The 72089-nt window shown below is 37.2% G+C and overlaps 4 protein-coding genes and 1 non-coding gene across 5 annotated transcripts; 2 read left to right on the forward strand and 3 right to left on the reverse strand.

Annotated features, from left to right (window-relative positions):
• Positions 1-9722: 9722 nt before the first annotated feature.
• LOC145102186 (E3 ubiquitin-protein ligase COP1-like) lies at positions 9723-15339 on the reverse strand. The gene is made up of 13 exons (XM_079039564.1): positions 14758-15339; positions 13733-13810; positions 13196-13351; positions 12801-13106; positions 12518-12675; positions 12349-12414; positions 12004-12082; positions 11778-11933; positions 11535-11633; positions 10959-11063; positions 10439-10618; positions 10175-10285; positions 9723-10014 (listed from the first exon to the last, which is right to left on the reverse strand). The coding sequence occupies exons 1-13, from the start codon at positions 15151-15153 to the stop codon at positions 9850-9852; spliced, it is 2055 nt and encodes a 684-aa protein (XP_078895690.1). The 5' UTR covers positions 15154-15339; the 3' UTR covers positions 9723-9849.
• Positions 15340-23548: 8209 nt separating this feature from the next.
• Positions 23549-26095, forward strand: LOC145100268 (RPM1-interacting protein 4-like). Its single transcript, XM_079037607.1, has 4 exons — positions 23549-23616; positions 23808-24233; positions 25117-25311; positions 25899-26095. The coding sequence occupies exons 1-4, from the start codon at positions 23611-23613 to the stop codon at positions 25917-25919; spliced, it is 648 nt and encodes a 215-aa protein (XP_078893733.1). The 5' UTR covers positions 23549-23610; the 3' UTR covers positions 25920-26095.
• Positions 26096-26520: 425 nt separating this feature from the next.
• LOC145102187 (protein SHOU4-like) lies at positions 26521-28918 on the reverse strand. Its single transcript, XM_079039565.1, has 4 exons — positions 28039-28918; positions 27717-27872; positions 27360-27571; positions 26521-27092 (listed from the first exon to the last, which is right to left on the reverse strand). The coding sequence occupies exons 1-4, from the start codon at positions 28768-28770 to the stop codon at positions 26900-26902; spliced, it is 1293 nt and encodes a 430-aa protein (XP_078895691.1). The 5' UTR covers positions 28771-28918; the 3' UTR covers positions 26521-26899.
• A 13925-nt stretch (positions 28919-42843) lies between these two features.
• LOC145049049 (small nucleolar RNA R71) lies at positions 42844-42950 on the reverse strand. The gene has a single exon (XR_013683169.1). It is a non-coding gene; the product is annotated as a small nucleolar RNA R71 (small nucleolar RNA).
• A 1129-nt stretch (positions 42951-44079) lies between these two features.
• Positions 44080-44493, forward strand: LOC145098661 (uncharacterized). The gene has a single exon (XM_079036276.1). The coding sequence runs from the start codon at positions 44080-44082 to the stop codon at positions 44491-44493; it is 414 nt and encodes a 137-aa protein (XP_078892402.1).
• Positions 44494-72089: the final 27596 nt, after the last annotated feature.

Consider the following 72089-nt stretch of genomic DNA (forward strand, 5'->3'; position numbering starts at 1 on the left):
CCATAAGGTCTGCTGTTTGCCCACTGAGACTTCAGGTAGTCTCCAGGGTTGTTGATAACCCATAATTTTTGTTTATGTTGGGTTGTATGTGGTATTTTGGGGAATTCATTAAGCTTTCTAGTTACAATTGTGGATTAAATATTTTACAGGTATTTATCGTTTTGCGAAGGCGGGACTGTACACACACATCAACAGACTATGATTTAAGATTCAACATTATCTTCTTATTAACTATGATTTTAGAATAATGGTTTATGAAAAAATGGAGGTAATTTTACTAAAAATGGATGTTATATTATTTTAAAAATGAGAAAATTTGCCTTGGTTTTTGGGATGTTACAAGTTGGTATGAGAGCCCTGCTTTGAGGGATTTGGATGAACATATGTGGGATTCCAAACTCAAACTATGGAGCTAAGAGTTTTTATAAACCCTTTTAGAAAGGATTCATTTCAAGAGAAGAAAAGAGAAGAGGCAATGTGACATTAAGCCAGAGCTCGGAAAAAGTGATTTCCCAAAATATCCATCTTTGCCTTATATATGTTGTATTTGAGTTGTTATATGTGTTATAGTATGACGTGCATGCTATAAGTTAGGCTAAAAATCTACTCATAATTTCATGCTAGAACCTGCTTAGGAGAGATGCTTTCTGTGTGAGATGTATAAGTTGTTAGAGATACAGGATAGTGTGTAGGCTAAGGATCCCTAAGAATTGTGTGTTATAATTGTCTGATCCTTACGATGCCTTTTTACATGTTGCTTTTTTGCTTGAATGTTGTTTGCTTTGTGCTATGTGAAATTATATTGATGTTAACTTCTTCCTTAAATCGACCATGTTTTACCATGACATTCGCTTGTACCTCCTCACTTCACCACCACCATTCTTTATGATCGTACTCCTTACCCAGTGATATACCAAGTGTGTTTATATAAATCTTTATGATAATTTTGCATAGTACTCCACAACATATCTACATGTATCACGTCTCTAATAATAGATAAGCCTCTATTACCACCTTTTCCTTAAATGTCTTGGATTTCATCCCACTTATTCTTTTTTCCCAAAAATCCTTTATCTAAAATCCTTGGTACCTCCTCTACGTCATTCCCATTAGGATAATCATAACCAAAAATCTATTTTGTGATGAAAAATGTCACATGGTATCACCTTAAGTTTTTTGTAAACCTTAAGATCCCGCCTCCTTAATAAAACATAGTCAATTTAGGTGCTATGCTCCCCACTCTAAAAGGTACTCAAATGAGATTCTTTATTTATGAAGATGAATTTTGAGACCACTAAATTATACACCACATAAAACTCAAGTAGATATCACCCTTTATTGTTCCTACTACAAAATCCAAATCTCTTATTCACACCTAGTATCTATTAGTCATTATACCTATATGCCTATTAATATCTCCCCCGAATACCACATCAGTTCTCTAGAATGCTTCTAACTTTTCATCCAATATATCCATAAACACCTCTTATGTGCTTCACCTAACCTACTATGTGGAGCATACACATACACATACTACATTCACCACCTCCATACTAAAACTTTGATTACCAAGATACATACATCTTCTAACTTTTACAATGTTATCCTTAAGCTCATGAGACAATACAATACAATCTCCATTTTTTCACTCTCAAGACCTGAATAACATAGCTTATTCATACTGACTCTTTCGTTTTCCCCTTTCGTTAAGTTTATTGACTACAAACTATATTTACTTTGCTTTTTGTACAAACCTTCATCATATATAATTACCTTGCATTCAATGAACCAACATCCATGATATATATTCTCAAACTAGGTTCCTTCACAACCCTACACCCCCCTCCTTATAGAACTAGTTAACATAAGAATACTAAAAACAAATGGGATAATGACATAAAAGTCTTTAAGTTTGACAAAAATATGGAATTTGCCATTTTATGGGTTTTAGGTTCATTAAAGCCCTTATGTTTGACATAAATGTTCGGTTTTAGCTTTTTTCTCGTTTATAAAATCTCTTAAGTTTGATTTTCTGGTTCATTAAAGTCTTTAAGTGTGACATAAATGTTCGATTTTACAGTGTAAATCGCAAAAATGATAGAATTTAAAATAGTAAAAATATCCGATTTTAATAAACCTAAAATCCGTTAAAAAAAATTAAAAAATTAACCGGATATTTATGTGTAATTATCCCAAAACAAATTGTTTCCTTCACAAAATTTACCCAACCCTAAATACAAGAACGGGCCATTTAGGGTTGTCTTTTCTTTGTTTATAAATACTAAAACAAATGCCTAGCCGCAATCTCGGTCTATCGCTTCTCAGCAAATCTCATTGTTTTTGTATATATATATTTTTTTTTTATATCAACTTGAATTCCTCGTTGCTTCGATTTTAGTTCTTGTAATTATAATCTTTGGATTCTCGGGATCTTGTTTTCAGTGTTATTCTGCAATTCCAATCACCACATCAATTAAAAATTACTGTTTTCATTCGCTAATTTCAGTAATTTTCATGCGGTTCCGATGATCTGAAGGAAGCAACATGTTTTCACTCGTCTTTTTTACCTATTAATGATTCGATTGCTCGTTTTCAAACCTTTCGATCAAAATTATCGAAGTTTTAGCTTAAAATTTGAGTTGCAGATGATGTGTAATAACTTATCTTCACTTTGAACTGATCGGAGAGTTGTAACTCTCCGTGAGGAATCTTTCACTCACTGATGCATTTTCGGTCGTTTTGTTTTCATCGTTCGATTTCTTTTTGTAATTCTTTCTTTATATCAATTGGCGATTTAATTGATGCTGGTTTACAATCTTTTTGAATAGAAATTTATCGAAGTTAAAATTTGGAATTTCAGTAAAGATGATGCAGATGCAGATGATGTATATTTATTTATCTTCACTTTGAACTGATCGGAGAGTTTTAGCTTTCCGTGAGGAATATCTTCACTCACTGATGCATTTCTTTCGTTTAATCTCGTTTTTAAGGTTCCAAATATCCAAATTCACAGCGATGATTCTATGTCTACTACACATTTTGCCATTGAATCTCTACATTTTTATCGACTTGGAATCAAATTTGTTAGGATTATTATCTGATGGTTTATCATTTAGGGCCGTTTTTATCGGCATTTAATAAGATTAATATTTAATAGTTCGGGGATTGCTAAAAAGATATCATATTTTATCATACATTCTCTAATTAATTTTTAAAATATTTTTATTGGTTGAAATTTTATTATTTTCTGAAAAAATTGATAGGGTTTCTAAAATTCTTATTAACAACACCCTTAATAGTTACAAGTAGTAGGATATTTTTTTATGTAAATGTCTAGCCAATAACACAAATTTCATTAGACTTGTTTGGTCTATTTATAAAATACTTCCATCGTTGGTGAACATGATTTGTCTTTCCTTATCTCCAAGTTTTCAGATCTTCATATTTCATCTTAGAGTTTGGTTTTCATCTTCATTGTGTTCAAGCACTTAGAGACCATTATAGAGAACCCATTTCAAGATTTTTTGTACATCTTGACCAAGAACATGAAGAACCTATTTTCAAGATTTATTATTCAATAAAATTGATTTATTAAAGTTATTTTTTATAGGATTTGTGTTAAAAAAGAAAAAAAGCAAAATCTCACCGTTGTTAGCCGGAAGCGAGTAGCGTAAAGCTTAACATGTGGATTTTATTTGTTATATGATTGATTATTTGGGATTTTATTTGTTATATGATTGATTATTTGGAATTTTATTTGTTATATGATTGATTATTTGACAAAAGTAATGAAAAACTTTTGAAATATATAAAATGACAATTATTTAAAAATAAATAAATATATAAATATATTTTTAAGAACAATTATGGAAATTGATTTCAAAAGTTAAGTAGTGTTTTGTAAAAGATTACATGAAGTAGTTTTTAAATTTGTAATGTTTTGTTTCAACTAAAAGTTAAACACTCGTACTATAAAACAAAGTTTTTTGTTTAAACTAGAACATTTTGTTAAAAGTTAAAATTTCCAAACTTTTTTAAAAGCTCTATGCCACATCCTTAATGCATTAAGTGGCGGAACTTGATGCACATTAGTAATCAAATACATTAAGAGTTAAGACCAAATGGAGCGGAGACAAACTGCACACAACAGTAAGTGTGGTGTAACTGCAATAGTGTGGTGAACATGACACCACCTAGAGTTGCGGCGGGTATTATGCAAGTGAAGAGATAACCAAAAAAAAAACCATCACAACTCAACGGTCATAGACAACTATTGTTTTCTTAAAAAAATATTTTTGTAAAAAGAAACCACTATAAAACTCAATCGATACAATCACAATACATTCTCTCATACAAAGTACAACATTTTCCACTCAAAAAATAAATCCAAACAACTCTGATCAATCTTATCCCAAGATCCGGTCGAAACAAATCGCGTGTTAGTGGTTGAAAAACACCGATTGTAAATGTCCGTCCTTTGAATTCGTCAATAGTATACCAACTGTAACTTGATCTTTTTATGATTTTGCCTTGATCCTCAACATTTTCACTACCAACAAATACAACAATATTACATCATGCAACCCTTTGGCTCAATCTCATTTAGAAAAAAAAAAAAAAAAAAAAAAAAAAAAAAAAAAAAAAAAACCTCCACCCGAATACATTTTAGGAGGCCAACACCAACACATGAAGTGGTACTTTTTCTGGAAACTCAATCTGAACTCAAACCCGAATCCGAACCTGAACCAAACTCGAATTTGTTCTGGAAACCCAAGAGTAGGAAATAGGAAATCATCGGTTAGAAAAGAAAAAGGTGACCCCCAACAATGAACACCAGAAGAATAAAAAATTAACGGAATCATGTATTGACATCTTGGAGGATCCCATAATCGGGAATGCGGAAAAAGAAGAGAAAATTTTGCAACTCATTAAGGAACGCTTTCACCTTGTTATGGGTCGTGGCAAGCACCAAACAATTTATTGCAAGTTTCACGAAATGAACAAAATGTTCAAAAATTCAGCGGGACATTCGCTAACTTGCTAAGTCAAAGAAAAGCAGTAAAGATGATAAAACGATTTTCGAGATGGTACTTAAACTTTATAAAATAAAGACAATACGAGGTCATTCAACTATATCGAGATTTTGAAATTTTTATCTGCTTCTCTAAGTTGGCAAAGAGTATGGTAACTAAAAAGGTGGTTCGAAGAGAACCAAAGTTTCCGAAACTAGTTACACTATTTAACCAGATATTGATTTTGTGTTTGATTTGAACGAACCGGGGGATGAGCTCGACTCAAAGAGATTGTTCGCCCGATGGGTTGAGAAAAGGCGAAAAAGAGGGGTTTTGTCGAATACATCGGGAAACAAAAGGGGAGATGACGTTCTCAAGGTCGCTAATAGTTTCAAAATTTTATAATTTGAATTCTGAAACTCGTTTTGAATTTAGAAAAAGAGAAATTAAAGGCTTGGGAGGAGAAGCAAAAAGCGTAAGGGGAGGAGAAGCAAAAAGTGTGATATGAAATTTTTAACACGTAACATTGATCATCTCTCCGAAGATATTATCGTTGTTGCGCGTTACATATCATGAGTTTTTTCTTTTTCCTCCCGCACTCTTTGTTATTCCTCTGGAACTTTCTTTTTCTCCTCCAATTAAACAAGTTTCAAAATTCAAATTAGAAATTTTGAAACTACAAACAACCTTGCGAACGTCATATCCTCTTTAAGTTTCCAATGTACTCGACGAAGACCCTCTCTTTTTTCGCGTAATCTCGACCATCAGATGAACTATCTCTTCGAGTTAGAGCTCATCCTCCTCTTCGTTCAAATCAAACCCGAAATGAGCATCCGATGAAATAATGTAACTCGTCTCGGAAACATGGTTTTTTCGAACCACCTTCTTCGCTACAATACCCTTTTTTCCACCTTAAGGGAGTGGATAAAAAATATTCCAAATCTCGATATACTTAAATGGCCTCTTATTTTACTTTTTTATAAAGTTCTAGCGTCGTCTCGAAAATTGTTTTATCGTTTTCACCGCTTTTTCGTTTATATAGAAAGTTGATGTGTAACACCCCAAATCTCAGGTATTAATTTAAAAGCTTTATTTTCATATTGGAAGGTCTACTCGACGAGTTGGATGCCCTGAATCGTCGAGTAGGAACGTTTTTGGCCCCGTGTTTAAGTGACCAACTCGCCGAGCCGGAGGCGTGACTCGACGAGTTGGAGCTGGAGGATGAAACCCTAATTTTCGGGGTTTTGCACCCTATTTAAATGGTCATTAGCCTCCCTTAGCCTACCTCACAGCCCCTTGTGAGTCCAGAAACCCTAAATTGACGTTTTTCTCTCTTGTTATGTGATATTAAGTCTTGTGGTGGATTGTGGAAGGAAGATCTTAAAGTACTCAAGCTTGGAACAAGAGGAAGGCTGTAGATCCGAGTTCTTCTTCATCTTAGCATCGTTTTTGAGGTAACAAGTTGTTACCTTGACCTTTTCTATCTAGATCTATGCATGTATGAGATTAGGGCCACTTTGGCCATGTTGATATGTTATTTTGGGTATTAGGCGTGATATGAAGTTGCAACTTCAGATCTAGGCTTATCTTGGTCTACAAGATCATAAAGTTTCAGCCTTTAGTGAGTTAATACCTTCTTCATCCTTAGAACCTTTATTTAGCTTGATTTGGGCCATTATCACCTTGCATGTACGTAAAGTTTGCAACTTTACATAAGAAGTATGCCTTAGGATCTTGGATCTTGAATTTATGTGCTTTATACTTAATTATAAAGATATAATTAATAAAGAATAAAAATAAGCGTCAAAATTAAAGTGTGAGATAAGCCCAATATCTTTGCATAAACTTGTAGTGGTCGAAACAAGGATTCTGGAGATATAAAGAACGTCGAAATCCGAGTTATAACAAAGAAGTTATGACCCATCGAAGTTTCGCGACGGAACCGATACGACACCGGGAAGCGTAAATAGTGAATTTATGATAAAATACTTGTTGGCCTTAGTAATCTAAACGGAAGTCATAGAGTATGTTAAACCGAGAACATCCATAAAAAGAGCGCCCAAATCTGACTTCGTATGAGGAAGTTATGAATTTTCTAAGATTCGGCATAGCAGTGCACGATCAAAAACTCGAATTTTAGTTTGAGCGGTTTTTGATCTATGCGAACTAAATGAAAGTTGAAGATCTCATTAATAGGAACTCAACGATAAAAAGACAGTCGAAAACGGAGTCCGTATGTAGAAGTTATGAATTCTACACGGTCGTTTAGTAGTTTAATCTTCTCATACTATTAAATTTAAGGTCGGTCGAGAATTAGCCGATGGAGTCAAAAGGAAAGTTGTAGATCTTGTTTTTACCTATGCGTGGATATAAAGACTGTTGAAAATGAAGCTCGTATGAGAAAGTTATATGGTTTAGAAGTTGGCAGGGTGCTGCAACGAAGTGAGTGACGTGGCACAATCTGATGACGAAACGTGGCACCGACTCGACGAATTGGACCAGAAACTCGACGAGTTGGGGGTCAGAAACTCGACGAATTGGGCCAGAAACTCGATGAGTTCACCTCTTTTTCAGCCTATAAATACCACACGAGAGCCCCTTCGTTTCTCACACTTTTTACCCTTTCTTTCTCTCTCTAAACACTCTCTAACACCCCCAAACCCCTCAAAAAGCCTAGGAAAACCTCCTAGCATTAGAAGAAAGAATTGGAGAGCCCGGAGGCTCCAAGAAAAAGAGTTTTTTGGTTTGAAACTTTGCCCGGTTTTCAAGCAAACTTCTCGGTTTCGTCAAAGAAGATTATTTTTAGAAGCGAGGTGCTGTCCAAATCACTCTGTATCAAGTGAGTGTATAGTCACTTTCATCTTACACATAGATATGGAGTATTTTATGTGCTATGTGTATAGGTATATGTTAGCTATTTACTTGAGATGTTGTTGAATGAAAAATCTATGCTTATTTCTTTCAGATCTGAAACTTTTACCTTCAGATCTACACTTTATCTTTCAGATCTAACACTTTTCTTTCAGATCCGAGGCTTTTTCTTTCAGATCTACACTTTCTCACCTCAGATCTAAGCTTTTTCTTTAGATCTAAACTGTGTACTTTGAGATCTACGAAAGATCTGAACTTCTTTCCTTCGGATCTGAACTTTTTCTTCAGATCTAGACCGTATATATATTTTATGCTTTGAAAGTCATGTTGGATGAAAGATGTAAACATTATTTTTCAGATCTAGACCGTATAAATATTTTATGCTTTGAAAGTATGTTGGATGAAAGATGTAAGCTTTGTTTTACAGATCTGGACCATGTATGCATTTTGTATCTACAAATATGTTGGGTAGAACAATGGGTAGATGAAATTGATGATGTGTGTTAAAATGATGAGAGGCATCGATGTTTACGATGTTTAAGATGATCCAGTCGTCTAGCGAAGTATAGATGACGACCACGGACTTTTCTAGGCAGTCCAGTGGAACGCTAGCAGGTTCGCAACCTGTAGGTGTTTTTAAAGATGTACTCCATCCCTCCATGGTTGCCTTACGGACACATATGGCAGAGGAATCCCCTTAGCAGTAGTGTCCATCCCGATGAAATTCCTTAGGATAGGTCCCTTATAATAGATGATTCTGGGACGTAAAGTGAGGATAATGGGAACGGGTGATCGGGTTAGCAATTTAATGAAAATAAATAATGAACTTATTATTGTGGGTTGAAAACCCTATATGCTCACCAGGCTCCCCAGCCTGATCCACTCAGTTTCTTGTATTACAGGTAGTGGCAAAAGCATAGTTAGATGATTTTGACGGGAGATTACGAATTTGAGGCCAGATAGTGTTTTGTGGCCTAAGGTGTTTATTTCTTTTTAGTTTATGCTTATGGTCTGTATCGATGATTAACATCCCGAGTTTTTTCAATGTAATGGAAATACCTTTCTTTAAGAAATGCTTTGATAAAATTTATATCATATTTTGTTTTGGGAACAAATTCCGCAACGCTTTTCTTAAGAAGTTGCTCTGATTTTTATTTAAAAAACATAAACGAAATCGGTCTCTTCTGGCCGTAAAAATGGGGATGTCACACATAGTATGTTGGCATTCCAACCGGATGGTTGAGGGCCTTGGGTATTCCAACCCGATGGTTGACTGGACCCATAGTATGTTGTTCGTGATTATATGTATATTTGGGTATTTTGGAGGAACTCATTAAGCTTCGGGCTTACAGTTTCAGTTTTGGTTTCATTCGGTTTTCTTATTTCTTGAATTTCGGTTTCAATCCACATTAGTTTTGGTCCTCTCGATTTTTGGGCCCCTATGCTCACTCTTTAGTATGAACCACCCTAGCATATAAACATTTATCATTCGATCATAATTTGGTTTTGATATAAAAAACCCAACCAGAACCGAAACTGAACCATTACCAAATATGTAGATTCAACTTGTTTTTCGGTTTGCACAATATCTCAATTTTGGTTTCGGTTCATATCAGTTTCAGTCCAATTCAATCTAGTTCCTAGACCGCAGGGAACATTTCTGTAATTTACTCTAAAATGTGTTCGTAATTTTTTGGCTGTGCCACTGCCACCCATTTATTATGGATCTAAAAATTACCTAACTATAAAGTATAAAGTATAAACCCAAAGGTGGATAAACTCCATCGATTCAGGATTTGGATATACAATTTTATAGATTTGTCTACTTTTAAACAACACTCAACGTAAAAGCCATATAAATTAGCTTGAAAATGATTGAATCATATTTAATTAAACAAAAGCATTAAAACAAATACCATATCCCATAAAATGTATAACACTATTTCCATAATTATATACTTACTTACTATTCAGCGAGAACAAGAACTTTAATGGTTCCACGACTGTTTGCAGTTATCATTGTGGGGCTATCGTTTTTCCAACAAACCGCACTTGTGAAGTACGACCCCGCCTCCTCTCCATCCGTTGCATCCGAACTAAATCCATGTGAAGCTGCTGGTCTCGAAATAGCCTATAATAAATGTTTCCAATTAAATTTAAGGCCTATGACTCTCAAAGCTAGCTTGTTTTTGGAGCTTTTTCGGCTAGAACCAAAAAGTAGCTTATTTAAAAAGCTACTCAGTGAAAATAGCCTTATAACAAACAAAAAGAGTCTAAAGTTGGAAGGTAACCTTATGGTACACAAAGACTTCATTTGTCTCGCTGCCACATGCAATATATTCGCTATTTACAGTTAGACCCACAAAATTCTTCTCGTTCACGTGTCCTCTAAATGTGCGAAGCTTTAAAAGTAAGATAGAAGATAAATACGTTAGATGTTGTTGTTGTTAATCAGTAAAAAAATAATTTAATTTGTTACATAAAGAAATGTAACTATGTTGTTATTATGTGGAAAGAATAAAGTACATTGTGTATATTGGTAAAGAGAGACTTACTGGGATATTCTGCTTGACGTCCCACAAGCGCAACGTGCTGTCTGTAGATGCAGAAGAAAGTTCATGATTGGACAGGAATTTTACATATGAAACGGCTTTTCGATGCCCATTAAAAATATGCAACGGTTGGTTTATTTTTCTCAAGTCATAATAATGTATTTGATGATCTGCAGAACCCACCTAAATGACACACAAAATCATTCCCAATAAGTGAAGGTAGATAGATACATATATAGTTGAAATCAACTTAAAATTATTTCGTTACTCCCTGTGCTATAGAGATATTTTCAGATTTGGTCCAAAGAGGATTTTTTTTTTTCCTTTTTGGTTGCTATTTCATTGCTTCAATCGCAGGGATGATTTAGTGTTTGGGAATACCGAAACAGGGACCAAAAAGGAAAAAAAAAGGTTCCTTGTTGAACCAGATCTAGAAAATATCACTATAGCACAGGGACAAAAATGTAATTTCCTCGATAATCTAATCACAGGTTGAAATTTGAAAAAACTGAAACAAACTTACTGCAACATGGAAGCTAGACCCAGGATTATACTTCACGGAGCAAATATTTGCTTTCATGTCAATGTTAAGGACACTTGCCTCTTGTCTTGTACACCATATCTTGACCTGTTTGATAAGTTAGGAACATAAGAAATAGCAATATACTTTCAATTTATTTGTGTATCATATTCATAGCATCCTACTTTATTTTCTTACATTGCTATACATGATGGCATGATGCACAAAAGCATGGAATAAATGCAAGTATATTCATTTATTTTTGTCTTATAGCATCCTACTTTAACTTCTTTCTATTACACCATTGTACTTCCAATTTTTTTTCTTATCAAGTCATTGTACTTTAAACGCAATTATGGCTATGTACATTCAACTTTTTCTTATTAGGACATTGTACTTTGAAGAATCTATCTAATTATAATAGTAAAAGTTGTTTTGATGAGATTGCTATAATTGGATAGATTTTCCAAAGGAAATTGAAAGTAAGATGTTCTAATAAACAAATCAATGAAAGCAAATTGCTATTTCTTACATTTAACCCTAAACACAGATATAGTTTCATTGTGGTAAATGATATACCTTACAATCATCGCTTCCAGATACTAGCATTGTAGGTTCAGTACGTGAAAAATCAAGACTCCATGCTCGTTTCTCATGCTCCTCATACTCCATTACACTCTGTGGCAAGAATTGTAATTTAGATTGATATAACAAAATATGCCATAAATATCAATGTACTTTCTTTCTCTAATATAGCATCCTTAAGTGAAAGTAGGTTGCTATTTCTTGTGTTGAACACTAAAAAAACAAAAGAATGATGACCTGGCGAGTGGTTACATCCCAGACAGTGACAATACCCTCGTAGTCACTACTGGCGATGTAATTTTTGGTGTATTTGTTCCAGCTCAAACAGCTGAGTTTGGAGCGCGTTGACATTTCCACCACAGGACACTGAACATCAGCTTGTTCATTCACCACCTGGAAAACCGTTGATGCAGATGAGTACATATGAAATGAAGGGCAAATCAGTCTTTTTTGCATCACTTACTGAGGCAAACTCAAACACTTTGATGCGTCGTGAAACTCCAGCTGTAGCAAAAAGCTCATTGTCTCGGTCAAATTCTATGCTGCAAGTAGGAAAAAAGTTTGGAGTGTTTATTAATTATTTATTATAGCATCCTACATTCATTTCTTTCTATTACAGGATTGTATTTTGAAAATATTTATAGCAGTGTCATCCAAATAAAAAGCAATTTTTCACTGCTATAATTGAGTAAAATTTTCAAAATACAATGTCCCTCACCCAAGTATATTAAAGAAGTATACTCCATTTAACTTATTAAAAAAAACAAATCAACCACTTTATACAACACAATTCTTCCACTCAACTAACCTTGATATAATATCAGCCGAGTGGAAAAGATCCCCATGCCTCAACTCAGCAATGACTCGCAATCGACTACATAAAACATACAATAAAATCAACATGTTCAAATCTAATCCTTGATTAAAAAAAATAAAAATAAAAAAATGAGAACAAACTAAAAACACACACACAGAACCTGTATCGTGTAAATGTAGAAAGCACAGACTGAAAGTCCTTAAGTCCATCATGATAACCTTCTCCTTTCACATTTCGCCCTTCCCTTTCTTCCTGCTTATGTGCTTGTTTTTCCCAATGTCTCCGCTTTTGCAGATAACACTCTTGCAAATCATTAAACTGTTACAATCAACAAAACATGATGAAAAACAAATACAATAAATCAAATAAAAAAATAGTGTGTAAATGGGGCCCACATGCCCGTTAATGAAATACAAACTTTTGTGAATGAGAAGTGTGATGACCTGTGCATGGACGCGTCTTTTTCTTGCTACAGTTGATCCTACTTGAGTATTTTGTGAATCTGAATCTTTTTTTTGGAGTGATAGAGAGTTTGTAGTAGTAGCTTGTAAATCAGGTAACCTATTTTGTGTACCTATACTGCTGCCATTACGTTTATCCATCAATGATGGCCATGAAGTTTTAACACTGGAATCATCAGCAAGCATCCTTAGTTTTACTGAGCATCTTTCTCTTGCTCTATGTAATTCTATTCTGTGTCTTTCAACTGCATTTATGTCTTCCTTAATGTACCCGAGATCTTTTTGTATCTGCAATAAAATCACATGAGAGAGAGAGAGAGAATGCCAAATCACTCAAAGTTAAGGGGCTTTGTTTGAAAATTCGATATAATTATAACCTCATTTAGCTCTTCAAGTTTTTGTCTTCTTAAGCAGTATAAAAACTCATGCATAATTTGCAGATTTGACTCAGCTTCTTCTTGCTCCATTCTTTTTTTCTTGTCAGTGAGAACAACTATGAGGCTGTCCAGCTCCTTCATTGACACATCACATCCCTGTCTACGTGAAAAGAGTCACCTTTCAATATAAAGAAATGACATAATCATATAAATATTAACAAATTTCAACTTATTAGTTCAAGCCCATGGGTCCACCTTGAGTATGAGATATTCAGGGGTTTACAATAATAACAGAGACACTGAATTCACATAAAACTTTTACAATATTTTCATGGTTTCTCATTTTGTAATGAGCACAACTACATGAATTAGATATTTCGTATCACTGGTAGAAAAAATAAGGAGAAACATTGAAGGTTTTAAGAAAATATATACAGATAAAAGTGCAAGCCCACAATTTGAAGATCATAATTGTAAAATCTTTCATAAGTGAATATAAGAGAGCAGCTGATGATCAATACGATAACTGACACTGACCTGTTGAAATGCTAGCCGGACTTGTTCAACAGGAGAAGCAGCTTTTGCTATTTGACAAGCTGAAGCCTTCATCAATAGCTGCAGAAACAATCTTTTTCATTAAGTAGACAGAATATAAATGCCAAATGTATACTTTGCTTATTGTGTAATTGTGAATGATAAACAAGAGCATTAAGCAAATATATAGATATATTCTACCTGAAACAGATCATAATCCTTAACATATTCACAAACTGAATGGGAAAAATATTTATTTCTTCAAATTATGTAGCCAGCGATAACCAAATTGAGACTTTTGACATACAGAGTAAAATGGGGTATTAACCACAAAACTTCATTGTAATTGTTTCAGAATGGAATTGGCATGACAGCTTATTTCTTAAGGACTTGATGTATACCATACTTGATACACTTTTCACAACCAAATCAATGACAATGTTGTGAGCTTTTAAGATATGCTGATAAAACACTCGGACTTAAACCCGAAACAGAGAAAAATAATAGATATACAAAATTGTACTTAAGCTGTCAAGCAAAGAGTTGAAATGTCAACAAGCATGTTAAACATGGGAAGAAACAACTAAAGAAGCATATATATCGAGCTCTTATAGACACAAATCAACATATATGAAGATTAATTGCGCAATTTTCTAAAAGGATTACCATATCAGATGACGAAATATAGACACACTACATCACAGAATCCAACATTGACCTCGCGCCAAACTAAAAAGTTAAAAGTTCCATTTCTAAAGAAATGAATAAATATATCCAAACCAATTTTTTATATTCTGCATGCTTGGCTCCATACCAGTAAATATACAGGAAATGGAACACTAATCAGTAATCAGTGCAGATAGCGTGCTATAAGCTTATCGAGCTGAAGGACCAAAGATTTCTTAATCCTCTTCTAAACTTCTAATTAGACTAACAACAATCAAGAATAACACATTTGCGAATCAAAATTTGTGCTCGTGTGCATCAATTCCAAGTATTCATGAGTGTTGAGACTCTGATTACTTTACCTTATTAAGCAAAAAATTAGGAAATATCTGACTAGTGGTGAGATACTGCGCACAACAAGGACAATCGCTCTTATTCTGAAGATGTGTAGCAATGCACATGTAACAGAAGTTATGACCACACGATGTCAAAAACGCATCCTTAATGATCTGCATGCATATCGGACACAAGACATCTTTATCCAGCGATGCCGCATCTACAGCCTCACGATCATTTCCCCTTGCATCCACCTCCATCACGGCCACAGCGGAATCCGGTGCCGGAAGCTGCGACTGAGGTTCCTGAGCCACCGGCAGTAATGGAGAAGAAGATGCGAGTCCCTCCGTTGCCGGTTCAGGCGGTTCCGACTTCACCGACGGCACAATCACTCCTGCTACTGAACCACCTCCCATCGCCATACAATTCGGTCTCTTTGTCAGCCTACGAGCACATTTTCTCTCTCTAAATCGGAGTGTGAAGATATCAAATGGCTTACCGTTGCAACGCTTCTCCGCCGTGTGTGAGCTATGTGTCTGTGTGCGTGTATGGGTGGAAAATGACCACGTTATGCGGGAGTCTTCCGTTTTGATTCTTTTCCATTCCTTCCAAATAAATATTTGTGCACCGATCTCCTTAATATCTTTTCATGCCTATCTTTTATTAAAATTATTTTATTTTATTTTATTTTATATAGCATTAGCTTGTAAATTAGTTTTTGTTATTTAAACATATACCAAAATATTTATCAAAATAATTATTCTAGATCTTTATAGCTCGTTCAACTACCACTTTACTTTTTGATGATTTTGACATTTTATTTATGAACTTATGAGTTATCTAAATTTAATGTTGAATGTGCAACCTCAATTCTAGGCATATTTTTTATATAAGTGGTCATCGATTTTATGCATACGATTTCCCCTTTGTTTGGGAAAATTTCATATATATACTTGCAAACATTAAGAATTACGTATATATCCTTCCAAAATTTATAATTACTTATATATCCTTCTTAAACTATTAAACTCTCATTTATATCCAATCTTATAATTTAATAAGATATAAATCAATTTAATATCTAAAATAAATTTATAAATCAAAAATACATATAATGTTACCAAAATACCCTTTCTAAATTATCTCCCAAATTAAAATCTAGGGAAAATTTCATATATATCCTTGCAAACATTAAGAATTACGTATATATCCTTCCAAAATTTATAATTACTTATATATCCTTCTTAAACTATTAAACTCTCATTTATATCCAATCTTATAATTTAATAAGATATAAATCAATTTAATATCTAAAATAAATTTATAAATCAAAAATACATATAATGTTACCAAAATACCCTTTCTAAATTATCTCCCAAATTAAAATCTATTATATTTTGCTATGAATTGTTAATAAGCTTTTGAGTTCAAAATCACGCCCCTTAATTATGTTCAGAAGGATTGTTCATCCAATCTGTGAACCATTGAGTAGTTTGAGCCCCCCTTTGCATCTCATCCCTACCACTCACATTATCCGCCACCATACTTGAACTGCTACCACCAACAACCGCCTGTTGTAGAGGTGGTACAATAGCTGCAGCTGCACCAATTCGTCCAAATCTTTCAAGGGTTTGGTCCATCAATTCGCCCAAATCTTTCAAATCTGGAAGGGTCAAGTTTTCTATTCACCGAGATCCATCTCTCCCTCCTCGTGTTCTCTCCTTACCTTTTGCCCTTGATAGCTAGTACTGGTTTCTCCCTTTTTCTTAATCTTGTCCCCACTCATTTAAATTGACTCAAATTGTTTACGAGTTGAGAATCATGAATCATGAATCACAATTGAATGTACAAAAATTGGCATCAAGTATCAATAGAAAGGGGTTCAGGTAACCTAATGTCGAATGTCCTTGGTTCAAAAGTAATGTGAGACACCTCAACGATAAGTCTTTGTATGCGATTGAAGTTCCCATACCATAATCTAACTGTAGAAGCAGCTTCTCTTAGACTTTATATTACAGGCCCTTCTTGATTTCCCATCTGGTTTAAATTTTCTTACAGGTGCCACTCATTTGGCAAAATATTTATACAATTCCCAAACACCAAATCTTGAAACATTTCAGCAATTTACACTAATTACCACCCTTTTATTCCAACAGCAGGTAATCAACCTCATTATCCATTAAAGAGGAGGATAATAAATTGTCTATTGTAAACCAAAAATTAATCGATGCAAGAACTTAATCAAATACGAAATCAAAATTAATGGAATAAAGAACAGGATAAATCTGTTGTGATGAAGAAGAGAATAATGAGGCTATCAACGATTTGTATAAGTGAGCGATCAAGAAGAAACGGCAGGAGTTCTTCACTTCACGTCAAGTTCTTCACAATGAGTTCCTGAAGGTTTTATTAAATAACGTGTGTTTTGAAGTTTTCCATATTTAATTAGGTTTTAATCCTAATTAAATTTATTTAGTTTTTTTCTTTAACAATTTGGAAAGGGTATTTTGGTATAATTATCTTTTATTTTGATTTTTAAATATGTATTATTGTATTAAATTAATTTATACCTTATTTTATTATAAGATTGGATATAAATATGAGTTTAACAGGTTAACAATGATATATATGTAATTATGAATTTTGGAAGGATATATATGTAATTTTTAATGTTTGTAAGGATATATATGAAATTTTCCCTTTTTGTTTGTTATATTATTTTTCTTATTAATTTTATCAAATAAAATCTATTAATTTAAATTATCTCTAACCATTGATATTTTTATAAGCTTTTTTTCTATAATTAACTAATTTATTTTTATCTATTTCAAATATAATATAAATCCTCCCATCTAAATTTGTTATTATATAAACAAACATCAATTTTTTAGAATTAAATAGTACATGACAAAAATTAAAAGCATAATTTTTTTCGTTTTCTTTTCAAAAATACAAAGATGATAAATTCTAATATATATAGTTAAAAAAATACAAAGAATATTATATATATATATATATATATATATATATATATATATATATATATTAATGTTTAATATCAAACATTAAAATGAAATATTACTAAACAAAATTAATTAATTGATAAATAACATAGATTTAAAGTTTAACTATAATTAGAGAGTAAACTAAAATATATTTATATGGGATACCTCACTGATTAGACTGATTAGAGGGCGTATGAATTGGAGTATATTTATATGTATCAATGTTACAGTAGCGCCCCTACATTATACAAATAGAACAAAACAACATAAACTAACTTACCCTTTCAGTTTAAGCATGAGGTTTACAAATCTTCACATTGTCTCTAAAATCCAAAATAGTTGAATAGGAAGACTTTTGTTATATATATATATATATATATATATATATATATATATATATATATATATATATATATATATATATATATATATATATATATATATATATATATATATATATATGGAAATTAGTGAGCTGATGGCACATCCAAAACACACACATATCCTGTGGCAACACGTTCCCTAACAAAATATAAATCTATTTAAACATATTTGGTATGTTGGTGTTGTACAAGATTAGAAGATAAAAACATGGCACTCATATTATCGCAAAACACAATCGTAGCTTTAGATAACAGACAAGATAACTTGAGGAGGAGGTTGTGAAGGCATGTACCAAATCTTACTGCTATAATTCAACTTTTTAATACTGAAGTAGACAAGAAAAAGAGAGTTGAATACATCCTCACAAAGATTGATAGATCTAAATATGTTGATGTCCTTAATCGAATATTCTCTGTGGAACCCATTGTGAAATTTAGATGTACCAAATCCAAGGGGGAAAAAATTATGACAGTAAACTTAATGAGGAAAGATACAAAATGAGAATATCCTGAAAAGATTCATGTGTTCGATCTTGTCAAATATGGATACAGTGAATGGTTGGAAATTCAGGTTATCATTAAAAATCACAAGGGCATTCATGCACAAGAGTTAAAGCTTGCCATCATCTTAATGATCAACAAAATCAGAAATATGGATTTAGGCCCTCTTCCTGATGCATCTTTTATGTGTATGAATTCATTCTCTGCATGATCTGAAAGAAGTTCCCAACATTCAAAGTTCTTACTTCTTTATGGGGCTACGTACATCAACAATTCTCTTCCAAAAAATTTCGAGTGCATTCAACATCTTTTCATCAGAGAAACTGAACATGGAATGTTCTATATTGACAACAAGGACCACATGTACTTTCAACAATCTCTTGATCTTCACAAAGCTCCAACTGGACATCCTGTTCATTTGAGATTGGAATGCAAAGGAAAACCGAAAGCTAACTACTATCACTAGATTATCTCTTATGAACTTGACAAAAGAAGATGTGAATTAGCTTGTGATCATGGTTGTAGAACTCGCTACTCGGTACCTACTCGGCCGACTACCGAGTAGCGAGTACTCGGGAGTACTCGGGGAGTACTCGGATTCGGTAATTCATATAGAAATATTTTTAGGGATATTATATATGTCAAAATTATAAGTTGAAGGAAATATATAACAAAATTAGATGTATGTAAATACACAAAAACTAAAAGAACACACAATGGTCCCACTTCGTGAATAATTATTGAAAATTTAAGATACATATGTAGTAATAATCACATATGTGTGTGTTAAATATAAATCATTAAGTATACTATACATATTAATCACCGAGTTGGTCGAGTTTTACAACGGTATTCGCTTCAATAAGCGGCCGATCAGGGAGTACTCGGATTTTGTAACTCGTCTCGGTAAGGGGCCGAGTAGCGAGTACTCGGACGAGTACTCGGCCAACTCAGCGAGTTTTACAACATTGCTTGTGATGATTACAAATGGAACAAGCCCAAGATCATCTCAAATGTTGAAAAAGTCCTCTTTGAATATATTTTCGAATAGGTTTTGACATTATCATATTGGGGGATACTGTAAGATCAAACCTTATAATCATGTGTAAAACTTTTATCATGCTGAACACATCATTAGCGCCAGAGACGCTGATCAGGCTTAAAAAGACAGTGTGATATGTTACTTGTTAGATAAGTATCATGATCTGTCATCTTTGTGATAGGATCTATTTTTAATAGTATATATCATTAATATATGGTAGTTATCATAGTTATTCAAATCCCTGATATGTAGGGATTTGAATCTAGAATAGTCAACAACCTAGTATATAAGTTACACCAGGGTTGCATGTAAAAAAATAGCTTTGTGAACTCTCTCTGTGTGAGATATTTTCTCAATCGAAATTTGTTTTTGATTAATCTCTTTATGTGCTTGTCATTGTTTGATATCTTATGTACTTATTTCGATCTTTCAATCATAATGATTCTAAAAGAAGTTAGTAATCCTAGTTGAATTTTAATATTACGATTAAAAGATCGATATATATATATATATATATATATATATATATATATATATATATATATAGTTTATATAAACTATTTCCATCAAAATTATTGTAAAATACAATAAAACATCATTTGAATCAACAAGTTACAATAAAAAATATTTATTAATAATAATATTTTAACTAAAGATTTCCAGTAAGAACTTGGTTAACATAAAAAATTTATTGAACATAAAAATAAATTTATAATGTAACTTTACTGTTAAATAACGTCATAAAGTTGCATATATAAAATTCATAACATAATAATAACGCAAATAGTAAGAGTATGTATACAAAAAATATTTCTACAAATTCAAAACAAAATACTTAAATAAGTGTGTGTTTGACCAACTTTCATTCAGATAATAAATTAATTACATAATATTACATAAACCTTTATTCCGAATTAAGAGAATATTAACGCACTAAATCATATGTTCTTATATTCTTCTACTCTTGGTTTTTTATTTATGTTTTTCTCTTGACCTTTAATATGTTTATATAATAGGGTTCCATAACTTATATAGAGTTAAAGCAAGGATCCTAATCATAAAATGAACTAAAGGAAGTTGGAGACCTTCATAAGAGCATTTTAGTCATTTTGTAATCATATAATTTGTCAATTAGGTATTAACTAAGAAGCTTCTTAAATCTTTTGAGGTGAGGGAATACTGAGAGTACATGTCCCTATCACTACATTTGATAAATGTTTTGGTTTAATGATATCCTTTAGCACTTTTGCTTTCTATATGATTATTATACATATTTTGATGCATTCATGAAATATATTTTCAAAGTTTTTTTTTACTTGGGGAATGGTTCATTCAGTTTGAAAACTTGTTTAAGGATCATATATATGCATTTCACTTAGGATATGTTGACTTGAGTGTTTCCCAGACACTTTTGACATTTAACTTCCATTTCGTCTACAAGGGACAGTTAAGCTATAAATGCTTAGTGAATGGGACTTGTAAACCCGCTTCATGGACTCATGTATGATGATCACATGTTTTCAAAATGTTGGTATACGATACCGAGCCTTTAAACCAGTTTTAAGTGTAATGCTACTTTATGCCACGGGACAATCAAGAGCCTATAATTAAAGAGAATTATTTTGAGAGTAGAGCACTTAGGTTGGCAATCTAAAACATGTATATTACATTTTGGTTGGATTTTGAAATAATTAGTTTTAATGCATCTTATCACCATATACTTATAAATACAAATGGTTTTGAAATGTTTTTTTGGTAGTTTGACGTTGGAATTTGATTGTTGTCAACTATCCAATTCTATTTTGTAGTCTAACTCTGGGTTTACTCACTAGGTTTTCCAAGTCTAAGGTTACTATTTTGAAATGTACTTAGAGTTGTAGATGGGAGCTTTGGATAGTAAAAATAGTTGGGATATGTAGAAGTCCACGTATTTGTAATGATTATCCTTGGACTATTGTTTTGCTATAATCGTACACCTTCTTATATTAAATTTTCAAACTTAAATTCTAAAACTAAAGTGTTAGAATCTAAATTCAGGAATACTTCTTTTGAATTACTAAATATTTTTGAAAAGATAACCTAATTACTTCTAACCCATACGAGGGGTGTTTCAATATCCAATCCAAAAAACTTTTTAACCCTATGTCTTCTTGAAAGGTATCCATCTTTAACCCATAAAACTTGTTCAACAATTAGAATCGATGTCTCACATGAGATGAAACCTAGAAGTTTGAAAATGAGGATGGAGATTTTCTAATAACATTTAAACATAACTTATATTGAGATGAAACCCCACAGTTCAAAAACAAGGATGAAGATTTTCCCGTCTATATACTTTTATTCATTTTTGAGTGTATAGGTAGGGAAACCCAGAAGTTCAACCGCTACTTTCGACCATATTTGATGGTTGTTAGTCTTTAAGTATCCTTCTCTCTAATACCCTATATAACAAGGTGAACTAGAATTGTTATTATGTTTACTTGAAATCCAAGCATTACATTTAAATGTTTAAATACATATATAAAACTTAAATGAATTAAAACTAAGAAACTTAAAAAGGAAACAATTTTACAAGAGTTTGAATAAGGATTAAGATGTGAAAGCTTGGTGCACAAGCATCCATCTCAACAAAATGGAGTATTAGACTAGCAAAATATGCATACAAACACATGGGTTTTTTTATCAACAATATCAAACCTGAGATGGAGTAAGGTTCGACAATTACCAAAGCACATATTCCAGGGTTCGACGTATAAGCTTCGATGGTCTGAGTGCATTGGAGAAAATGATCAAAGGAGGCGAGGTTGGGCATCGATTTTGTGATAGAGAATTGAAAATTAGAGCTAGGGAGGAAAATGAAAATGATGGTCAATCATTTTGTTTAAGCAAATATTTATGATAGTGTCTATTTTTATTTGCAATTTTATGAAGATAAATATTAGTGACAGACTCGGCGATGCATATTGGAATTAGAGTGAATATATGTCAAAAATACTACGGGTTTACAAGAAACAACTTTAATTTGTTACTAGTCTTTTTGCTAATTATAAATGCTAAGTTAGGTATATACCAAAGAGATATCACAAATAGTTTTTTTTTTTGTCTAAAATTATTTATTTCTGTAACTTGGCAGTATTTTTCTTGCATTTTAGTAACTATAACAATATACTTGCAGTTAAAAGTTAAAACAATCTATCGTGGTTAAGTTCTCGACTATTCTTCTTGCAAGCCACCAGGCCATGTGTTTTTTCTTTCATTTTAACACTACGATTCAGTTTTTAACGAAAAAACAAAAGCAACTACGAATATTTTATAAGCAAAAGGGATACTAATGAAGATCATTAGTACAATTAATATGAACAAAGAAGACTAACTTTGATATAGTCGGAGACAAAAAGAAAGACAAATGTGCAATACTACCAAAAAAGCAAAAACGTTATTCTTACAAATCTCATTATAAATGAAATAGTGTGTGTATTAAAATAACTAAATTATGAGAGTTAACAACTGTAGATAGTTTTTAATTGTTTTCTTCATCGAAAATTAGAGGATAATGATCAAATTCTATTCTTGTTAAAAAAATTATTCGGTTTATTGAATAATGCAACATAGAATTTAGACTACAAAAATTCATATTATAAACCATATTTGAGTGGATCGATAAACATGTCTTATTTTACTACAAATATAATAATTAGTTTGTAATAAAGTTTATTAATGTAGTGTCAAAAATTAAAGAATTTTTATTGTCTTAAACTTTTGAAACATTGTAGTTATCAAAATATTGTCTAGAACCACCCCTCCAAGTCCTTGGAATTTTTCCTGCAGGCCGAAAATTAATATAAATTTTCAAAATGGTCCCACAAGCAATAACAAAAGCAAGACTTCTTCACTCTGTCATCATTTCCTTTTTCTCATTCTTCTTTCAAATTCAATCAGAAACCAATCATGTCTGTAAGTTATTTCTCATCACTTCTAAGGGTTTTAATTTGTTCTTATATAATCTTGATTTTGTTCCTTTATTAACCTCTAATCAATAATAATCTTGATTTTCTTTATTTATAACCTTGTGTTTCCTATTTACCCGTTTGAAATAATAACAAATCAATACGTATTAAATATAATTATTTAATTATTTATGGCAGCAACAACGTTCGCATATCCCAAAGTTTGGGAGTTGGGATGCTGACAATGTCCCTTACACAGCTTACTTTGACAACGCACGGAAAGATAAAGGCTCCGGTATCATGATAAACCCTAACGACCCAGAGGAAAACCCTGAAGCTTTTATGGCTTATGGAGGCAATAATGATGATATCAGCAATGATGATATCATTTTTGCAGATAAAAACATGAAATCTGGAGGCAAGAAAAGTACGACCTCATCAAAAGTAAGTAGTGAAAGGAGTTCGATCTCAGATTTATCAAGTAAGCAACAAAGCTACAAATCAGATCGAAAAAAGAGCCCAAACACAAACACAAGAGAAATGACAAGTAATTTTGCACCACCTTCACCTTCGCCCGCACCCAATAGACCAAGATATGGATATAATCCAGCCGACGATATTGTGGTATGTGAAATTTTGTTCTTTATTTATATTGAGCTAATTTAGGCAATCTCAAACATTTAAAACACATAAACCATAATTTAAGGCTTATTCTATATGTAATCCCCTCCTAATTGTTAGGTGTACCCTATTCTGTGTGTGAGTTGGTGGGTGTATTTGTTTAATTTTCTATGTTAGCGAATAAATACATATAATAACACTTTAAATTAAATACAGAGTACATCTTATGTTTGTATGATAATTGCTAGTCTAACTTTAAATATTTTAATAATAAAATAGCATATTTTTTATTACTATATTGTTCATTTTATTAAATCATAACACTTATGTGTAATTATACTATATTTCATTATGCACACCGATAAGACTTAATGACGTAATGATTATTCTTGATATTTAAGCATTTCAAAATGAAGTTGTCTACGTTCGAATTCCACATACTTTAATCTTGTGATGATATGTCGTGAGAAAAAAAAACTAATATTTTATTATAATAATATTCTATATTATGAAAACTTGCTAAAATAAAAATGACAATTTTAAATGCATACTAAAATTCCTAAAAATCATATCCAATATTGAACTTATGTTCAAACTCCCGACACACATTCTGTAATACCATATTTTGTATGGATTAAATTCTAATTTTTTGTTAGATATTTAACAATTAATATACAAACTCAAGTTTGGTGTTGTAATATTAAATATATAACATCAAATTCAGTGTATCCACTCTTCATCAACACCTATTTTCTATGTTGTAAGTGTAATCGAAGAAGATTTCATACTATTTTTGTGTTAAAGAATTTGTGGTTCGCATGTTCTCATAATCTTGAAATTACATGTACCTTATGCATTAAAAGTTGTAAATTTTACATTATGACAGTCGCATAGATCAGCATCGGTCCCAATGTTTGGGGCATGGGATGAAAAGGACCCAAGATCTGGAGATGGTTTTACAGTCATTTTTCAGAAAGTCAAAGAGGAAAAACACATTGCAGCCACCAAATTCCCACCAATCCCTCAACATGATAATCCAAATATCCCCAAAAATCCTAAAAAAGATAGCAAAGGAATCAAGGTATGTATCTTTTTAGTCACATGAAATACAAACCATTATAACATTATCATATAAAATGTAAAGATAAGAAAAAATCCAGAAAAAACATATCTATTATATTCCGATGCTTAAAAAGCAATTAGGTTGTTATTGTGTCCATAAAACCATTATATTTTCTAATTTTGATAAATTAATGTTTCGCAACTGATAATTCAAGAAAACCAGTTGCATTTTTTGTTATTCAAGAAAACATTAATTGTTATTCCATGTTCATCTAAGTGGATCTAAAAAGATTACATAGCATTAATAGTTTAGTTTCTGAAAACATTAGTTGTCACTCCGGATAATTGTTACTATTTTGTTAGAAACTGTAATTTTTTTAATTTCTAGAAATTATAACATCGTCCACATAAGTCTTTTAATTTCAATTAGTAATTTTATTATTTTTTAATACAACAAATCTAATCTATTCGTAAGTTTTTACCAACCCTTGATTTACAAATTTTAGAAAATAAATGGTTTTAATGGACAAAAACTAAAACAACTCAATGGTTATTATTACTTTGAGGAAGTATTTAACTTTCGTATCTGATATTATCATTATGCAGAAATGGTGCTGTCTGTATTAAAAAGTGAAGGGATTGTGGCTCCACATTGTTTTTTTAAGAATGTACGCATAATTTTTAGTTAAATCAATTATGTTGTCAAACTATTATTATTAAGATTATCTGGTGTAAAATTATATTGATTAATATTTGTGATTTCAACCCTCCTAGGGACAAAATCCATATGTTTTATTATTTTTCATTTAGAGTCCTTAAAACTTAGCTTCATTGCATTTTTACTCCACAAATATCTAAGTTAACAACTCAGCAATTAATGTTACATAAAAGGATATTTAGAATATTCCGTGATACATACTCCTTAATCCCAAAGATATTTATAAATTACAATATAAATATCTATTTTAACAACTCACTCAGCAGTTAATTTTTAAAAAAAAAATGACCATTATACCTTTTATCTTCAAACAATTTTAATGTTACATAAAAGGATATTTAAAATATTCCGTGATACATTCTCATTAATCCCAAAGATATTTATAGATTACAATATAATGACTCCTCAGGTTCAAACAATTTTAAGTCTCGCTGGTTTTTTAGTTCAATTTTAATATAGGTACGGATTTTTGCATGTTTCAAAAAACCGGTGGAGTTGATATAATAGAAGTTTACTAAACTAAAAGTAAAATTATTTATTCTCAACTTTAAATCATTTTATTACAATTAATCATCATATTACTGTCACCCACTTCCATGTTAAAGCATATGTAACTTCTGGGGACTATTTTGCAAGAAATGCATTGAGAAACTTGTACCGTACAACTTCCAATGCAGCAACAACCCTAATCTACCACAACTTAAGCCAACATGTACAAGGAAATACCCAAAATACCCTTGTACTCATCACAAACAACCCTAAAACTCACCAAGCCACCAAGGCTCTCCATCTGCAACTTCTATACATAAATAGTCTGCAAAGCTATGGTGGGGTCGCGACCTGAGCCGAGGGGAGGGCATTACGGTAATTTCGATCATAAAGCAATAATTTACACAGGTATGACATCAGCGTTTTGACTTTCGTCACAAGTCAACACAAGGCCTTCAACATAAGTGGGAAGAAGCCCGCAGGCCCACTGGCAGCCGGTGGACATGGGCTCGGTTGGTGGAACGATCATGACCACGTTATCGTGTCGCCGCACCACACCCATCACACTCACTGTACTCCCTTCTTTGATGTACCTGCGTCATATAGAAAGACGATAACATGACAGAACAGAAGACAGAACAGGACATAACAGGTTGTACTGCGTTGCATTTGTTACAAGGGACATAAGACAGGACAGAACAGAAAAAGTTGTATTTAGTTGCATTTGTTACAAGGGACATGAGGATGAAGAGGGCATTTATGTCTTTTAGCACCCACCTTTTGGTTTGGGTGAGAAAAAATTGAAATCAAGAGTCAATGAGTAAGGGCAAAAACGTAATTTTATGAAAGAAGTGGATTACCCTTCTTTGAGACGCATAACACGGTCATCACTCGAGAGGCTACGGTCCGCAAGCCAACTAAGAAAATTTGGAGATAGTTCTCGGTTTTGTTTGGTAATATCAACAACCGTTGTTTCTTTGACAAAAGGAGCCACTTTAGCTCCGTATCCAGCTTTCACAAGAGCCCTTAACCCCGATTGAAAATCCGATATATAAAAATCACCCACGTATTTCTGCTAACAAAAATGGTTGCCTTTAAAATACAATAAATAGCAACATACTTTCATTCATTTGTTTATTATAGGCTATAGCCTATAGCATTGTGTTTTCATAAAAGTACGATGCTCTTTCTTGCATTTAACCCTAAACAAAATGTACCTCGGAATTACTACACCCCCAAGAGAAGCAACGGTGCTTAGCATTAGCGGATGTCCCTCCCCATCCTTTGTATTCATACAACTCTGTGGAAACATATACACACCTTGACACCTTTTGAAAAGAGGATTCAAGAGGTATGCTACCACATGTCACAATCTGCATTTAATTATTAAATCCGCTAATTAATATAATAATACTTATATATAAAAAAACAATACACATATAATGTCAATAGAAGAGGTACTAAATGATGATTAATTGTGCATAAACAGATGTACTTTCCATAAATTGTATGTATACGAATAGAGAGTAGGTGAATTACCCCTGTGACCTTGACGAATTCACCATCAATGGCGCCTCTAAGCTCCGCATTGGGATATTTTCGTAAATAAGCTAACAATCCTCTTTTCTTCCAAGCACAATTCCACAGTATGATTATCATAGCCGGAACTAAAACCGCCGCCACCGCCGCCATAATCACCGGCTTCTTCAACGCCACCGTTAAAAACGCCCCCACCATCAAACCCATCACTACCATCACCAATAACACCCACATTAACTTTCTTGACACCCTAAACCCTAACCTCACATCATCATACCCTAGCGTCGTAACAGACGACCCGTAAACAGTCTTCCCTGTGGATATCACAGACGCTGAGGGGTCCAGCTGACCGGACCTTCTTCCGGCGCTCAATCCAAGCTGCCCGGATGTGATCAAACCAGTTGGTTGAAGCGCGACCATCGGGCCAGACCCGGAACCGGAACCTCGCTTAGGAATGGGACCGGAGCCGGAATTGGGTCCGGATCTGAAGGAACCGCTGGTCAGTTGAGAAGAAGATGAAGCCCGGTGAGGCTTAAGCAGCGATGGTACTTGTGGGTGGTCTGAAACTTGTATGTCGAACATTTTCCCAAGTTCACCGGATTTTTTGACGTCGCCGCCGGTGTAGGGTATGGCTCGTGACCCAGTTGTGGGTTGGCGTTCTTTGAGCTGCTCGGGTCGACCCGATACGTATAGTCCATTGCTGAGCTGGTGTGATGGGATTCTGCTCCCCATTTTCGAAATCCCGCAAGGAGATAACGAGAAAGAGGGGTAAAGTGTGTGAGATTGCAGAAAGATAAGAGATTCTGTGTGCGAAAATTGAAGAAAGAGTGAAGTTGCAGGGAGAGAGAAAGTGAAGTGGCAGAGAGAGAATGCGAATATCGTGGTAATGGAGGTTGATAGCAACAAGATATTTGTACTGTACAAGTGAATGATGCATGTGAAAGATTATTCCTGCTGGAAAAGCGTGTTTTAGGCGAAAATGAGGAAAAATTGATGGATTTTTGTGATAATGACACGTTGCACTTTTTCTCTGTACGTTGCCCGTATGTGCTTTTTTTTTTCCCTTTTCTTTTCTTTTTTTGGTAACCGTTAGTCTTTAACTTGTTTTCGTTTTGGTTTACAAATTTTATTATTAATTTTTTTAGTACTAATGTTTTAAAAGTGTTATTTTTTCTAATTTAATGTAATATTTTTGTATGACTTAGTTGACATAAATAATTAAGAATAGTTCAATTAAAAAGGTTTAACCGGTTAACAATAGGTTAATACTTGTTGCGTCGTCGGTTATCAATGTTTTTTTTGGCTCTCTGAAGTTGCAACTTATACATATATACATCATATTTTGTAATTTATGACATTAGACATTATTAGATGCCAAAATAAAGGTTTTTTTGTCGTTTCAAAAAAAGAAAAAGATAGATACGAAAAAATAGTCAATTCTTCATATCACTTTCATTCAATAGGAGCTTTAATGTTGTTTTAGGAGCACTTGATCGTCTATTGGACGTCGTCATTGTGGATGATCATATGGTGCAACTTTGAAGGTTTATCGCAACTCTGTGATGGAGATTTTCAGAGTGAGATTCCTGATTGATTGTATTCTCATTCCTATGGGGAGGTTAGTGTGATCGTGGGCATAGATTGGTTGAGTTGTTTTAAACCTCCGATTGATTGTGAGTCGCAGTTGGTGCGTCAGTTGGTGGTAGTTCGAACTCTAAGTGGGGGAGAGTTAATCATACATAGTGTGGGCGTCAGAGTTATATAAACTTTATGTTCTATCGCAAGGGCTAAGAGATATTTACAACATGGTTACTCAGGATATCTTGCTTATGTTGTTGACACTAAAGAGAGGAAGAAGAAGTCGGTTTCTGATATGCCTGTATTTTGTGAGTTTCTATACGTCTTCCCTGAGGATTTGGCAGGTGTGCCTTCGAAGAGGTAGGTTGAGTTTAGGATCTATGTGATCCCGGATGCGGCTCCGATAGACAAGGTACCATATCATCTTACACCAGTAGAGATGCATGAGTTATCCACCCAGCTTCAAGAGTTTTTGGACATGGAGTTCATTAGGTTATGTATTTCGCCTTGGGGTGCACCGATTTTATTTGTCAAGAAGAAAGAAGGTTCGCACAAGATGTACATAGACTACAAGGAGCTTAATAAGCGCATGATGAAAAGTCGTTCCCCGCTACCGAGGATTGACGATTTATTTGATTAGCTTCAATGTGCATCTTGGTTTTCTAAGATTGATTTGAGGTCAATTTACCATCAGATGAGGGTCAGGGATGAGGATGTGCAAAAGACGACCTTCTAGACTCGTTATGTCCGCTATGAGTTCGTAGTGATGTCATTTAGGTTCACCAATGCAACGACAATGTTCATGGATCTGATGAATCGGGTGTTTAGACCGATGCTTGACCGGTCTGTGAATGTGCTCATTAATGATATTTGTTTTACTTTAAGACCAAGGAGCAGCATGTAAAGCATTTGCAGAAGGTTCTTGAGGATTTAGAGAGGGAGAGATTATATGTTAAACTCTTTAAGTATGAGTTTTGGTTGTGCAAGGTTCAGTTCTTGGGGCACCTCGTCAGTCAGAATGGTATCTTGGTCAATCCAACCAAGATCAGGGCAATGATGCAGTGGGAGGTTCTGAACACTTCATCTCAGATCCGGAGTTTCCTTGGGTTGACTGGTTATTATCGAGGATTTATCTAGTGTTTTTTCAAGATAGCGGTATCCCTGAATCGTTTATTGAAAAGAATGATGCTTTTCATTGGGGGTCAGAGCAGTAGACAATGTTCGAGACTTTGAGGCACAGGTTGTGTGAGGCACCGATATTGACGGCCTTGTGGTTTACTATGATGCTTTAATTATGGGTTTGGGAGTCGTGCTTATACATACTAGTCATGTGATTGCGTACACATCGAGGCAATTGAAGTCTCATAAAGCAAATTAGCATACACACGATTTGGAGTTGGGAGCAGTGGTCTTTGCTCTCAAGATTTGGAGGCATTAATTGTATGGGGTTTGTTATACCTGTTGGAAATTGACGTACAATGTCATAACTAATTGGTATAAATTTGGGAATAATAACAAAGTCCATTAAGGGATTCCTTAGGGAGCTAAAATAGCTAGAAAAGGATATAAGAGAGTGAGATTAATAGTTTATTAATTTATCATAGCTTGATAAATTAGTTAAAAACTTGTTGAAATTAATTAGATTAATCGGAAATTATTTAAAGGTATAGCGACTAAATGTTAATTGTTCAATAGTTGAGCAAAATGAACATTCTGGAAACCCTAAGAGGGTGGACGGTTTTGGAGAGGCTCTAGGAGCTTCTCGAATCATTCTTGTTAACAGATAAGGAAATGATTTGAATTTGAATTAAATATGATTATTTAATTAGTTCAAATCAATTGTGTCTCCAAGTTACCTCGGGGAGAAATAGAACCTTTGACCTTTATTAATTTTGTTCCTTTTCTCCCTTGCATTAATAGAATTCGATTCTTGCAAGTGTTTTCTTCTCTCTCCTTGATTTCTAGAGCAACTAAGAGTTCAATATTTTCAAATGAATCAGAAGTATATACGATTATGCTTGAAACATTAGTAATTATATTCCTTTTGTTTATAATGACCCAAATCCATAAGTAAACTTTTCATTTTTCAATTCATCAATCCAAACATCACATGTCTCGAAAACTGTAACATCCCAAAAATCACAACAATTTAAAACTTTCAAAAACAACCCATATTATAAAAATGTTTACAAAACCAAGGTTTCCAAATTGTTTATCCAAAATCATAATGTCATCAGATAGGAGGATATGTACGGTCACGCCTTCGCCTTCCTGCGATCTAGGGGTGAGCAAAAACCGAACCGCAAACCAAAAAAACCGTAAAAACCACATAAACCAAAACCGAAAAATCGAAACCGAAATGAAAACCGATGGTGCGGTTTTTAGTTTTGCAAAAACCGAAAATACTCGGTGCGGTATGGTTTCTAATCTCGCAAAAACCGCAAAAAACTGAACTGCACCGCATATATATATATATATATATATATATATATATATATATATATATATATATATATATATATCTATTAGGTGTTGATATTTGTAAGAACCAAGAACTTATGACAACTAAAATTTCTATAAATGTAAATATCTATCTTATATATCGGATGATGATTGTATATTTTTAAGCATACATTCAGTGGTATTTACAATAACAAATAATGTTTATGACATTTTTTAACATTCAAATATGAAGACTATTAGTGATATAGTATCATTTTTATGAATACATTAATTGATATTATCGTATGTACTTGTGAAACAAATATTATATTAAATTCGTATTATATTGAAGCATTAGAAACATGTTTGATGAGTGGTTATGTAATATGATTTCAATCCAAGAGGTGGTAGTATCGGTTTATCTCCAATTAATGATTAGCACTCCTCATCTGAGTCAAGGTAACTCGCTGAGTTACTTGAGTTTAAGTAAAAAGGCAAAACGAAAAAAAACTAACAAAAAACCGCAAAAAAACCAAACCGCATAAAACCGAACGGTGCGGTTTCTAAATTTCAAAAAACCGAAGTTGCGGTTTTCGGTTCGGTTTTGGCCGAAAACCGCACCGAACCGCACCATGCTCACCCCTACTGCGATCATTAGATGTATCTGAACCCATAAACTAAAACCGTAAGCCAAAACTTAATGAGTTTCCCTTTAAGTACCAACACATAAACAACAGCATGTCGGGTCCAATCAACCATCGGGTTGGAATACCCCATGCCCAGTCAACCTCCGGGTCTAGTCATCGCCGGCATGAAATACCCTCGAGCCCAATCAACCATCAGGTTGGAATGCCCCCGGTCTGTTGGCTCACGCATAAAGCAGAAAAACCTCAATCACAACTCAAAATATGTCGACATATACATAACAGATAAACATATAATCAGCCAACAGACAAACATGCAGATCTACAGATCACTACCGCATAACAACACCCTAGAAACTAAAATACAGATCTAACAGATCAGTACAACATAGCAACATATGGTAAACCATGATATCAATCCAATGGGCCGACATTGGTGCCTTCGACCCGCAAGTACAGTGAGGAAGACTCACCTCTCAGTATGAGCAAGATCGTTGAACAGAACACATCTCCGAATACATCTCAACGAAATCTATTCATCAAATAATGACCAGTCTCAAATACAGCTCAAAATACCCAAAATACCCATAGGTCAAACTTGGTTAAATCTTGGTCAAGGTCAAAGTCAAGTTGAACCCAAAAGCCTCACATCTAGGGGTCACGTCGTGGCCCCTCTAATGGTCATGTCATGATCCGAAAAAGTCCAAAATAGTCGAGGATTGGCATCCTCACATCATGACACCCCAAACCCTCACGTCGTGAAGATACCCAGATCAGAAGTTCTTAATTAAACTATGGATCGACAAGCAACCAAACCTTCCATATAGTCTAATTCACTCCAGAACATCATAAAAATAGTGGCTGTTTGGACATGCATGTCCAATACATGTCCCAACACCAACTAGGGCACAAATGGGGAAATATGACATCAAATCTCACACAAGAGTCATAAAACTCCACCAAACTACAGATCTATTAACTATAACACTCAAGGGACCCTGGAGATCCATAAAGTTGGCAACTTTGTGGACTCCAATCACTATATCAACTTGAATATATAGAAATAAGCACAAAAACCTATATCTAAGCTTAAGGACGCATAAAGCAAGGAACTTGGAACTCACAGCAAGTCCAGAAGGTTCCAAAATGGATGATGGTGAGGCTTGAATGCAGGAATGATGAACTGGATGCTCTTCCTCTTCTTCCTCTTGGCTAAAAACACTACAAATGAGCTCAAAGACCAACAATGGATGCTAGGGTTTTGAAAGGCAGGGTAAGGAGGTGATGGAGGCTGAGGGTGGCTAACCCTAGCCCTCACTATCGTTAAATATGGAGTGAAACCCTCAAAACTAGGGCTTTACACACAGACAAATCTCATGTCATGAGTTATCCATTGCTCACGTCATGAGCCGCAAAATGGCACGATCATTTAATTCCTCATGACACGACAAGAAATCCCACGTCATGAGAGGGGCCAGGATTGAAATTTTAACTTCATCAAAATAATAAAATGTGCACCTGAATCAAGCGTTACAAAAACATCCAAAATACAACAATCACAAAATATGAGAGTAACAGGGATCATAAAATGCAGAAATCATGAGGGGGAGGATGTTGTGCCATCATGTCAGGCCTTTCCTTTTTTTCTTACCAGAAGTACCTGAAACCAAAAACATATATGTAAGCACAAAGGTTAGTGAGCTGTGCCAAAACACCACATACACAATACACAAAAATATAAAATCATGTTGTTATGTCAGGTCCGTATCAATCCTATGTAACAACAAATGGTTGTGTTGGGTTTGTATCAACCCTAGACATATCAACCACGAGTCCATAATGACTCTGAGCCAAAATTGGCTCCATGCATATATCATACAATCACATAAGTAATAGTCACATAATGACATACATCCTACACATAAAAATTAGTTGGCCAGTATAACATTCAGACCTTGTAAGTTTCCTTTTAACCCTTGCTAAAACAAAATAGTTGCATTTTGGTCCTCTGGCTATTACGCGGGGATTACTCTATGAGTACGCTTAGCATATTAGCTAGACTTAGATCGTAGGCATCGCCCACGTATGCTGGGCGTATGTGGGGTTACGTTGGGCGTACGTTGGTTTGGGACAAACCCTAATTTTTAGGGTTTGTGCCCTATTTAAGCTTCTTAAACCCATCTCCTGACCATTTTAGACCATCCTCCATATATTGAAAACCCTAACCTCTCCCTTAGCCTTTGTTTTGGTGTTTTGAGCTCTTGTGAAGCATTTTGGTGTGCTTTTGTGTATCTTGAAGTGGTAGAAGAAGATTGAAGATTCATTCTTTGGAGAAGAGATTAGAGATCCAGATTTAGCTTCATCATTTTTTGACTTTTGAGGTATAAAGTCCATAACTTTTCAAATCCTTGTATAGATCTTCTTTTGGGCTTGTTTATGGCTATTTTGGTTGGTCCTTGTGAGCTAAGGTCGTTTTAGAAGCTTAACCTTTTAAATCTGGACATGTTAGGGGTCCCTTATGCATAAAAATGAAAACTTTATGGAGTGTATGGACTCATGCATGTGTTAACACCCTTTGTTAAGCTCTTTTGAGCTCTAGAGCCCCATTAAGCCATGCAAGCATGTAAAGTTGCCAACTTTACGTGATAAATCATTTTTTGAGACAAGATCTGAGAGTATGGAGTAAGGGCTGAATGGATTAAGTGCTTATTGATGTGGGGTGGTCAACTAGGGAGTACGTTGGGCGTACAAGTTGGTATGTTGCGCGTACTTGCCCCAGAGCGTGTACGCTGAGCGTACAAGCTGAGTACGCCCCGCATACTCAGCAGGTGGGCTTTAGATTTGGGCTTCTCGGTTTTGGGCCATGTGTGGACCTTCAGAGTTTAGGGACTTGTTGGGCCATCATATTTCTAGTTTGGATTCTTTTGGTTGAAGGCCCATGAAGGGGTTTAGGCTTAATTTGGAAGATTGGGCCATAATTGGGCTTTAGGTGACCATTTTTGGAATTGGGCCTTTTTGAGTAGTTGGTTTGGGCTTTGGCCTTGGGCCAAGTTAGGTAAAGGGTAAAATGGTCTTTTACCTTAGTTTAGACTCTTTGTGTGAAATGAGATCTAATTATTAATTGGATGTTATTTTATGATGATAGCGCGGGGATTTTCGGACCAATAGCCAGAGATTTATCTGTGAGATTTAACAGTCTGAGATGAGTCTTCCTCACCATGGTTAGTGGGTCGAAAGTGATGGGTTTTGAGCATTCTAACACTCCTATGGTGTACATGCAACCCTAGAAACCTTGGATCTATGTTTGACTAAGATACATGCAAATAATTATTTTTTCCAAGGTTCTTATCCTATCTAGCATGGCATAGGGAACTTGAATCAAATAAAGCTAGTAGAATCACTTACCTTGTAGTTGTAGTTGATTGCTTGGAGTTTGAGAGCCTAGCACCAATAGTGTGGATGCCTCAAATGGAAATCACAAATCACCATAAACTTTGGAACCTTGAGAGAATAGTCACAACCTTCTTGAAATCGGCCTTCTTAGTATACTCACCACAACTAGTGTGATTTCAAGAACCAAAGCCTCCTTTATATAGTGTGGTGGATTAGGGTTATATCCATGTAAACCCTAATACCCATGTCTTTTCATTTCCATGAGATCCATGGGTTAAAGCTCCATGGAGTATCCATGGACTTTCCATGCAAGCCTAGTCCATTCCAAATAAGCAATAGCCCACACTATATAAATACAAGAGCCCATATTTAATTAGTCATACTTTTGATCACTAAATTAATTATTGATCAACACTAATTAAATAATATGATTTTATATTAATATATTAGAACTTATAATATATTAATAAATCATAACTTATACTATTCTCAAAAGATTATCCATAATTTGTTCGGGTGAAATGCAACCCAAATGGACCATGCCGGGTCGGGTCAAGTACATACCAAATATAGTTATGGACTTAGACACTATATCCAACAGTCTCCCACTTGGATAAGTCTAATAACTATAGTTGCAAGTATGACTTCAGGAACCGATCAACAATCATAGCTCTTTAAACTCTGTTGAACTATGAAGCGCCATTTTAAATAAGTGATCATATAATCCTCTGTTCTAGATATCAGTCGGACAAATACATGGAACATGGTCTTGATTATTGTCCAACATTTGTTTCCCGATTTCTGATTTGTTTGACATAGAACTTAACTGAACACATCAATTTAGTTCTGACCGGGCCCGATACATAGGTCAAAACAAAATCATCGAGGGGCCCAGGTATCGCTTCTAATCCTAAAAGGAACAGATAAACTTTGACTCATATTTTTGCTCTACTACTTGTTAAATTACACACAAAAGCACGATTTATAACATCGAGTTACCAATGCATTTTCGTGCGATCAATGCATAATCAAATCATAGGCAACAAATCATATCTCTAGGTTTGAAGACTTATATGATATTACCGTCTCACGATCACTCAAGATAAATTCCATGAAGTGATACAAGTGAGCGTGGGTTTAATCCAATACTCAGAACTTATGAGCACTCATGAGTGTTGTAGCCCCGCTTTGTCTAACACCTTAGACCTCTACAAGCCAACCCATGACAGTCTTGATTCATATCTACTTCCAACATATGACCGACTGTGGAGAGTTTGAACAATATGATATAAACCATAACATAATTATTCTGGAAGCCAAAACATGCAAAAAGAAATAATAGTAAACGATTGACAAGAGATAGCAACACTTCACTCATAAATAACAGCTTTTATTTATCATCAAACGTCAATTACATTTTACAAATTTCAAAATTATCTAACTACTAAAACTAATATCATCCTTCAGCCCAATGCTTCGAGCATGTTGGTGATGCTTAACCCGAGTCAATCCCTTCGTTAGGGGATCTGCTAGGTTCTCATCTGATGATACCCTCTTTGCCACGAGGATTCCTTTTTCTATTCGATGTATGATGAAGTGATATTTTCTGTCAATGTGTCTGGATATCCCATGATCTCTTGGTTCCTTGGCTAAGGCAACCGCACTATTGCTGTCACAAAAAATCTTCATTGGCTCCTTTATAGCTGGTACAAATCCAAGGTCTCCGACGAAGTTCTTTAGCCATATAGCCTCCTTTGTTGCCTCGCTTACTGCTATATACTCTGATTCACAAGTGGAATCAGCCACTGTCTCCTGCTTGGAAATTTTCCAAGTAATTTCCCCTCCGTTTAGGGTAAAGATCCCGCCCGACTAAGAGCGGAAATTATCCCTGTCAGTCTGAAAGCTAGCATCACTATACCCTACAACTCTCAAGTCACCACTCCCACCAAGGGTAAGGACCAAGTCCTTAGTCCTTCGCAGGTACTTGAAAATATTCTTTACCGCTGTCCAGTGAGCCTTTCCAGGATTCCCCTAATATCTGCTAACCATGCTCAAAGCAAAGGCAACATCAGGGCGAGTACAAGTCATAGCATACATGATCGAGCCTACAGCAGAAGCGTAGGGTACTTGACTCATCTCAGCTATCTCAGCCTCTGTACTCGGAATTTGAGTTTTACTCAGTCTGGCATTACACTGGATAGGTAACTCACCTTTCTTGGAGTTATGCATGTTGAATCTTTTCAACACTTTGTCTACATAGGTGCTTTGACTAAGTCCAATTAGTCTTTTACTCCTGTTTCTAAAAATCCTTATCCCTAGGATATAGGCAGCTTCTCCAAGGTCCTTCATAGAGAAACACTTCCCAAGCCATGACTTTACTTCCTGCAGGGTTGGGATGTCATTTCCTATGAGTAATATGTCATCCATATATAGTACCAAAAAGCTGACTATACTCCCACTAGCCTTGACATAGACACAAGATTCATCTTCACTCCTTGAAAAGCCAAATTCTTTGACTTTCTCATCGAAGCAAAGATTCCATCTATGAGGTGCCTTTTTCAATCCATAAATGGATCTCTCGAGCTTACACACTCTATTAGGGTACTATGTACTGACAAAACCCTCTGGCTGAACCATGTAAACATCTTTATCCAACTTTCCATTAAGGAAAGAGGTTTTGACATCCATTTTCCATATTTCATAGTCATGAAATGCAGCAATGGCTAATAGAACCCTAATAGACTTAATCTTGGCCACTGGTGAAAAGGTCTCATCATAATCAACTCCCGGAGTTTGAGAATAACCGTTTGCAACCAGTCGTGCCTTATAAGTGTGTACATTACCATCCATGTCGGTCTTCTTCTTGAAGATCCATTTGCACCCAACTATCTTACGATCAGGTACATTGTCAGCCAAGTTCCACACTTGATTGTCATACATGGACTGTATCTCGGTATCCATAGCCTCTTTCCATTTAGCAGCCTCAGGGCCTGCCATGGCTTCCGTGTAGCTGTTAGGCTCATCCAGATTTACCAGTGTGTTATCACTGATAAGTGTTTCACCTTCTGCAGTAATATGGAAACCATAATAATGCTCAGGTGCATTCCTAACTCTGGTGGAACGCCTCAGAGGTATAGATTCTTCAGTCGGCTCAACAGGAGTTTCCTCCTCAGGTTGAGGGCTAGGGTTTGAGGTTCCTTCAGCACTTGACTCTTGAATTTCCTCAAGGTCAATTTGCCTCCCACTGTCTCCTTAGCTTATGAATTCTCTCTCTCTCTCTCTCTCTCTCTCTCTCTCTCTCTCTCTTTCTCTCTCTCGAAAGAATCCTCTTCTTGCTACAAAGACCACATTATCATTGGGTCTGTAGAAGATGTAACCAAAGGATTTTTGTGGGTAGCCAATGAAAATACACCTTTCACTTCGGGGTTCGAACTTATCATGAGTCTCGCATTTCACGAAAGCCTCGCAACCCCAAATCTTGATGTGGTCTAGATTGGGAACTTTTCCAGTCCACACCTCGTAAAGTGTTTTGGCAACCTTCTTTGTAAGGACTAGATTAAGGATATGGGCGGCAGTCTCTAAGGCATACCCCCAAAATGAGATTGGTAGCGAAGCTCGACTCATCATGGAACGAACCATGTCCAACAAGGTCCGATTGTTCCTCTTAGCTACACCATTCAACTGTGGTGTCCTAGGAGGTGTCAATTGTGAGACAATCCCACATTCCTTAAGATAGTCAAGGAACTCATTACTAAGATACTCACCAACACGATCGGATCGAAGCATCTTAATGTTCCTGCCCAACTGATTCTCCACTTCTTGCTTAAACTCTTTGAATTTCTCAAAGGTTTCTGACTTATGCTTTATTAAGTAGACATATCCATATCTACTAAAATCATCAGTAAAAGTCACATAGAAGTGATTGGCATCTCTTGTGGTGGTTCTGAAGGGTCCACACACATCCATGTGTATGAGATCCAACAAACCTTCACCCCTAGCATAAGTGTCGGTAAAAGGAGACTTTGTCATTTTACCAAGCAAACAAGATTCATACTATCATCTGACTTTAGGTCAAATGACTCCAAAAATCCATCCTTTTGGAGTTGGCCTATGCGTTTCTTGCTTACATGTCCAAGATGACAATGCCATAAAGATGCTTTATCTAAGCTAGTGGAAGAGTCAATACACAATACATTATTTCCTAGATTATCTACAACAGATACAGTTTCATACACACCATCACAAGGTAATGCTTTAAAATAAAGAACATTATTAAAGAAAGCATCAATACTACCATTATTATTATCAAAATAAAAGGTAAAACCTTGTTTATTCAATGCATGAAAGGAAATAACATTTCTTGCCATTTCTGGTGATATGTGCATATTTAGCCCTTTATTTAATATTGATTTTTATCATTTATTAGCTATTTATTTGCATATTATGGACAAAAGATACTTAAAAGTGTTTGAATTGTGTTTTTAGTTCAAAAGGAATGCTCGGAAGCAAAAAGATGCAAGAGTAAACATCGGGAAGTTTTGGAATGATCAAAAGAAGAAAAGACTAAAAAAATGGAAGGAACTCGGCGAGTCTGGCATCGGCTCGACGAGTCGCTACGAAGATTCGCGAAGCTAAGGAATCCTTAACTTGCCGTACACGGGGATTAAGTGACGGACTCGACGAGTCGGCCATGGACTTGGCGAGTCGGGTCGAATCTATAAATACGGTTTCTCAAATCGATACAAAAAAAATTCATAGAACCCATGGGGAGAAAAGCTGCGAACAAAAGTCAGAGAAGACCTAGAGAACGAAGATCCAACCCAAAATTCGATTCCGAAGGAGATTAGAGGCAATTTTCATTATTCTTAATTCAATCTATTGTTTTTTTCATCATGTATAGACATATAGATTTCGTTTTTATGCTTTCAATTGCCTCAATCATGAGCTAAAACCTCTTAACTTCTGTTTGGGGAGACAATGTTGAGACTATGGTTTGATTTATGGTAGGATTAGTTTAATATTGGTGATTTTGTTAATTTAAGCTTGTTAAGGAACCTTTTGTGTGAATGATAACTATTTTTCTATTAATGGGAAGATAATTAAGTTGCATGAACATCTCTTAATTATTTACCTCGTATAATTTATGTGAACACTTTATTATATGACTAGGATTAGCGAATGTGAAACAAGAATTAATAAGAAAATAGGTAAATTTACGTGTGAGCTTGGGTGATGACCATCAACAAGAGGTTAACTAAAGGACCAAATAAGTTAACCATTACAAGTCTTAATTAACCCGAATAAATAACCTAGGGAATTAAATTAATTTAGACAATTGGCCATTGTTTGAGTTAGTTTGTTTTCTAAGGATTAGTGTAGCGAATGTGAATCTAATCACCTGAATCGGTAGCCAATAGAAGAGTTAATCCATTGCACTATTACCATAAAATCAACCATAGGATCAATTGAGTTGAACCTAAACAGAAGTCTCCTTTATTATTGAATTTAGTCGAATCTTTGCTTATCTAGTTTTCAGTTAATTAGTTTAAGTATTAGTTAGTAAGTTTCTAGTCTTGTAAAACTAGAGAAAACCCTCTCTTTTATTATTTGTTAGTTGCTATTAGATAATTTTTGTAATTAGTTTAAATTGCCATTCCTTGAGTTCGATACTCTGCTTACTAGAACTATACCACCAATAGACAGGTCCACTGCCTTTGTGTGATTAATTTGAATTTTATAAGTAGGATTAAAACTAGTCTGTTTTACACACATCAAGTTTTTGGCGCTGTTGCCGAGGAACGATTCCAACTTTGAATTGATTACTATTCTTATCGATCGTTTGTGTGAGATTTTTCTTGCACAAAGTTACTGTTTTTATTAAATTTACCATTAGGATTGAATTTTAGTTAGTAGTTTTTAGGAAATTTTGTTTAATTTTTTTTTTGCTGTTTTTGCACTCGACTCGCCGAGTCCCTTTGAACAGACTCGTCGAGTCCATCGCTGAACAGAAAAATCTCGTTATTAATTTTCTTTTGTTCTTTTTACGCGTGTATTTCTTTTTGTTTGCGGAACGTTTATGACCAGGGGACGAGGCACACCACTGATCCCACCTTTTGACGACTCGGAAGCAACACTTAGAAGAAACAAAGGCATAACAATTGGAGATCACGAAAAACTGAAGAACTCACCACTAAGGAATCTTAAATCCGTTTTCAGCAAGAAAAAGGGCAAGAAAGTCGGAGAATCCAGCACCTCTTTAGCAAGCGACGACCCAATCAAAGAGGACACCGAGTAAGAAACCGAAGGAGAAGAAGACCCTACATTCGGGCACGATTCCGATTTCGACGACGAATTAGCTATTCCCATGGCTAACATCGATGAAGTCCCCATGGGGGAATGGAAGAAGAGGATACGAGATGACACCGGCCTGGGACTTGTGCAACTCGCAATTCCATCAACTGGCACTTTTGAGCTCAAGGGTCACATACTTGCTCAACTCAAGGAGATACCCTTTTACAGAAAAGACCATGAAGATGCTTATAAACACTTGGATGAAGTCAATGATGTAGCTGATTACTTTAATGTTCCAAATGTGCCTCGCGAAACCCATCTGCTTCGTATGCTTCCAGTTACATTCAAGGGTGCTGCAAAAGATTGGCTTAAGTCACTCCCTCCCGGATCCATCACTACATGGGCTAAGATGAAAGAAGAATTCATTGACCAATTTTGCCCACCTTCAAAAATAGCCAAGTTGAAGAAAGTTATAGCCAACTTTGAACAACAACCCAGAGAGTCCCTTTATGAGGCGTGGGAGAGGTACAAAAGTATACTAAGGAATTGCCCACACCATGACCTTAATAGCCAACAAAAAGTCTCCATATTCTATGATGGAGTCAGTGTTACAACTCGACAACTCCTTGACTCGCAAGGACCCCTCACAAAGAAGGCACCCCCGTTGATCAAGGAATTGATTGAGGAGTTCTCCAAAACATTCTAGAGAATATCACAAGTAAGTAGGGGTAGTGAACACGGTTAACGATGGCATGGAGGCAATGATGGCTAAACTAGATAGTTTTGATAGGAAGATGACAAAGATGGATCAAACAATCCATGCTATTTGGGTGGGTTGTGAAAATTGCAATGGACCTCACCTTACGAGAGATTGCAACTTGGACGAGAATGGAAATAAAAAGGCGCAAGTATGCTATTCAATTGGCGACAGATTTGATGACAATTGGCGGAAACCGAAGAAGGAATGGCTCCCGTATGAAGAATACAAAAAGGCAAAGGAGGAGAAGTTCAAACAAAGAGAGAGGGGTTTATATAAAAAAGAGGAACCGGTTATTGAAAAAAGAGTTGATTTGGAGGAGATGTTCACAAGGTTTGTAGCAGCGTCCGAGAAGAGGCACAATCAAACTGATAATGAATTGAAGGAGCAAAGAGAAATGCTTAAAGATCATCAAGCTATGATGAAAGATCAACAAATATTGCTCAGGAATCAACAAGCCTCCTTTCATAACATTGAAAAACAGATCGGTCAGCTAGCACAACAAATTAATCAAAGAACACTTGATGGACTTCCAAGCAATACCGAACAAAACCCAAAAATGGCGCATATAAATGTAATAGCCACCGATTCTGACAAAATCTTCACTCCGTTGACCTCTATCCAGAAGAACCCCAATAAGGAGTAAGCAGAAGAAACGGTTAGAGGCGTTTCAGCTAAATCCGAAACGACTCGCCGAGTCCCTCTAATGGTCTCGACAAGTCCATGGTCTGATAACAAAACTGTTGTTCCCTTACAGCCTTACAGACCATCTTTGTCATATCGAATTCGATCCATACCTGATGAAAAGGTTAAAGAGTACAAAACTTTCATGGAACATGTTAAAGCCCTTCAAGTCAACATTCCATTTGTTGAAACGATACTACAAACGCCTAAATATGTAAACTTGCTTAAGGTCTCTTTTCCGCTAGAAAAGATATGGCTAAAGTCGTTGAGTTAGTGTTAAATGAGCTACCAGAAAAGAAGGGTGATCCGGGAAGCATCTCGATTCCTTGTCAATTTGGAAACATAATTGCTACTCAGGCATTGACCGATTCGGGTGCAAGTATTAATCTAATGCCATATTCTTTCTTCAAAAAGTTAAATTTGTCGGAGCCAAAGCCTATTAATATGAAGATCCATCTAGCAGATAAGACAATCATTCGTCCAAAAGGTGTTTGTGAAGATATTCTCATAAAGGTTGACAAATTTGTATTCCCCGTGGATTTTGTAATACTTGACATGGAAGAAGACCCCAAAGGTCCAATTATTTTGGGGAGACCATTTTTGAACACCGCATGTGCATTAGTAGATGTATGCGAGTCTACAATAACATTAAGGGATGGGAGATGAATCAGCAGTGTTTAAGGCTACACAAGATTATAAGCAAGAAGAAACAAGTAAGGAAGAAGTTTCCTCTATTGATTTGGATGACGAATTACTAGTAAAAGAGTTTGCACCTGATAGGATTAAAAAGTAACTTTTAATCTATGAAGATCGATTAGATCTTGAACAAGTATATGAATATGAAACAGCAAGAACACAATATTAATAACAAGGCAGAACGCAATAATAAGAACAAACAGCTTGAATCAAACGTGTCGAATGATTAAATAAAATCCTTAGAAGAGCTCGATTAAGAACATCAACTGTAAAGGATTGGAAGATTACAAGAACGATTACTGGAAAATATTGTTCTCTTGATAAATCGCTATGTCGATAATCTCTAGAATCTTAACCTAATATGCATGCAAGCATTAACTTAAATACTATACATAAAAGGCTCTCGGTTGGACAGGCCCAAACTGGAGAATAAAAAGGCTAATCTAACGAGCCCAAAAGACGCAACATCAAAACTCTTTTCAGCCCAAAAATCTCCCCCTTTGCGTCAATTTGGAGCGAGACCTTCACTTCCTACTTGGGCCGGCGGCTGAAGCTGGAACCTTCTTCTTCACGGTACTAAACAGACACTTGGTTATGGAAAGGATGGTCTGTCTAAACCGGATGTACCAATTGATCATATCATCGAAGTACTTGATATCATCAGCCGAATTGTCTTTACACCGCTTGACGATTGATAGGACGTGCTCCAAGCAAGTTGTGGTGTAAAGATGTTTGTCAGCTAAAGCGAAGAGACATTTCTGTCCTTCGGCTCTAGTGAACATCACAGAGTTTCGCCTCGAATCTATCTTGCCCATTTGCATTTGATTTAGATCAGTGGTCGATCCCACAGGTTTGACTTTCGGTTTCTTCTTAAAAACTGTGGCAACCTCCTGATCCATTAGGGCCACCTCCATGATATAGCATGCCAGCATCCTTTTGACATGGTCTAAGAGGGGACCATATTCGGCTTCGTTTGTCAGCAGGATATTGTACAAGACTATCCAATCATGAGGGTTCAGATTGGGCAGATCCGCCAGGGTGATCATGTGAGCAGTTCTTGCAGATCCTCGGATGAGCTTGAACTTTACGTTAGTGAATCTCCCCACGGCATAAGGCTTCATCACCCGAACATTGACAATCTTCTGGGCGCTCCATGTAAGGTATTGAGGGCGAGCGGCCTCCAGGTAGAAGTCAATGAGCTCCCTGTCAAGCTCATCGTTCGGATGCGGGACTTCAAAGATGTTGGAGAAGGCGTGGAAGATGAACGCCTTTCGAGTCAGTGGCATATCGAACTGCGAATCGATGGTGTTGTTGCAGTCGAACGATATCACCGGCTCGAGCCATAGTATGCTTGGAGTCTCTATGGCCTCTTTTATCAAACGATCCCTGGTCCAGGCAGGGAAGAGCAACTTTCGGCTCTCAAGGAGATCGTTGGCTTCTTTTTGTTTACGTTCGGCTTCTTCAGCTTCACATGCCACACGACTGACATCGTCATCAGTATTGCGACTGTTCTTTCTCTTTAACATGTCCGCAATAGTCTCCTTGTCTTCATCTTCATCTTCATCTTCTGCTATGTGTTTACCCTTGTTCTTCACACCCGAACCCGAGGCATAACCAGTTGGGGGTGGTTCGGTAGTGTGAGTAGCTTTGGAGGACGGAGGTGGTTTCGATCCTTTCTTCTCTTCTCCCCCTTGTTTCGGAATGGACACGAAACTCGGCAGGCCTTCAATCTTGCTTAGAAGGTCCATGGCCGGGGAGAGCTTTTCAGCGAGGGTGCACCTCACCGAATGATTAAGGATGGGGTCGTATGCTTCCAGGATGTTGGAGAGAGCGGCGTGGACATCCGAAACACACGTCTTGATGACTTCCCTCTCGGATCGAAGAGCTTCCAATTGTTCTTGAGAGTTGGAAAGCTGTGTGCTCTTGACCCTTAGGGCAGTTGTTTTACTCGCCAGAACGTCCATCAGAGAGTTCTCTGCCGCAAGATCCTCTTGTAGTTTTGCCAGACGGGCATCGATCGAGGCACGGAGTGCCGAGTTGTCGTCGCTGAGGTTTTGTCGGAGGGTAGCGAACGAAGTCAACTCTGTCGAGACGAACTTGGCCAATTGTTGAACAATCGGTTCCAGAGTTGTCTTTGTGGCATTGGCGCTTTCCTGCAGAGACTTTAGCAGGTCCGAAGCGTCGGAGAATAGTTTTTCGACTTTTTCGGTCGCCGCCTCACAGGCTCGGGTGGAGGCGTCTATCGCAGCAGTGGCTGAGGCTACTGAGTCATGTTGAGCCCTGGAGAAGGCATCAACTATCCTCTGAAGGGCAGCTTCAGATAAGGATGACTGCTGGTTGGAAGAGGAGGCGAGAAGTTGATCAACCTTCTCGTTCAGCTCGCGGAGATGCTTCTTTGTCACTGGAGCATCATCCTCCTCATCACTTTGAACTTGAAACGGACTATAGTAGACCGAATCAAAGTTTAGGTGATCACCACCAAGGTATTGATCATCGCCATCGGAGGCGTCTTCTGGAGACTGAGGTGGTGGTGAAGCTGGGGGTGTTATGGGTTTGGTTGGTTCAGGTTGAGTGGGTGGGGGGTTAGTTTCGGGTGGTGGTTGTGTATGGGTTTCGGTTTGTGGAGGTTCGGTTACGGGAGGGGTTTCGGTTACAGGTGGTGTTTCGGTTGATGTGGTGAATATGGGTGGAGGGATAGGAATAGAGGTTGGGGGAATTGAGGGGTTTATGGTGGGAATGGAAATAGGGATTGTGGGTGGAGGGGAAGGAACTGGGGATTGGTGAAGTTCCATCTCCGGGGTTGGTGAGCGAGGGGGTGTGTTACCTCGCTGAGGAGATTCGTCTCCTTGGGATCCCTCAGAGTCCGAACTCCTACCTTCGGATTCACTGGAGGAGGAGGGAAGGACGAGCTTTCGCTTTGGTTGGGTCTTCCTCCTTTTCGGTTGTGGAGAAGAAGCAGCCTTCGGTTGTTTGCGCTTCTTGGGAGTAGGTTTTGGGGCTTTGGATGGTTTCTTCCCCTTGTCTGCCTTCTTACCCCTGGCCACCGGTTTGTCGGCATCATGAATCGATCGCAACATGTCCGGTGTCAGTTCCCTCGGACCAGATGGCCCTAACTCCTTGATCGCCTTGATCATACTGCTGTCTGAAGGCACACTTCCATACATAGTCTCCGGGATGGAGCCGATGAAGGAGAATTTTGATGCATCCGAGACGATGATCTTCTTGGTATGGAACGTACCAATAGAAGACATCGGTGCACCGTCAGCAGTTGGGACATCAAACCTGTCCATAGCCCATCTTGTGATCAAGATCCAGAACCGGGCTAGTGACACCTCGGAGTGTCGGGAAGAGGAAGAGAGGCCCTGAATCAGTTGTTGCCAAAGGACAAAACCATAGTCCAGATTGATCCCGTTGTACACCGCATACATAATCGACAGGAAAAGACGACTGGCCCCGTCCGATCCTGAGCTCCGTTTTGACAGTCCCTTGAAGAGAACTGTAAATAACCCATTCCACTGGGGCGGTAGGCATGACTTCTTGAATCTGGCGACGGAGGTGAGAACTTCCGTGTAGCCCATGTTGTAGAACATGTTGTAGAGCATACCAACCGGAATCGTCTCCGGGTGAACACGCGATGGGTCAGCAGCAAACCCAAGCATGGTGCAGAAGCGGGGACGAGAAATCGACGTCTTGTGTTCCGCCACTTCGAAAAAGACCCTGTCGACGGCCTTGTCGTAATAAGCCGTTGCGTAGACCTGAGATAGGGCCACCATTGGCACCGTTTCAATCCGTGACAGTGCCGGAGCAAGCTGGGAGTATTTGAGACACTCGATGACCGGCGACATGTAGGGATCATATGCCAGTGGGTTCAGATCAATCACGAGGCATTGCTGAGGACGGATTGGAAGAATCTGAGAAGTAGCATGGACGGAAGAGGATTCAGCCATTGTTGCAGGTTGGAGAAGAAGATAACCGGGAGAGAGTTTGGAAGTATTTTTGCTTTGGAAATTATGGGGCAGTAAAGAGGTAAAAGGTGGTGTTGATGGGTTTTTATAGTAGGTGATAGGAGAGAGAAAGATCGATTCAAATCTCTTGTGGAAATACGAAACGGGTGGTTTTGGAGTGACTGATTGGTGACAGTTGGGACGTGCGATGATCACGTAGGAGAGAGAGTGTTAGATTCCTAGGATCACGCCGCCCAATAAGCGCCGGTTCAGAGAGAGGAACCGTTTCCATTTCCACACGCGCCATTAATGCCAGATGGATGACGCTTCAATACTGCACACGCGTCCAAAAGTGTCAGAAAAAAAAAGCGCGGCCGCTTCAAATTCACGCGCCCTCCTTTTGTACCGTCGTTTGAATTTCTATCCTTTGAACTTCCGCTGCGTCAGCAACTTTTTGTCTTTTCCCCTTTTTTAATCAGCTGTATTCAATTTAGGACCCACGTGGCTAATTTTTGGCCACAACTTCATTAGTAATCCCTCAGTAATAAACCAGCCTGTAAAACAATTAGTAACGAAATTTTTGAAAATCTAGGATTTTCGTGCAAAGAGTGTAAAAGATAAAGAAATAAAGCAACTCTTTTTAGGATTATCTGTGATGTCAATTATGACACGAAACTGATGATCCCGGGCACGAATCTCTTCCTTCAAGATCAAGAGAGACCTCAAAGTGTTAGTGTGGAATCCCGTTGAATTACGATCAAACATTTATTAATAAATGTTGAAAGACTTCTTTTAATAAGGCTAAGTAAGGGTGGTTTCGCTTTGAGTCAACAATTCAATTCTTGATATAAGAACGAATGTGAACAAAGTACTTGTGAGACCGGTGTAGTCTGTTGAACAAGTAGGTTAGAGTTGATTTTTAAGTGACTTAGATAAGTATAAAATCTCAGATAAAAAAAATTATAACTGGATCCCATGGGAAGAAATGTTATGGTGTGTAACAATTTCATTGGAATCAGAAAAAAATTGAGATTTCATGAAGGTACATTCGTCAATTCATTGGTGAAAACTTGATCAAATTAATTTGTCACCGTCAATTCTTTGGTGTTGAATTTTGGGTTTCACTCAGCTCGTAGTGGCACGAAACTAAGATCATAAACACAGATGTTGTGTAACCATAAACCTCAGTGGTAGTTTCTGAGAGTCTCAAGGGTTACAGGGATGAAACGAATGTTATGGAGAAGTGTAATGGGGATGGTGAAAGAAGACATAGTACCTCTGCTGCGAAAGAAAGGACCAAGCAGGAGACTCTTAACTCATGTGAGAAGAGTGTGAGGTAGCTCACGATTAGAATAAATAAGTTAGCCTTATTGGGAAGACAAGGTTTGTGTATACCAGGTCGTGAAGGCAATTATTCAAAATCTTATGAGGCTTGGGACACATACAGCAGCATGCTTCTAGGGACACTTAAGTAATTTATCAAATATATCCTCATGAACAAACGAACACAAAAAGAAAAATGAAAGAAAATATTTTTGGAGTTTTTGAAATTTATATAAAAAAAAATAAAAATAAATAATAAATAAAAAAAATTAAAAATAAGACCTAAAAAAAAATTATAAAAGAGTAAAAAAATAAAAAAAAAACTTGGAAAAAGATTGAAAAACCGAACCCGAGCGTTCGGTTGGTTTCGGTTCAGGAATATTTTGAAAAACCGAACCCGAACCTTCGGTTGGTTTCGGTTCTACAAAATGTTGAAAAACTGAACCCGAACCTTCGGTTGGTTTCGGTTCCACAAAATTTTGAAAAACCGAACCCGACCCTTCGGTTGGTTCCGGTTTTGGAAAATTTTGATAAACTAAGAAAGTTAGATACAAAATAAATACTTTAAATATAGAGAAAACCAAAATGGTACAAGAAATATACAACATAGAAAGACTACCTTTGAGGTGATGAGCGAGTCAGATGATTGAACCTAACCCGAACGTTCTGTTGGTTTCGCTTCTTACTGTGGAGTTTGAGAGGTAGTGTGAGGAACTGACTCTGATTCCATCATACCTAGCCCTTGCAAAATTTTATTGAATGATGCTTCAGGAAGAGCTTTGGTGAAGACATCAGCCAGTTGATCAGTGGTTCTTACGAAGTGAACTTCGGCATTTCCATCTTCCACATGATCTTTGATGAAGTGATACCTCAGTGCTATGTGTTTGGTTTTAGAGTGTTGCACTGGGTTATGACAGATCCTAATTGCACTTTCAGAGTCACAATATAGTGGGATATTCTTCATATTGAGTCCATAGTCTCGAAGTTGACTTTGGATCCAAATCACTTGTGATGTGCAGGATGCAGCGGCAATGTATTCCGCTTCAGCAGTAGACAACGACACACATGTTTGTTTCTTGGATTGCCAGCTGACCAACTTCCCATCAAGAAATTGACAGCCACCAGTTGTGCTTTTGCGGTCGAGTCCACATCCTCCAAGGTCAGCATCAGAATAGGCTTGAACGAAGAAGCCTGAATTGGATGGATACCATAGACCTAAGGAGGCGGTTCGCTTGAGATAGCGTAGGATGTTCTTCACTGCCAGCATGTGAGGTTCGCGTGGGTTAGCCTGAAATCGAGCACAATAACACACAGAAAACATGATATCAGGCCTGCTAGCAGTTAGATACATCAATGAGCCTATCATTTGACGATAGAGCGTGATGTCAACAGCCGGTTTATCTAGTGAAGGGGTCAGCTTGGTGCCGAATGCCATTGGGACTTTGATTTTTGAGTCTCCCATCATTCCAAACTTCGCTAGGAGAGTCTTTGTGTAAGCTTCCTGATTGATAAAGATGCCTTCGGGTCCCTGTCTTATGTTTAAACCAAGGAAAAAGTTAATAAGACCCATTGAACTCATTTCAAACTTAGTCTCCATCAGCTTTCTGAATTCAGCTGTTAAGCTGGGATTCGTGGAGCCAAAGATGATGTCATCGACATAAATTTGAACTATCATAAGGTGGTTACCTTCCTTTTTGCGAAAGAAGGTTGGGTCAACCGAACCTTGTTTAAATTTGGACATCTTTAAAAATTTTGTAAGCGTTTCATACCAGGCTCTCGGAGCTTGTTTGAGGCCGTACACAGCTTTATCCAGAATGTAGCAATGATTTGGATGCTTTTCATTCACGAACCCAGGAGGTTGCTCCACATACACAGTTTCTTCAAGTTCTCCATTGAGAAACGCACACTTGACGTCCATTTGGAAAACCTCAAAGTTTTTGTGAGCAGCATAGGCCAGAAATATTCTAACCGATTCTAGCCTAGCTACTGGAGCGAACGTCTCTTCGTAATCTATCCCTTCCTCCTGACAGTATCCCTTGACAACCAGACGAGCCTTGTTCCTTATGACATTACCTTCCTTGTCCATTTTATTTCTAAAAACCCATTTAAGACCAACAACCGAAGCATCTGAAGGCGTTGGAATGAGGCGCCAGACTTTGTTCCTTTCAAACTCGTTCAGTTCGTCTTGCATTGCTTGAACCCAATCAGAGTGATCGAGGGCAGTATTCACTGTCTTCGGTTCAACTTTTGATACGAATGAGTTAAACATACAAAACTCTACCTTTGAGAATAAAGATGTCTGTTTTGCCTTCAGTTGAGATCGGGTCAGAACCTTTTCAGATACATCACCAACTACTTGAGAGATGGGATGATCTCTGGTCCATTTGGTAAGAGGAGGGTAATTTGGATCGAAGGTTGGATCTAGTTCAGCGTTGATCATCTCTTCGGGCTCAGATTGGCTATCGTCATCAAGCGTCATATCATCATGCTCCCCCTCAAATAATGAGTCTTGAGAAACATGAGGCTCAGGATTTTGTTGTGGTGCTGGATTTTCAGATGTTGAAGCACCTTCGTTTGTAGAGGGATCTTCGGTTGGAGAGGTACCTTCGGTTATTAAAGGACCTTCGGTTGAAGTAGTAGAGCTTGGCTCCCCCTGGACTTGTGAGCTTGGCTCCCCCTCGACTTGAGTACTTGGCTCCCCCTCAACTGAAGCATTGTTGGTTGGAGATTCATCAGTGGGCGATTCTCCTTCATGCATTCTTCTTGCAGCATCTTCGACCATCTGCTTCATATGATCTATTTTGTTGTCGGCTGCACCTGCTTCTGAGAGAGAAGCTTTTTCCGGTTCATCAAAGAGATCCAGAAAATTCTCGTACATGTTGGCGATTGAGACAGTAACTTGACCAGTTTGAGGAAAGATTTCCCTGGCAGTGTCATCTATGGCCTGTAGCTTCTTGACATAGCTATCGTCGAAGGTCACATAGTATGTCTCTTCAATCCTTCTTGATCGTTTGTTTAGGACCCTGTACGCCTTTGAAGTGAGTGAGTAACCCAGAAAGATTCCCTCGTCAGCTTTGACATCAAACTTGTTGCGGTGTTCTTTAGAGTTAAAGATGAAACACCTTGAGCCAAACACATGGAAAAATTTCACGTTGGGTTTTCTGTTATTTATTATCTCATATGGTGTGAGCGTGAATCGCTTATTGAGATAGGACATGTTCTGTGTATAACAAGCAGCAGAAATAGCATCAGCCCAAAAATAAAGAGGTAAGGAAGCGAAACTTAACATAGTTCGGGCAGCTTCACACAAGGATCGGTTTCGTCTTTCGACTATTCCGTTCTGTTGTGGTGTGTAGGGAGCTGAGAAATTATGACTGATTCCATTTTCTGTAAGAAACTCTTCAAACTCTTTGTTCTTGAATTCGAGACCATTGTCTCTCCTGATGTTTCGAACGACCTTTTTGAGCTGGACTTCAATTTGCTTGATAAACACCTTCAGCTTTTGAGTCGCTTCAGATTTGAGCTTTAGAAAGAACACCCATGTAAATCGTGAGAAGTCATCAACGATAACAAGAATATACTTGCTACCACCGATGCTTTCGATAGATGAAGGACCACACAAATCGATATGAAGCAATTCGAGTGGTTCAACAACTTTTGTGTTAATTATGGATGGATGACTTTGACGACTCTGCTTTCCCATTTCGCATGCAGCACACAAATGCTCTCTGTCAAACTTTAGCAGTGGAAGGCCCCTAACATGACCTCCAGTGACAAGTCGGTTGATATCTTTGAAATTGAGATGAGAGAGTCTTCGGTGCCACAACCAGCTTTCGTCGGATTGAGCTTTTGATAGCAGACATATGGCTGGGTTTCCTTTGATGGGTTTCATGTTCAGAGGAAACATTTCACCCTTTCGTTCTGACTTCAGAATCACTTTCTTTGTCTTTTTCTCTATGATTTCAGAACCTTCATCATCGAATGAAACTTTGAGACCTGTACCTCCAACAAGCTGAGATACACTGATGAGGTTGTGTTGAAGTCCTTCCACATAGGCCACCTTCCTTATGGTAAAATCACCATTAGTTATCATCCCATATCCCTTTATGGTGCCGAAAGAGTTATTTCCAAACTTAACATTGCCACCATTTGCAAGAGATCTGTATTCCCTAAGCTCCTCTTTCCTCCCAGTCATGTGACGCGAGCAGCCACTGTCGATGTACCATTCTTCGTCAAACTGCTCGTCACTTATAACCTGCAAAAATTAAGCAGATTTAGGAACCCAAAGTTTCTTGGGTCCATGTGAGTTTTTCATGGGAACAGGAATAGTAAGAGAGATGTCAACTAGATATGTTCGTTTTATTAGAGTTGTTTCATCTTTCTCTTTAATGGTGAAGACTTTTATTTTGTTAGGATTGGGTTTGTTCGCTTTGGACTCAGGTTTGGATTCATCGACCTTCTGCTTTCCGTTCTGTTCAGCAGATGGACGAGGTTTTTGAGAACCAACGGAATTAGCGTTAGAGCAAGATGGAGATGAACGAGAAGAATTAGGAAGAGAGGATTTTGATTTGGATGGAGATGTCTTCCTTGCTGATGACTCTAGGTGACCCTTTTGCTTTTGATCGTTGGTGGGGTTAACCTTTGAGTCTTGTTCTCGTCTGAATTCAGAGCCGAACCTCTGAGTTCGGTTGGAGTTGTTCTTGGAACCGAACCTTTGGTTTCGGTTGAAATCCTTTTCAGAACCGAACCTTTGCTTTCGGTTGGTATTTTCATGCGAACCGAACCTTGGCTTTCGGTTGTTGTTTTCTTGCGAACCGAACCTTGGCTTTCGGTTGTTGGAATTATCAGGCTTTCTTATGGGATTATTTTCATACTTCAGATTCTTGTCCTTGTGTGAATAGTATGCATTCTGGGAGTGCCAGAATTGTTTCCTTTCAGAAAGGTTTTTCCTGTATCTTAGGTTCCTTTCTATCTTTTTATCCCTCATCTGTTTAGGTTGATGATGAACGTTCGCTTTCGCTTTTGATGTCACCTTGGCTGGTTCCTTTTGAACTTTAGGAGTTTTTCTTTGAGCCGAGGGAGCAGAGGGAATATCTGAAGAAGATTCAGTTTCCCCTGAGGAAGTGGAAGGAGTATCTGATGAAGTTTCACTTCGAGCTGTTGGCGTTGAAGGAATGGCTTCTTTTGCTGAACGATCAACCTCTTGAGGAGTATCTTTTGTACCAGTTGTGCTTGGTTCACTGAAATTATCAGGCTTGTTCAAGGGTTCAGGTATGTATCTCCCTTTCTTCATCCAGGAGGTTCTTTCAGACAGGCCGATGGTTTCGTTTCCATTATCAATAGGAGCTTCCCAGAAATACTCATCACAGCCATCAGCATTGTCTTCGTTAACAATAGCTGTGAGTTCAGCTGTTTGATGTTCGGTTACCCCAGTGACCTTGTATACCTGATTTGGAGTGGTCCTGACCTTTTGATATACGACAGCTTTTTCTATTAATTTCGGGGACTTTTGTTGGGACAATCTAGCGAATTCCACAGAATTTTCAGAAATAAGATTTTTGTGGTTTTCAGTTTCGCTTTTAACAAATTCTGAGCAGTCAACCGTATCCTCTACAGAAATTTCACTCATGTTTTCGTCCTCGTTAAGCTCAGATGCATTTTCAACATCGATTTTATTTTCTGAGCTTACTTTGGCGTTAAGAGAGTCAAACTTTTGTATGGTTTCGGTTCTCAGTTTAAGTCTGTCATTTTCATCCAAAAGGTTTTTGAGCATGTCCTTGTGGTCTTTGGACTTAATGAAGGACTCAATTTTGTCCAGTCCAATTTTATAAGTCGGGTTGACATCATCAGACGATATCACACTCTCACAATTGTAAGCTTCGGCATCGATTTCATCCTCCTTAAATTCTAGGAAGGGCAAAATCATGCGATGGATCTTTTGGCCTATCTCACAATCCAAGTGAAGTTGAGTAATATTGGAATATAAACGTTTAGCAATTAAACAAAAAACATTTCGTTGTTTTAACAATTTCAAATTGTCTCTCTGCAAATAAATGTTTTCGTCTTTAACTTTAATTAATTCCGACTCTTTTAACTCAATCCACATTCGCCGCTCCTCACTCTTCGACGCCACCCTGCTTAATTGATCAGTCAGGTTAGAATTGGTGACTCGAGTTTGAGTTAAGCTACTATCTAAATGAGAAATTCTTGTATTAACATTTTTTAGTTCTTTCTCATATGAGGATGATGGTACTTTAGATGAAATAAAAACAGATTGTACCTTCTTTATCAGTTCATCGAGCTCATTGAACTGTTGGCTGAGTGGTTTGGCCGTAAAGCACATATCCTCCTGCACCTTCGGTCCATTGCTTCCTCCATCGGTGTTGTATCCCCTCATTTGAGACACTTCAGTCACCATGAAGCATTTTCCACCACTGCTTTCCTCCTTAGCCACATATGCCTTTCCATGAGTAGGCTTCCTCACTTCTTTGTCTTCTGAGTCAGTAGACCAAACTTCGGTGCTACCGAACTCATCGTCATTGACCGAACCCTGCACAATAAGAGCATTAATAGAAGGGTTAGCGGTAGACTTCTTCTTTCTCAACTCATCCAATCTCCTCTGCAGCACAGCTTCCTCATCATTTCCATTGTCCTTTTCAGCCATCTTCTTAAGAACACAATCCTTAGCGTAGTGGTTCTTGCCACCACAATAGAAACAGCTTACTCCGGAATCGCCATCTGCTTTCGGTTCCTTTTTGGGCTCCTCAGCTTTCGGTTCATTGTTTGCTTTTTCTGAGCTGTAACTCCCCTGCCAGTTTCTGTTTTTGTTGCTGGGGAATCTCTTCTTTATGAACCTCTTAGGATTGGATACCATCATGGCATAATCCTCAGTTGTGAGGTCATATTCTTCCAAGTTGAGCTCTTCATCCTCCACCACAGCTTTACTTTTAGATAGGAGGACCAACGAACCAAGACTGGAGACAACATTCTTCTCTTGAACCACAATCTTCTCTTGGGACTTTAGAATACCCACCAGTTTCGCCAAAGAATATGATTTAAACTGTTCATGGGCTTTGACTGTGGAAACAACTGCTCTCCATTCAGATCGCAGTCCGTTCAAGAAAGTAACCTTTTGTTCGATGAGCTTCCTTTCAATGTCGTGTTTGATCATCTTGCTGAGAAGATGATTGAAGCGATCAAATGTCTGGGTCACAGTTTCTTCGGCCCCTTGCCTGAATTCACCAAATTCAGATAGAAGCAAGGTTTGGATGGAATGTTCAAGATCTTCGTCTGTGGAATACAGTTCGCGAAGCCTATCCCACACTTCCTTCGCCGTAGTGCATGAGCTGACCAGTCTGAATGTGTCGGACTGAAGGGCGAATCTGATCAACCTTAGTGCCTTAATATTGCACTGGAATTTGTCTTTTTCATCTTGCGCAATATTCGTCACGTCCTTAAGCAGATCGTTGTACTCTTTTTGCGTCTTAATAACTCTGGATGTCGCGGAATGAGAAAACGGTCCGTTGATGATAGCTTCCCATATGAGAAAACCATTGTCTTCCGATCCAATCACATAGTCTTCAAAATGATGTGCCCATACTTCATAGTCATGGGTGTACAAGATTGGAATCTTTGTCGTCGAACCGATGCTGTTGGAAATATTAATAGGGTTTGATTGCGTTGCGTCCATAATGATCGTAAAAACCTGTTCAAAGATCAGACTTGTAATAAAGCAGATTAGGGCAAAACAATAAATACTAAGATACGTCAATTAAGATGACGGCTCAATAAATATCGATGATTGCGGAAAACCCTAATGGAAATCTTTTTCACAGAAAAGATGTGTATCGATTACACAGCCTCCTGCTCTGATACCAATTGATAGGATTAAAAAGTAACTTTTAATCTATGAAGATCGATTAGATCTTGAACAAGTATATGAATATGAAACAACAAGAACACAATATTAATAACAAGGCAGAACGCAATAATAAGAACAAACAGCTTGAATCAAACGTGTCGAATGATTAAATAAAATCCTTAGAAGAGCTCGATTAAGAACATCAACTGTAAAGGATTGGAAGATTACAAGAACGATTACTGGAAAATATTGTTCTCTTGATAAATCGCTATGTCGATAATCTCTAGAATCTTAACCTAATATGCATGCAAGCATTAACTTAAATACTATACATAAAAGGCTCTCGGTTGGACAGGCCCAAACCGGAGAATAAAAAGGCTAATCTAACGAGCCCAAAAGACGCAACATCAAAACTCTTTTCAGCCCAACAGCACCTTTACAAGAAGATATTCCAAATAAATTTCTACTATCTTCTGGAGGAAATTTTGATGCTGAAAAAGATTTAGAGGAGATAGAGAAGTTGTTGGTGGAAGCTGATCTAGAAGAAACAATGGAATTTGTGGAATACGCACCGACTCGCCGAGTCGCATCGACAGACTCGACGAGTCCAGTCGAAAAGTTCAGTAATGCGGACAACCTTGACCTGCTATTTACAAGTTCTTTTCCTATCCTTGACATTAAAGTTTTTCCTGATCCTTTGGAGGGTCCAGCAGAAGAAGGCGAAGTTGTTAAAAATTATTGTGACTTCCAAAACGCTCAAGTAGCTTACCTTGATACGATGATACAAAAAGATGAAGAAATTCAACTTGACGAGGAGGCAAGCATGGGAGAAAAGGAGAGTGCAAGGGCTGATGATTTGACTAATTCATCCCTTGAGTCACATATTGCTAATCAGGAATTATTGTCACCTACAATTAAAAGAACAAAGCCTCGTGCCCGCATCTCTACTGTTTATGAAGTATTCACATTTGAACCACCAGACTCTTTAGTGAGGGACGAGAGTGAGGTAGAATCCTTCAATTCGATAGATGATGAAGTAGAAAGTGAACGAGAATTGGAGGTTAACAAAGAAAAAATGTTAGAAATGGGTCAAAGTGAAGGGGTGAGGAAAAAGAAGTGTGGAAAAAGGGCTAGGAGTGAATCTGAAAATAATGCTCAAAAGAAGAGGAAAGAGGAATTGAGAAGAGCATACAAGAGGAAAATACATTTTTACAAAACGAAATATAAGCAACAAAAGATTAAGCATGGCATCCCGATGAAGAACAACGAAGAAATGTAGAGCGGGAGGGAGTCCAACTAAAGACTCCTCAAAAAGAAGTGCTTGGCGGGAGGCAACCCGTTATGAGAGTTTGCTTTCTTTTTTCTTTCTCATTTTCGTTTTAGTTTTTGTTTGATTTTCTTAGGATTTTTCTGTTTTCATCTTCTAAATCATCAAAAATGATTGCTTGAGGGTAAGCATGGTCTGAGTGTGGGGTGGATTGAATATTTTTACGAAGAGATGACAAAATCATATAATTTTTTAAAAAGATTGCAAGTGACTCGGTGAGTTGGGACCCTAACTCGACGAGTCTATTCAAAATCCGGATAACTTTCATTCGCGACCAGACTCGCCGAGTCTGACCCCGAGTCGACGAGTCGAATTTATTTACTGAAAAAAAAATATTAATATTTTTTTTACATGTGGTAAAACTAGGGTTTTAACCCTAATTTGGAACACATCTCAGCTGACACACTCGCCGTGCACCTCTTTCTCTCTCAAGCTTTCATAAATTTCTTCCAATTTTCTCCCAATTTTTCGAATTTCATCAAGCAAGGTACTTAATTTCTTCTATATTGTAGTTAAAGTCATAATTTTTAGATGTATGGAAGTATCAATTTGATAGAACACCCATTTTTGAAATTTTAGAATTTTTAGGGTTTTGATTTTGACTTAATTATGGTGTTTTGGATGCATGTTCTTACACTAATATGCCTTATACACATTCTTGGACAAACCCTTGGACTAATTTTGAGATTTTTAGTGTTGAAATTTTACAGACCCGCCGACTGACTCGAGCAGTTCATCAGACTCGCCGAGTCTGTTCATGGACTCGACGAGTCCAGTCGTGAACACAGATTTATTTTGTTTTAATGTGTTTCTGTGTTTTCTGGATTGTTTTTATTTGTTGTGCAGGAACCATGTTTTCTAGGGGTCATACTTCTCAAGGTAGCCAAGGGGATCACCCTTGGTTAGATTTCCCAAGGGTTGAATCCAAATCAACCATGACTAGATGGAAGAAAAAGCTCGCTGAAATCTAGAGGAAAGACATCTACGTGCCTAATGCCATAAACTGGGGTTGACTTGGAGAGGTTCATTACGAAGAAGATTTGACACCTTATTTGATGAAAACTTTTGTCCATAATGGAGCTTCTATAATCTGTGATGGATGGAGTCGGCTTTTCCGAATCCAGGAGCCGGTATATCAAGAGCTTTGTTGGGAGCTCTTTTCCACGATTACGTTCCGAGGAGGAGAAGATTGTTATAACCCCGGGAGCCTCATTTTTTGTCTTGGGGGCGAGGTCCGCCAATGCTCCGTTGTCGAACTTGCTTGGCGTTTGGGAATTTATGACCAACAATTGGTCAATACAGGTGCCTTTGGTACATTTTTGGAACACTCTCACAAGGTGTTCCTGGATGGTATTATAAGCTCAAGATGGTGGAACACTATCGCCAACAACATTTATATTCATAAATCTGCCCAAGAGGGTAGCATCTGATCACTTACCCACCGCCTTATCCACCGCCTAATAGCCAGCACAATTAACCAAAGGAAAGATGACGACAAGGTTCCAAACCTTGATGTTTTCTACCTTTGATGCATTATCACACCAAACGTTTTTTGTAACATTCCATGGTGTTTGGCCACTTATTTAAGTGAAGGGGCGGTTAAGGACCGCAAAACATCAAAGATTAATGGCGGGATGTTTGTGACCCTTTTGGCTCATTCTTATGGATTAATGGGTGCGGGAGCATGGGGGATGTTAACGGAGGTTCCAACCCCTCCTTTTAATACCATACTTTTCAGAAGGGCGAGGATTGTCGAGGATATTGGTGGAGGAAATTTTATCATACCCCATGATGACGTGGTAATTGGTCCCGCGGAGCTGGGTCGGCGAGTGAGGAGGCGTGAGCGGGAAGTGGAAGAGGAACCGCCGCTGATTCCGGTTGATCATGACGAATTACCAATGGATTGGTACAATGTCGAGATGAGGCGGCTTCAAGATCTAATGGTGAGGGGTATAAATTTTAGCAACGAATCCCACGTTCGGCTTTTTCATCATTTTCATATTCCACACATGGATGGGGGTAACTTCCCCTGCATTCCTTCTTGGGACGAGGTCATTAACGCGAGGCGTAGTGGAGTTGTAAGAAGTGGAGCTATGCATGGAGGGGACGATGATGAGGAAGTGGATGAAGACTAGTTTATTTTTATTTGTGTTTTGTTGAACAATTTGTTTTTTATTTGTTTAGTTTTGGTTGTTTAAATTTTAAGTACGTTAGGATTTATTTAATTTATGTTCTCATGGGTTGTTTTTAGTTTCTTTTCAGAATTTGGAATGGGTCAAGTCTAAAAGGTCTCAAGAGTTATAGGAGTTACAAGTCTAAGCGAAAGAGTTAATTAAGTCCAAGTTTTAAGTCCGGTCATAAGGAGCATTAAAATGAGTCTTCTTACTGAAGAGGAGTATTAGTATTGATCCAAATCTGAAGTAATTGGAGTCTATAAAAACAGACCTGGAGCAGGAAGCGAAGTATTTTCACCCAGCGGCTGACTCGCCAAGTGCATCTACTGACTCGAAGAGTCCATGAGTAAAACCGCGATTTATGCACTTTCCCGCTACAGCTCGCCGAGTCTGCCCGCTGACTCGACAAGTTGATACGACTTTCACCACTTCGCTGCTGACTTAATGCTTATATCCCACGGCGTTTGGTTCTTATTTTGAAGAGTCATTTCTGGAAATTTTCGAGAATTTTTCCTGCATTTTTGGAGCTTTCAACCACACGTGACATGACACCCAAGGCATGGATGAGCTGTTCCCATGTCTAAAGTCAATTGAAGATGGAACTTTAACATGAAGAGGATCGACCTCGCCACTACTACCCCTGGGGATTTTGTTCCAATTCCCTCTTTATTTTTTTTATCATGCATAATATGCAATGGGGACATTGCATAAATTAAGTGCGGGGTAGGGGGTTGGTTATATTAGTTAAAATTTTAGTTAAATTTTGAAAATTTTGAAAAATTTGCATACAAATTGCTAGGGCTAAATTAGAAAACTTTGGTAAAAGCAATTAGGAATCATGCTAGTGTTATGTTGATGATTCTTTGAAGACCCAAATGTTTAGTTGAGCTTATATACGTTATAATGCATTTGTGGCCCCCTTTATTCTAGTGAAATCATGGGAAAAAAACACAACCTCGCTTAGTTTGAGGGATGCAATATGTTTAGCATCGTGTACCAGAAATGTATCCAGGAAAATTATTATCCTTATTCAATAAAGGTTGAAGTTGAGCGCCCCTGCTTAAGCATGTAGGGTTTTGATTGAAAAAAAAAGAGAGAAAATTACAAGAAAAGTTGTGAGAATTTTGGAGCAATTAAGGTAAAGATCAAAATTCCAAGGATTCAAAATTTGAAGATACCCAAAAATCAAAAAGTTGACAATTTTTAAGAATTCAAAGAAATCAAGGTTCAAATTATCAAGAAAGTGAAGAATTCCAAAAGTTCCATAGTGGTATCAAAGAATTGTAATTTTTAGAATATGTATGCTTGGGTTGCTCAACAAAAAACACCTTGAGACTGGGAGGTTTTCTGCGGATGGATTCGAAGAGATGCATAAAATGAGCATTGTTCGGAAAAAGTGGGCAAGTGTTTATGAGGATTGTGAGTATTTAGGTTAAGGGGGTCCTTAGGAAAATTATTTAGACACAAATGCATGCGTTGCAGCCTTAACATAATGGCTAGGTTAGATTGGGATTATCTATGTAATATTAGTATGCTTAATTTTAGTTTTGCTTGGGGGCAAGCAAAAGTCAAGAGTGGGGTATTTTGATATGTGCGTATTTAGCCCTTTATTTAATATTGATTTTTATCATTTATTAGCTATTTATTTGCATATTATGGACAAAAGATACTTAAAAGTGTTTGAATTGTGTTTTCAGTTCAAAAGGAACGCTCGGAAGCAAAAAGAAGCAAGAGTAACCATCGGGAAGTTTTGGAATGATAAAAAGAAGAAAAGACCAAAAAAATGGAAGGAACTCGGCGAGTCTGTCATCGGCTCGACGAGTCGCTACGAAGATTCGTAAAGCTGAGGAATCCTTAACTTGCCATACACGGGATGACGGACTCGACGAGTCGGCCATGGACTTGGCGAGTCGGGTTGAATCTATAAATACGGTTTCTCAGATCGACACAAAAAAAATTCAGAGAACCCATGGGGAGAAAAGCTGCGAACAAAAGTCAGAGAAGACCTGGAGAACGAAGATCCAACCCAAAATCCGATTCCGATGGAGATTAGAGGCAATTTTCATTATTCTTAATTCAATCTATTGTTTTTCTCATCATGTATAGACATACAGATTTCATTTTTATGCTTTCAATTGCCTCAATCATGAGCTAAAACCTCTTAACTTCTGTTTGGGGAGACAATTTTGAGATTATGGTTTGATTTATGGTAGGATTAGTTTAATATTGGTGTTTTTGTTAATTTAAGCTTGTTAAGGAACCTTATGTGTGAATGATAACTATTTTTCTGTTAATAGGAAGATAATTAAGTTGCATGAACATCTCTTAATTGTTTACCTCGTATAATTTATGTGAACACTTTATTATATGAATAGGATTAGCGAATGTGAAACTAGAATTAATAATAAAATAGGTAAATTTACGTGTGAGCTTGGGTGATGACCATCAACAAGAGGTCAACTAAAGGACCAAATTAGTTAACCATTACAAGTGTAACGACCCAATTTTCACGTCCAAAAATTTCATTTTTGATTAAGTGACTTGCAAAACATTTGTAACAAAATATCAACCGATCATATCATTTCATAAAACATGTCTCGTGTCTGAAAACCGAATCGTAAAAACATAATAATGTCAGAGTACAAATCCCAGAATAACTCATAGTGCAGAAAACAATGTGTGTGTCTGATGTGCCGCTACAGCGCCAGCTCCTTCCCCTTCGCTGAAGAGGTACTTGAAACCAAAATTGTAACTGTAAGCACGAAGCTTAGTGAGTTCCCCCATCGTACCACATACCATACAATCACATAACATACATACTGCCGGGCAATTATGGGGTGCCCGACCTACCCGGTACGGCCATTCTGGGGTGCCGACCTACCCCTGTCAAGCCATTCTGGGGTGCTGACCTACCTGTCGGTCCTAACAACCGACCCTCGGGGACTATTCCACCCCTACTGCTACTATCACATATATCATAACATAAACATACTACCAGACATATCTGGGGTGTCCGAACTACCCTTCGGTCCTAACAACCGAACTTGGGGACTATTCCCCTCCTATTACCACTATCACGTATAACATATCATGCCAGCATATAAACATATAATCACATACTGTCAGACATATCTGGGGGTGCCTGACCTACCCTTCGGTCCTAACAACCGAACTCTACTACTATCACATATAATATATCATGCCAGCATATAACCTATCAGGTAGTAGCAAAACTATATGATATCACAAAGACAATCATCTAACATACAACTCCTATTGGTGGGCCGGCATTGTGGCCGTAGACCCACCGCTACTGGAAGGTAACTCACCTCGTAGCAGCTGCTGATCTGTGCGGGAATCCTCTGACTGCTGCCGCTGCTGCTCCGGAAATCCTCCGGCTATAATTCCCACAAAACACTTAGTCATACACTGCTAATTGTTCTTAGGGTAAAATGAACATTTTACCTCTGACCAAGTTAAAGTCAAAGTCAAAGTCAACTTCGAGTTGACTTGACTTGCCGAGTTGGTTCGCCAACTCGCCGAGTCCCTATCCTTCCATTTGTCCTTATACCCGTCTCTACTCGTCGAGTTAGGCGATGACTCGACGAGTTTTCCTTCTAATTGAACATCGACTGAATCTTCACCTGACTCGCCGAGTTGTATGAACAACTCGTCGAGTTCATCTTCAACTGATACACAGGTCCTGTAGACTGTAAATGATGCTCAAAATCGGATCCCTCTAGCCTCCTGTTGATCCTTCAAGATTTTCCTTCCTTCCTTGGATCACAAAAGCACCAAAATCACTCCAAATGCCTTAGATTGCTTCAATAACGGCTAAGGTTTGCTATGGGGGTCTTATGGGAGCAAATGGGAAGAAGGAGACCGAGTTAAGGTGTTTAAATAGGGTGCAAACCCTCAAATTACGGTTTTTGTCCAGACAGGGCCTACTCGTCGAGTCCGGGACCCGACTCATCGAGTCCACTGCTTAAACCCCGCTCTCATCCCGCTTCTACTCGGCGAGTTGGTCCTTCAACTCTCAGAGTCTAAGGCCAAAATGCAAAATATTTTAAAGAATTAATAAAAGAATACGTACCCAGAACCAGGTGCTACAACAAGTTTTAATTAACACGAATAAATAACCTAGGGAATTAAATTAATTTAGACAACTTGCCACTGTTTGAGTTAGTTAGTTTTCTAAGGGTTACTGTAGCGAATGTGAATCTAATCACCTGAATCGATAGCCAATAGAAGAGTTAATCCATTGCACTATTACCATAAAATCAACCATAGGATCAATTGAGTTGAACCTAAACAAAAGTCTCCTTAATTATTGAATTTAGTCGAATCTTTGCTTATCTAGTTTTCAGTTAATTAATTTAAGTATTAGTTAGTAAGTTTCTAGTCTTGTAAAACTAGAGAAAACCCTCTCTTTTATTATTTGTTAGTTGCTGTTAGATAATTTTAGTAATTAGTTTAAATTGCCGTTCCCTGAGTTTGATACCTTGCTTACTAGAACTATACCACCAATAGACAGGTCCACTGCCTTTGTGTGATTAATTTGAATTTTATAAGTAGGATTAAAACTAGTCTGTTTTACACACATCATCTGGTGAATAATAACATTTATTCAAATCTAATGTAAACCCATTATTTAGCACAAAGGAATAAACTCCTATCCTCGTGACAGGTGAAGCTTTCCTGTTTCCCATGATCAAGTTTATCTTTCCCTGCTCCACATTCTCACTTCTTCTTAGTCCCAGCAAATCACAACATATGTGAATACCACAACCTGTATCAAGGACCTAAGACTTAGAATGAGGTGAGTTATTAGACAATATATTGTATATACCTGCATGGTTGGGTTTTACTTTCCCATCCTTCAAATCTTGTTGGTACTTCGGGCAGTTTCCCTTCCAGTGCGACTTTTCATGGCAATAGAAGCATTCAGCCTCATTAGGGTTAGCAAAAGGAGTGAAAAAACCTTTCTTGGTTTTTCTTGAAGAGAAGCCTTCAAGGGTCTTACTCTTGGTACCCTTAGAAGGGTTCTTTCTCTTCTTCCCTTTGCCATGCCCGATTGCCAAGACATTGGTCGCAGTTGGAGTAGGAGTAGGAGTAGTAACAACTGACTTACCCTTTAGACCACTTTTGGCGGTCTTCAAGAGTCCTTGAAGTTTTCTGAGGGTGAATTCTTCCTTGTTCATGTGATATGTCATGCGGAATTGATCATAACACGATGGTAAGGAGTGCAAAATGATGTCTATAGCTAACTCCTCGTGGAAGTTCACATTCAGCTTCAGTAAACGGTCCACATACCTTTGCATTTTCTGCATGTGGCCCGTGATGGGTTCACCATCCTTCATTCAGGTTGTTATCATGGAGGAGATTATTTCATATCGCTCTTGACGAGCACTTTGATGGTAGCGGTCCATCAAGTCTTGGTGCATCTCAAAAGGATAATAGTCCTCATAGGACTTTTGGAGTTTGGCTGTCATGGTGGCCATCATGATGCATGCTACTTTTGTAGCATCTCTTTCATGTACCTCATATTCAGCAAGCTCTTCAGGAGTAGCAGTTTTCTCGGGTACCTTCAGCTCCTTGTCGAGAACATATGCTTTGTTCTCATACCGAGTGACGATCCTTATGTTTCTGATCCAATCAGTAAAGTTGGATCCATCAAAGATGACTCTCCCACAAAGATTCATGAAGGAGAAGGAGCTAATAGGGTTTGAGCCATAAGCATTGTTATTGGAAGACATCTGAAAAGAAGAGGGAATATATTAGATTAGATATAGAGATAGTTCTTAATAAAACACCCAAATGTAATATTAAGGCTAGGACCCAACACAATATTTTATAACTTAGAAAAGGGATGTCGTAATCTAAGCTATAAGATATTTGAAGGTAGGTGAATGACGATTCACCAATTTCCACCATGAGAAATGAAATATTTAATTAGGTTTTAATTGGTTTAGAAACTCCTAGATTCTTTGAGATTCATTGAACTTTCTTCAACGAAATGTTTCAATCTCGAGTGTGCCCTTCAAGTCTTGTGACTGGGATGCCGAGGATCACAAAACAAGGTGTTAAGTAACCATGCAAATTACTTGGTACCCTTAATGTATTACCCGTCAATCGATGTGCCGGTTAACCACACACGCTCCATCGATACTATGATAAACATTAAGTCACCCTTTACCTACCTTGTTAAGTTCAAGTTAGTGTGCCGGTTAACCACACACGCTCCACTAACGACTTAAACAAAGTGTAAAGTGTAATTTCATGGATTAGCACCTTATTCACATTTTCCTAAAATAACTAAGATTGGGAATTTAATAAGATTTAGTTACTTTATTATTATCATTATACTTTTAATGAGAATTTATAAGTCCTTGTCCTACCCGTTCGGCTAACGACCCTCCACCGATCAAGGAAGCGGTGGGTGAGAGTGGACACCCATTAAGTTGCCATTTTATAGGCAACAACCTTATACCCCCTTATAGACCGGTTTCATGAATGAGTCGTACTAGCGGTAAGACGACTTGATCTTATATATATATATATATATATATATATATATATATATATATATATATATATATATAATATTATAAAGTATAAGGGTTGAATTTTAACTTTTAAAATTCTAAGGGTTGGAACTAAAGTTTTAATAATGACTTTACTTGTTCCAAAACTTGAGTGCAAGTTTTGTAAACTTTCAAAACTTTTCATTTCTTATAACTTATGAATTTAATTGAGTATTAAAAAAATGAAGACTCTTCATTTTTTATAACTCTTGTGTTCTTTTAATGGATTTTATTAAAGTGTGACCTTTGGATTTCCATAACTTGAGGACAAGTTATGGACTCCATTAAAACACATAATGATCAAGAATTAAACTACCAAGTAGGTTACAAACAATTCGTATGATCATCTAATCTTCATAAGTTCAAGAACATGAATATGAACATTTCAAGAATCATAAATTACTCATAAAACTTGTAATTTTTTATAATAGCCATTATAAATGGATTAGCATAACCATTACACAAACTAAAACAAGTTTTAAAACACCAAAACAGTTTAGGGTAATGTTTCTAGTCCATTTCGAGCAGCAAAATTCGAAAATATGCATTCTGAGGCTTCTATTTGTCGAGTGCACGAACCTACTCGACGAGTAGGATGAATTTGGTCATGGACTCGGTGAGTTCCCCATGGACTCGGCGAGTTCATCATGCAGACAACATGAAAATCGACTTTTTTTTTCACTATTTTGCATCAAGTATCAAACAAACAAGCCTAGGCTCTGATACCACTGATGGGTTTTGAGCATTCTAACACTCCTATGGTGTACATGCAACCCTAAAAACCTTGGATCTATGTTTGACTAAGATACATGCAAATAATTATTTTTCCAAGGTTCTTATCCTATCTAGCATGGCATGGGGAACTTGAATCAAATAAAGCTAGTAGAATTACTTACCTTGTAGTTGTAGTTGATTGCTTGGAGTTTTAGAGCCTAGCACCAATAGTGTGGATGCCTCAAATGGAAATCACAAATCACCACAAACTTGGAACTTTGAGAAAATAGTAATCTTCTTTCTTGAAATTGGCCCTCTTGCTTTACTCACCACAACTAGTGTGATTTCAAGAACCAAAGCCTCCTTTATATAGTGTGGTGGATTAGGGTTACATCTATGTAAACCCTAATACCCATGTCTTTTCATTTCCATGAGATCCATGGGTTAAAGTTCCATGGAGTATCCATGGACTTTCCATGCAAGCCTAGCCCATTCCAAATAAGCATTAGCCCACACTATATAAATATAAGAGCCCATATTTAATTAGTAATACTTTTGATCTCTAAATTAATCCTAGATTAATTATAGATTTATACTAATTAATTAATATGATTTTATATTAATATATTAGAACTTATAATATATTAATAAATCATAACTTATACTATTCGCAAAAGATTATCCATAAATTGTTCGAGTGAAGTGCAACCCAAATGGATCATGCCGGGTCGGGTCAAGTACATACCAAATATAGTTATGGACTTAAAGACTATATCTAACACTCACCCAGGCATCCGAATGTATCGGGCATTGGCCTCACCCCGTCATTGGGCTTACCCCGACACATACATAACATAACATATATCATAAACACATAACATAATCACATAATCTGCATCGGTCTTGCCCCGGCATCAGACCGCAGCCCGAAACATATCACATATAACACATAAACTCGCATACATCAGGCTTGCCCAGAAATACATAATACATGGCATAATGACTAACATACGTCGGGCTTACCCCGGAAGACATAACACATAACATATGACATAATTACATATACTGCATCAGGCATACCCGGCATCAAACCAGAGCCCGGAACATATAACACATGACACATAAACATGCATGAATCACAAAGACATCAAGCATTTATAACTACTTCTCGAGACCGCCCTAGCATCGGACCTAAGTACGGAAACATATAAACTGCATCGGGATAACCCCAACATCGGGCTCACCCCGACATACTCTACTACTTAAACGGGCCGACATTGGCGCCTTAGACTAGTTCCTACTGGAGGAAGACTCACCTCACACTGCTGAAGTCCTGCTGACAAAACCCTAGCTGCTGGATGACAGATTCCTGAATCTGTTAACATCTAAATAACACCCAATTAATAATTGTGTTCCATCACATATACTCATAAGTCCATGCTTGGGGTAAAAGACTGCTTTACCCCAATCTTAGCTTGATTTAACTCAAGGCCCAATCCAAAGGCCCAAAAGTCTAATAATGAACCAAGGCCCAACTATGGCCCAATTTTCCAAATTGGACCCAAACCTTTACATGGTCTTGATCAAAGGCCCAACCATTTAGTCCAGTCCAACATTTGACATTCTAATGACCCAATATCATATAATCATTAAGGCCCAAACTATGGCCTAATTTTCCAAATTAGGCCCAAACCTCACATATGCCCCTTACCCTAAAGCCCATCTAAATGTTCTAGTCCATTTGCTTGCTCTTGGATGGTCCATTATTATCCCAATCACCAAGGCCCAATAGGAAGGCCCAACTCAAAGTCCAAGTGAAAATTAGGGTTTCACATAAAATGACAATTAGGGTTAAGTGAATCTCACTTAACCCATTAATGACTTAATCCATTAAGTCCTTTAATCTACTAGATAAATGATATGGAATAATTTGGGCTTAATATATAATTCAATCCCAATGGCCCAAAGGTGGGTCCCAATAAGTCCAAGGCCCAAATACTCACAATTAGGGTTTTCTAAACCCTAATTAGGATTTCCACCCAAACATGGCCCAATAGGCCCAAAATTAATCTTTAAGCCCATCAGGATTTTGCTAGGTCAATTATGGTTTTGCTAATGGGGCACCACCCACTACCACCTCAGGTAGTGGTGGTCAACGACGACTTACGGCGGCGGCCACCACCTTACGGTGGTGGTTATGGTTCTTTTCATTACTCTTTTGCTAATTACAATTACAAGCTTTTAATCCACAAATAAAAACACACACACACACACTAACTACTCTACACACACACAACCACCCTAGTGGTGGCCGGAGGTGGCTTGCGGCGGCAGCCACCACCTCACGGTGCTGGTGGTTGTTCTCAATTTTCTGGCTAGACAAAACACGCGCACATATACTTCAGATTGCATACAACACTCCAGCCACCCACCTGGTGGCTCACGGCGGCGACAGTGAAGGTTTTGGCGATGACAGCCACCACCTCACGATGTTGGCGGTGGTTTCTTTTGGATTTCGATCAAGCAACCCCAAGGAAAAACGAGTTCAACTAGAATCAACACACAGATAGCACCATTACGCACACCCACAACCACCACTCATGGTGGCTGGTGGCGGCAAAAGGGGTTTGGATGTCGACAACCACCATGGTTGGCTGCCATGGTAGCCCCCTTGCTCTCCGTCCAACATCACACGATGACTACTAAAAATCGGAGGCATACACGAGCTGGAACACGCACAACATAATAAATTGGGAAGAGGAGGGAGGTCACGACCCCGTCCGGCAAACGGAAATAGCAACAGATCATGCTCTTCTACTTTGACGTCGACAGTTGCTCAGGGCTTCAACAAATGGGAGAACGAGAGGGAGTCAGGTGGTGGTAGCGCTTCACGGATGGCGGATGGAAGCTGATCGGAATGGAGGGATAAAGGTGGCGGCTAGAGGTTGAAGGTGGAGAGGGTGGCGACCGCATCCAAGGCCACTAGGGTTAGGGTTACGAAGCCCTTAAATACCCGCTTCCATTAAAAGTTTGCCATAATGACAACTATAGTCCCTCCCCATTATATTTCTTTCAATCATAGCCCATAATTTACCTTTTCTACCCTTACTTGGGAAATCTTCTTCAAATTAAATCCAATAATTACCATTTAAACCCTCATCATTAAAATCCTTTACACCTTAGGTACAAATTATACCAAACAACCCCCAATATCTTAATTATGACATAATCAACCCTTCCACCTCATTTCCTTTTAAATTAAATACAAATAATTACCACGGAGCCCTTGACTTCATATTAATTATAAACTAAGTTCGGAACTTACACTTTTAACCCTCAACTTCTAAATTATGCCAAGTAACTCCTCGAAACCAACACCTTACTATATAATTATTGATTTTAGGGATATTATCCATTCATCAACTTTATCTATTTATTTATTTAATAAACGGGGTGTTATAAGAGATGAAGGAACCTTTAATGTTGGCGTTCAACCCAAGGAGGAAACTCCTGTTGAATTGATTGACGAGTCCTTACCTCTTAGACGTTCTAGTAGAGTTAGTGTTCCACATGTGTTATACGGTTTTCATATAAAAAGTAAGGGTGATACGTTTATTAGTGATAGTACACTAGTAAATT

Source organism: Lactuca serriola, chromosome 4, assembly GCF_051521515.1.
Source record: "Lactuca serriola cultivar US96UC23 chromosome 4, Lser_US96UC23_V15, whole genome shotgun sequence".
Lineage (NCBI taxonomy): Eukaryota > Viridiplantae > Streptophyta > Magnoliopsida > Asterales > Asteraceae > Lactuca > Lactuca serriola.

Excerpts from the sequence above, each read along its gene's own strand:
- LOC145102186 (XM_079039564.1), bottom strand. The coding sequence starts at position 15,153 with ATGGCGATGGGAGGTGGTTCAGTAGCAGGAGTGATTGTGCCGTCGGTG. Across the intron at positions 13,352-13,732 it reads TCCGGCTAGCATTTCAACAG|GGATGTGATGTGTCAATGAA; the intron begins GTCAGTGTCAGT and ends TCACGTAGACAG. Across the intron at positions 11,934-12,003 it reads AAGTGTTTGAGTTTGCCTCA|GTGGTGAATGAACAAGCTGA; the intron begins GTAAGTGATGCA and ends ACGGTTTTCCAG.
- LOC145100268 (XM_079037607.1), top strand. Across the intron at positions 24,234-25,116 it reads ATCCAGCCGACGATATTGTG|TCGCATAGATCAGCATCGGT; the intron begins GTATGTGAAATT and ends ACATTATGACAG. Across the intron at positions 25,312-25,898 it reads AAGATAGCAAAGGAATCAAG|AAATGGTGCTGTCTGTATTA; the intron begins GTATGTATCTTT and ends ATCATTATGCAG.
- LOC145102187 (XM_079039565.1), bottom strand. The coding sequence starts at position 28,770 with ATGGGGAGCAGAATCCCATCACACCAGCTCAGCAATGGACTATACGTA. Across the intron at positions 27,873-28,038 it reads AATTCGTCAAGGTCACAGGG|ATTGTGACATGTGGTAGCAT; the intron begins GTAATTCACCTA and ends AATTAAATGCAG. Across the intron at positions 27,093-27,359 it reads GTTATGCGTCTCAAAGAAGG|GTACATCAAAGAAGGGAGTA; the intron begins GTAATCCACTTC and ends TATATGACGCAG.
- LOC145098661 (XM_079036276.1), top strand. The coding sequence starts at position 44,080 with ATGGCTAAAGTCGTTGAGTTAGTGTTAAATGAGCTACCAGAAAAGAAG.